General features: G+C 38.5%; 1 long non-coding RNA gene across 4 annotated transcripts; it reads right to left on the reverse strand.

Annotated features, from left to right (window-relative positions):
• Positions 1–12,220: 12,220 nt before the first annotated feature.
• LOC129887501 (uncharacterized) lies at positions 12,221–35,179 on the reverse strand. Of its 4 annotated transcripts, none has more exons than XR_008766419.1 (4): positions 35,086–35,179; positions 34,847–34,955; positions 13,671–13,733; positions 12,221–12,301 (listed from the first exon to the last, which is right to left on the reverse strand). It is a non-coding gene; the product is annotated as an uncharacterized LOC129887501 (long non-coding RNA). The 4 variants fall into 4 exon arrangements; XR_008766420.1 differs by lacking the exon at positions 12,221–12,301 and adding an exon at positions 21,189–21,251 and having other exon boundaries at positions 13,471–13,733; XR_008766421.1 differs by lacking the exon at positions 12,221–12,301 and having other exon boundaries at positions 13,471–13,733; positions 34,847–34,925.
• Positions 35,180–72,089: the final 36,910 nt, after the last annotated feature.

Genomic DNA, 72,089 nt, shown 5'->3' on the forward strand with positions numbered 1-72,089 from the left:
CCTATTTTCCAGAACTCAAAAAATTTAAGCTTGGCGCTGTAAGGGTGCGACGCGCCACTATAGCGCCATAAAACAGCCTCAGTAGTTTGGTTCTTGGCACAACGCACCACTATCAGATGTGTAGGTTTTAAGCCTATATTCAACTTGGCGCTGTAGTGGCGCGATGCGCCACTATAGCGCCAAGAGTGTTTTAGCTCATTTTTCCAGATTTTTGGAGAAAGGGCAAATTGGGCATTTCCCCAAATTATATATACATTAGCCTTGGGATGTTTTGGACCATTATTTTCAGTCTATTCCTCTCTCTAAAAGCCCTAGAAAATCCACTCTCTTCTCTGCCAAATCCATCTCCAACAAGGATTGCCTTCAAGGACTTCAAGGATTCAAGCCTTCCATTGAAGACCTAACATCAAGGTTTCTTCAAAGTCTTCACCAAGGTATGTAAGGCTACTCAAAACATGGGTTGATTCCACCCATGTGCCCTACACTTTTTTTTGAGGTTAAATGTTCATAAAAATGGAGTTTCTTGATAGGCTTATGTCCAAATGAGTCTTTACATCTATTATCCTAATTTTGTTATGTTGATGTTGTGGAGTTAAGAAAGTGATGTGCTATATATTGGTATGAGTTGATTGATAAGAGTGGTTGAACATATTTTATTGATTTTCTTAACTATGTTGATTTCTTTGAATATGTTAATTTTCTTAAATATGTTGATTACCCTAAATTGTTGACTTAGAACCTTGGAGTCTTGATGAGTCCCGGAAAGATTTGCTAAATGAATAGAGGAATGATTGGATAGTATTGTATGATGTTATAAATGCATTCTTAAATTTCACTTGAAAGATACGATTGAGATTGATCGAATAGTATGATTGGAGGAGGTTTGATTGTGATAGAATTGATGATTTGACAAGGTTCCAAATGAGACTTGTCGATATGATTTGGTTGAGTTGATTTGGATGGAGTTTTATGAGCATTGAGTCTTGGGAGGAGTATCGAGCACCGAATTGGGTAAGAGTAAGTAATAACTCAAATCCAATAACTACGTTACCAAATGTAGAAGGGGATTGAACCGTTAAAGTTGGATGCTTCCCCAAAATTATAGTCCTGACATGATAGGACTTGGTTAGATTGGATCCATGATTGTTGATTCATTCATACCCTGGCAAAGTATGAATGGACGTGGCAATAACGTCGGTTTGTTGTACTGTCATTGGCTCATAAGTGATGGTTGTTGGATAAGAAAAACTCCCATATAGGTCTTGATAGTATTCTGAGTCAGATTGGGTTGAATGGTATATGATTGGTCCCGTCTAAACTATATTCATGTTTAGGCTTAGGAAACTTGATTGAGTTTTTCTTTCTTCTGAGTTGAGACTCCGAGTTGATCTGATTCTTCTTGATGGTTGTTTTATTCGTCCATTTTACATACTCATACATTTCATGTAGTGACACCATTTGGCCTGCATCATTTCATAATGCAGAAACAGGTACTCGAGATCATCAACCGATGCACCATTGAAGATCCACTTACTTCCAGCTAGTTGGTGAGTCCTCCTAGTTTCTAGAGGATATCGAGACTTATCTTGCAGCTTTGATTTGTTTCCCTTATTTTGACTTTTTGTAGCCATGGACTTGTCATTGGCACCTCCTAGATTGTTGATAGAGGCTTCATAGACTAGAGTGTGGAAATGTTGATTTGTTTGTTTTTGACTAGTTTTATTCTAGCTGATTATTGATTTGATAGTTGTTTGGCCTTTGACCCTAAATTATGGATAGTAGTCCTATAATAGAGTCTTCCGCCGATAGAATCTGATTAAATGAAAGTGTGACTGGACCAAGTGGTTCGCTTGAAGGGCAAAAATAACTTTCGAGTGTCAGCCACGTCTAGGGTACCCTCCTGGGGCATGACAAACATGATATCAGAGCACAGAATTCAAGAGTCATAGGGAGTCTATGAAGCCGTGTCTACTAGAGTCTTGCTTATGGGTGTGTTGTGCACCACACTTATAATCAGGAGGCTATGCGATAGAGTTAAACTCTGTAAGACTTCCTTTTCTAATTTATGCGTTTATACGTTACAAAAAATGCCTCATAAACGTACTGCTAGCCAGAGGAATGCCGATAACACAGAGATTCCACAATCAGAAATGCGCCCATCAAGGACTAGGGGCCGACCTGTAAGGTATGCTAAGGCACCTCAAGTGTCTACTACTCCGCCTGTACCAACCTCGGAGGCAGATTTTCGAGGATCAATTGCCATGCTCACTCAATTAGTGGCTGCCCGCACTGGTAACCAGAGTTCGCCAACTCTTAGCTCTAGTTCCCAAGAGCCATGTACTGCCACAAGAATTAGAGACTTTTTGAGAATGAATCCGCCTGCATTCACGAGTTCTAAGGTTGATGAAGACCCCCAGAATTTTATTGATGAGATGTGGAAGATCCTGAAAGCTATGCATGCTACAGAGATTGAGGGGGTTGAGTTGGTGTCTTATCAGCACAAGAATTTTGCAAACATCTGGTATAACCAGTGGGAACAAAGTAGAGGTGAAGATGCTAAGCCTGCTATTTGGGATGAATTTGAGGGAGCCTTTCTTGACCACTTCTTTCCGAGAGAATTGAGGGAAGCAAAGGTAGAAGAGTTTGTGAATTTGAAACAAGAGGGTGTGACCGTTAAGGAGTATAGTCTAAACTTCATCCAACTGTCCAGATATGCTCCAGAGATAATCCCAGATATGAGGTCGAAGATGAGGAAATTTGTCTCCGGATTGGGAAGACATGTAAAAAAAAGAGTGCAAAGCGGCATTCTTGATCTCCGACATGGATATTTCAAGATTAATGGTGTATGTTCAACAAGTGGAGGATGACAAGAGGAAAGACAGGGAGGAGCATCTGAGCAAGAAGGAAAAATCGGCGGGACATGAGAATGAATAGAGTCAGAACAAGGGCAATATGTCCTTCTTCCAGAAGAGGTCTTCCAACTATGCCTCGTCCACCGCAAGTGCACCTATGCCATATAACAGCTATGATCGGCAGGGACAGAGTCACCAGAATTTTAGGTCCCACGGTTCTCAATCCCAGGCTAGTGTGGGTCAAGGTTTGAAAGGAAAGCCACCATACGGCAAGTGCGGTAAGCTCCACTTGGGAGAGTGCAGAGCGGGAAGGGTTGGTTATTATAAATGTGGCCAAATGGACCATTTTCAGAAGGACTATCCAACATGGGGAAACAAGGCCCCGTATTCTACCACTGCACCACCAGCTAGAGGTAATCAGAGGAGCACTACATTAGGTATGAGCGGAGGTACAAACCGTCTATATGCCATGGGTAGTCGCCAAGATCAGGAGAACTCCCCAAACATCGAGACAGGTATGATTCGAGTTTCTTCTCTTGATTATTATGTTTTGATGGATCCGGGTGCCACACTATCTTTTGTGACTCCTTATGTGGCTAGTAAATTCAATAAAATTCCTAAATGTCTTCTTGAGACTTTCAGTGTAGCTACTCCCGTCGGTGATTTTGTCTTAACTAAGAGAGTCTATAGAGATTGCACTATGTCAATCCATCACAGGGACACCTTGGCTGACTTAGTTGAGTTGGACAAGGTCGATTTTGATGTGATCCTTGGCATGGACTGGCTTTATGTCTGTTATGCCTCTATTGATTGTAGGACTCAGATTGTCAAGTTCAAATTCCCGAATGAGGCTGTCATAGAGTGGAAGGGTAGTCCTATCGTGCCTAAGAGTAAATTTATTTCCTACCTTAGGGCCAGAAAAATAATCTCAAAAGGGTGTATTTATCACATCGTTTGAGTGAAAGATGACTGTATTGAGTCTCCATCCCTTGAGTCGGTCCTGATTGTCAATGAGTTTCTTGAAGTCTTTCCTGAAGATCTACCTGGAGTCCCTCCTAATAGGGAGATCGACTTTGGGATCGATGTCCTTCCTAGTACGCATCCTATATCTATCCCTCTATATAGAATGGCTCCTACTGAGTTGAAGGAGTTAAAAGAACAGTTGAAGGACTTGTTAGATAAGGGATTCATTAGGCCGAGTGTCTTACCATGGGGTGCTCCCATCCTATTCATGCGAAAGAAAGATGGGTCCCTTAGAATGTGTATTGATTACAGGCAACTAAACAAGGTCACCATAAAGAATAAGTACCCTCTCCCCAGAATAGATGATTTATTTGATCAACTTCAGGGTGCCACTTGTTTCTCAAAGATAGACCTAAGATCGGTCTACCATCAGTTGAAGGTGAGGGAGTGTGATATTCCCAAGATAGCTTTTTAGACCCATTATGGCCATTTTGAATTCTTAGATATGTCATTTGGGTTGACTAATGCCCCTGCAGCTTTTATGGATCTCATGAACCGAGTATTTAAGTCATATCTTGATATGTTTATGATTGTATTCATTGATGATATTTTGGTTTACTCCAAGAATGATGAGGAGCACGCCTATCATCTTAGAGTCGTCTTGCAAACTTTGAAAGACCAGGTATTGTATGTAAAGTTCTCCAAATGTGAATTTTGACTTGCATCAGTGGCTTTTCTAGGCCACATTATATCTGGAGATGGTATTCAGGTTGATGCTCAGAAGATTAAGGCAGTGAAAAATTAGCCTAGACCCACATCCCCAACAGAGATAAGAAGTTTCTTGGGTTTGGCTGGCTATTATCGAAGGTTCGTAGAGGGATTCTCATCCATATCATCACCATTGACCAAGTTGACCCAAAAGAAGGCTAAGTTCTAATGGTCCGATGCTTGCGAGTAGAGTTTCCAGAAATTGAAGGTCAAACTGACCACTGCTCCTATTCTAACTTTGCCTGATGGAATAGAGGATTTTGTGATCTATTGTGACACATCTAGAGTTGGTTTGGGATGTGTGTTGATGCAGAGGGGAAAGGTGATAGCCTATGCTTCAAGACAACTTAAGATTCATGAGAGAAATTACCCAACTCATGACCTTGAGCTGGCAGCTATGATATTTGCCCTTAAATTTGGTGCCACTACTTGTATGGAGTGCATGTTGATGTGTTCACCGATCATAAGAGTTTGCAATACGTCTTCAGTCAGAAGGAACTCAACCTGAGACAAAGGAGATAGCTCAAGCTACTCAAAGACTATGATATGAGCATCCTCTACCATCTAGGTAAAGCTAATATTGTTGTTGATGCTCTTAGAAGGTTGTTTTTATGGGTATCACTGCCCATATAGAGAAGGGGAGGAAAGAATTAGCTAAAGAGGTGCATAGACTAGCTCGATTGGGAGTTCGGCTTGAAGAGAATAATTAAGGCGAAGTTAATGTTCAGGATGGGTCTGCATCCTCACTCGTGGCAGAGGTAAAAGAGAATCAAGACCAAGATCCCGTCCTTCTCCAATTGAAGGAAGTTATTCACAAACAAGAGGTGATGGTTTTTACCAAAGGGGGAGATGGTGTGTTGAGGTACCAAAATAGATTATGTATCCCAGATGTTGATGATGTGCAAGAAAGGATTTTGGCCGAAGCGTATAGTTCTAGATTCTCTATTCATCCTGGATCTACAAAGATGTATAATGACTTGAGAGAAGTTTATTGGTGGAGTGGAATGAAGAGAGATATCTCGAAATTTGTTTCCAAGTGCAGGAATTGCCAACAGGTTAAAATTGAGCATCAAAGGCCATGTGGGTTAGCTCAAAACATAGAAATTCCATAATGAAGGTGGGAGATGATCAATATAGACTTTATTATAAGTTTACCGAGGTCCCAAAAACAACATGATTAGATTTGGGTGATTGTGGATAGGATGATAAAATCGGCTCACTTCTTGGCAGTTAAGACTACTGACACCGCAGAAGATTATGTAAAATTATACATCTAGGAGATCGTCAGGTTGCATAGAGTCCCTTTGTCTATCATCTCAGACAGATGAGCTCAATTCACTTCCCAATTTTGGAGATCCTTTCAGAAGGGACTGGGTTCCAAGGTGAATCTTAGTACGGCCTTTCATCCCCAGATAGATGGCCAAGCGGAGCGCACCATCCAGACATTGGAAGATATGTTGAGAGCATACGTACTTGACTTCAAAGGAAATTGGGATGATCACTTACCTCTCATAGAATTTGCATATAATAATAGTTATCATGCAAGTATTCAAATGGCTCCTTATGAAGCTTTGTATGGGAGGAGGTGTAGATCACCAATTGGGTGGTTTAAAGTTGGTGAAGTTGAGTTGATTGGGCCCAATTTTGTACACCAAGCTATGGAGAAGGTGAGAGTTATTCAATATAGGCTAAAAATAGCCCAAAGCCGCCAAAAAGCTTACACCGATGTGAGAAGAGACTTAGAGTTTGAGGTGGATGATTGGGTGTACTTGAAAGTGTCACCCATGAAGGGAGTCATGAGGATTGGAAGGAAGGAAAAGCTTAGTCCTCGATACGTTGGTCCTTATCGGGTTGTGAGGAGGATAAGGGGTATCACTTATGAATTGGAGTTACCCTCAGAGCTAGCCGCCATTCATCCGGTATTTCACGTCTCGATGTTGAAGAAGTTCTTGAGCGATCCCTCATTGGTAGTCCCCATTGATAGTATTGGAGTTAAGGATAGCTTGTCCTATAAAGAGGTTCCAATCCAAATTCTTGATCGCCAAATTCGCAAATTGAGAAACAAGGAGATCGCCTCAGTCAAAGTCTTATGGAGAAATCAATTCGTTGAGGAAGCCACATGGGAAGCGGAAGAAGATATGATAGCTAAATATCCGCATCTATTCATTCCCATCGATAAGAATGTTGAAGGTAATGCCCATTTTCTTGATTTGAATTCGTATGCGCATTTTGAGTTTGGATAGTAATTTATTTGAGAATATGATTGGTTGAATGACTGAGCTCTGATTGTGATTTGTACCTCGAGTCCATCCTTAGTTTACTCGTCATTCGAGGATGAATGATTCTAAGGGGGAGATAATGTAACACCCCCAAAAAAATTTCACTAAGATTCAGACCCTTCTTCGCGTATGTGTAGGATCGAAATCGACTATTGTGACGTGTATGCATGAGTTAGGATGAGTTCCCAAGTAATTGAAGAGTGTTAGAGGTGATGTGGGGTCACAAAGGATCCCTAAGACCAAGCTAAGTCCAAAGAATTCGTCTTAGCTAAGTTTTAGAATGAGTTCGTATAAGGTGTCGACTTCTAACGACCATATCTTTTGAAATATGGCGATCTGGGTGGCCCATGACTTATTAAATTAAAGGTCTTCGAGACTTCTTTCCAACGTCACTAAGATTGTAATTTTTGGAGTTCGGAGTCAAAAGTTATGACTATCCTAAGACGAACTAGTACTGCAAGAATTTCAGGCCTGGGCTATAACTGCAGAAAACCTGGGGTTGGCGCCGTAGTAGCGCGACGCGCCATTATAGCGCCAGGAACAAGCCTCAATAGTTTGGTCCCTAGCACGGTGCGCCACTATTGGATGTGCAGGGTTTTTAAGCCTATTTTCCAGAACTCAAAAAATTTAAGCTTGGTGCTGTAAGGGCGCGACGCGCCACTATAGCGCCATAAAACAACCTCAGTCATTTGGTTCTTGGCACGACGCGCCACTATCATATGTGCAGGTTTTAAGCCTATATTCGACTTGGCGCTGCAGTGGTGCGACATGACACTATAGCGCCAGGAGTGTTTTAGCCCATTTTTCCAGATTTTTGGAGAAAGGGCAAATTGGGCATTTCCCCAAATTATATATACATTAGCCTTGGGACGTTTTGGACCATTATTTTCAGTCCATTCCTGTCTCAAAAAGCCCTAGAAAATCCACTCTCTTCTCTACCAAATCCATCTCCAACAAGGATTGCCTTCAAGTACTTCAAGGATTCAGGCCTTCCATTGAAGACCTAACATCAAGGTTTCTTCAAAGTCTTCACCAAGGTATGTAAGGCTACTCAAAACATGGGTTGAGTCCACCCATGTGCCCTACACTTTTTTTGAGGTTAAATGTTCATAAAAATGGAGTTTCTTGATAGGCTTATGTCCAAATGAGTCTTTACATCTATTATCCTAATTTTGTTATATTGATGTTGTGGAGTTAAGAAAGTGATGTGCTATATGTTGGTATGAGTTTATTGATAGGAGTGGTTAAACATATTTTATTGATTTTCTTAACTATGTTAATTTCTTTGAATATGTTAATTTTCTTAAATATGTTGATTACCCTAAATTGTTGACTTAGAACCTTGGAGTCTTGATGAGTCCCGGAAAGATTTGCTAAATGAATAGAGGAATGATTGGATAGGATTGTATGATGTTATAAATGCATTCTTAAATTTCACTTGAAAGATACGATTGAGATTGATCGAATAGTATGATTGGAGGAGGTTTGATTGTGATAGAACTGATGATTTAACAAGGTTCCAAATGAGACTTGTCGATATGATTTGATTGAGTTGATTTGGATGAAGTTTTATGAGCATTGAGTCTTGGGAGGAGTATCAAGCACCGAATTGGGTAAGAGTAAGTAATAACTCAAATCCAATAACTACGTTGCCAAATATAGGAGAAGATTGAACCGTTAAAGTCGGATGATTCCCCAAAATTATTGTCCTGACCTGATAAGACTTGGTTGGATTGGATCCATGATTGGTTGATTCATTCATACCCTGGCAAAGTATGAATGGACACAGTAACAACGTCGGTTTGTTGTACTGTCATTGGCTCATAAGTGATGGTTGTCAGATAAGAGAAACTCTCATATAGGTCTTGATAGTATTCTGAGTCGGATTGGGTTGAATGGTATGTGATTGGTCCCGTCTAAACCATATTCATGTTTAGGCTTAGGACACTTGATTGAGTTATTCTTTCTTCTGAGTTGAGACTTCGAGTTGATCTGATTCTTCTTGATGGTTGTTTTATTCGGCCATTTTACATGCTCGTACATTCCATGTACTGACGTCATTTGGCTTGCATCATTTCATGATGCAGAGACAGGTACTCGAGATCATCAACTGGCGCACCGTTGAAGATCCACTTACTTCCAGCTAGTTGGTGAGTCCTCCCAGTTTCCAGAGGATACCGAGACCTACCTTGCAGCTTTGATTTGTTTCGCTTATTTTGACTTTTTATAGCCATGGACTTGTCATTGGCACCTCCTAGATTGTTGATAGAGGCTTCATAGACTAGAGTGTGGAAATGTTGATTTGTTTGTTTTTGACTAGTTTTATTCTAGCTGATTATTGATTTGATAGTTGTTTGGCCTTTGACCCTAAATTATGGATAGTAGTCCTATAATAGAGTCTTCTGCCGATAGAATGTGATTGAATGAAAGTGTGACTGGACCAAGTGGTTCGCTTGAAGGCCAGAAATTACTTTCGAGTGCCAGCCACGTCAAGGGTACCCTCCCGGGGCGTGACACAGAACTTTAATCTGCTATGATGAATAACTAGGGAAGGATCCCATAAGTGAGATAGGGACTAAAATACCATATAACTATCATCATCATAAGCCCACCATAGATCAAGTCCACTCTAAAGTGCCATCGACTCGCTCCAAGCTTGAATCAAATCCAAATCTCGAGTAGTCAAATGAAGTCAAAAACACCATCGATAACACCGGGCCAAAGAACCAAATGGTGAGTTATGGGTGAAATGTTACATGTGTAGAGTTACGTCCTAACTAAGGCTCACACTATCAGATCCAAGTCTTCTACATCAATCTAAGCGGAGCTAAGCCATCTGAAGCAACGTTAGATAATCTCTAAGGCATATAGACTCCAAAATGCAAGTCTAAGGAAACAATAGCCTATGCCTAAGATAAGGACAATAATAAGCTTCCTAATCATAAACAAGTATAAAGAAGACAGCAAGGTAAGGATGATCCCATAGAGGGAATGCAACATGCTAATACACTACAAAACTCGATAAAATGACCTAAAACATGATTTCTAGGCAAAGCATGCATTCTCATCTACAAAACCACCAAATTCAAGATGAATGTACAACTAAAGGTTCAGTCTAAAGTCTGGAAAGCCACCAAGCAAGCTCAAAAATCACAATTCTAGTTGTTTCCCCTCTTGAACAGATTCTAAACGCTTCCATACTAACCAAATAATAACCACAACATTAATACAAATGTTTTGACACCAAAAACACAATAATTGGAGATGGAACAAAAATTGGGATAAAAACAGAAATGTAGGCCATACGCTGGAAATCCCAAAATTGACTCCATCAATAGGTTTGAAATAATAAAATGCATTTATCTCCCAAATGGGACCTACTTCGAGGCTCAAAAGCATAGAAATCTACTTATGCAAGAACTTTACCGCTTTAACACAAAGAAAAGAGCTAGAGAGCCCCTTTGAGATGAGTTTTACCTCAAATATGTGCTACTCAACTATCCCCAGAGACTCCAACGCGTATCCACAAACCTTCTGGACAAATAACAACTAGAATCTCCCATTTGAAGTTGTAGAAGTTGATTTATTATGTTTTGAACACTTTGGGACGGAACTGATCACGACTAGTCTTTTATTTAAAAGACCAGTCAAATTGTCATCATGAATGCGGAGGGGAAAGCCCACAAACGCAGAGACTAATCAGCCTAGGCCTTTGAGAATGTGGAGCCATGCCCGCAATCACGCAAAAAAAATGGCCTGCCCTTCATGAAAACAGTTGGGTGCCCCGTGAACACAAAGAAGGGAAGGGGTCAGTCACATCAAGCCTTGGCGAACACAGCCCTTGGCTCGAGAATGTGGGGCCAATCCTATTGGCTTCTATAATTGCGGTGCTAGGCATACAAACATGATGAGGCACTGGGGCCTACACCAACTGATGCACATCCACTAGTTTTCCCAAAGTCCAAAATCTCCGATGAAGTACTCGGGATTAATTCAGAACCTCATGCGAGCAAACGAACTATGCTACCCCACCAAATTCAACAATCCAGACTAAATGAAGCAATTAAAAATTCCAATTGAGGTCCCACACCTAAACTCCATTTTAATCCAAATTCCACAAAAAGACTCGAGATTAGCCCAATAACCTTGAAATTTCCATGAAAGGTCCTTATAAACCAAACTAGATATTCAGAGCTAACAAAACCATCAAAATTTCATTCTGAGGTCGTCTTCCTAAATGTTTTAACCAATTCAACCGCTCAAGTTTTAAAAACTCCATAACATAGAAACTTGCATAAAAACCAAACGAACGACCCGGTGACCGAACTTTAAGTTTCAACAAGTTATAAATGACATGGAGTCTCTATCGGAATGCTCTAAATGACAAAAAGAAGGCAATAACAAAGAAATGACATGTCGGATCATTAAAACATGCACTACTAAGAAGGACTTCCATCTGCAAAAGTAAGAGTCAAGAAGTACCTGAAGGATCAACCAAGTGAGGAAACTTCTATCACATCTATTGCTCGATCTCCCAGTTTGCCTCCTTGACTAGATGATTCCTACCCCGAATCCTAACCACAAGAATGGATCTAGTATGAAACCGCCTGCTTTTCGTGATTAAATAGCAACTAGCTCCTCCACAAAGGTCAAACGGTCATCTAACTCAATTGAATAATACTAGAGTACATGAGACTCTTCAAGAACATACTAGTGAAACATAGAAATATGGAAAACCAGATGAATGGCTAAAAAAGAAAGAGTTAGGGCCAAATCACAAGCGACATCACCATTGTCCGAAGAATCTCAACTGGACTAATTCAACAGGGCTAAGCTTTCCCCACCTTTCTATCTCATAACGCCTTTTATGGGCGATACTCGTAGGAACATAGGTCATAAACTTAGAATCTGAAAGACGGACGCCTATGGTCAGCATAATTCTTATGCCTACTCTATGCTGACCTAAGCCTATCCTGAATCAGTCAAACTTATTCTAAGGCATCCTAAAGCAAATTTGTACCTCGTGGCCTAGGCTCCGGAGACTCAAACTATCACAATCCTAAAATTAAGTTCATAATGGCACACACCCCAAACCCAACTTGGTGTGTAAACTAGATGATCCAACTCAAAAATTATCTAAAAATTTACGGAAAAGAAGATAAAATACATACAAGACTCTTAGGACACAAACAAAGGAAACCAAGATACAACAAAGAAGTTCCGAAAACCTGATGTCATAAGCATAAAGAGCATCTACTACATCTTCAGAATCTGAAATACATCTCAAGTCTTTGAAGAGAAAGTAAATATTGTCAATGATAGATGAAGTTTAATGGTGATTCGAAAATAAAGATCTCACCACGACTTCAAATAGACCCAGTCAGCTAGATTCGATCAGCCGTCATGAGAAGCCATCATGAGAAACACCCTGACTAGAATCTGCATTATAATAAAAATAGAAGTAGGGGTGAGTACAATTCACATGTACTCAGTAGGATTAGCTGGCTGAGTATAAAGTAGTCAATCAGATCTTACGAATAAACTATGAAACACTTCTACCTGCATATTGAAAAGTCTCATTCTAGCATCGGTTCCACCAATTTAAAGTGTCTAAGATGTCTCATTTTCTTTCTCAAACTAGTACTTCCACAGTTTTTAACTTCCCATGAACAATGATATGATGAATGAGGATGAATACATTACAATACATACAACACAGAGGCATAATTAGTTCAACATAAGTCTAAAAGAATCCAATGTTCACAAACTCGATAAATCATGATATACGCCCTTATATAGCGAAAGTAGTGGAAGAATTCATTTGAAACATATATTTACCTTTTGAAATCCATTCATTTTATTTTAAGTAGTGACAAAAATCAACTCAAGCTCTTCACTTAGGCATTTCAAGTCAACACAATAGAATAGTCAGCTCCAACTCCTCTCATCGGTAATCTCATGAAAACATGCTCTCAAAGGGAATAATAATATCACATGAGCCCCCCACACCAGCTAATCAACACAAATAAGCCCCTACTAGGGCAAAATAATATAAACAAGCCTCCACACTTGCAAAATAGCAACAATAAGCCCCCACACATGTGAAATAGTTTAATCAACAATTTCCAACATCTAAATCTCATGCTATGATCCTATCCCATAGTCTAGTTCATAAGAATGATTAACTACCCAACAATCACGACCCAAGTTACCTCCTAGATGTGACATGGTGAATACGATCCCGAGAGGCCCTAAACAAGCCACTTGACATAAGCACGACTCTAAGATAAATACCATATGCAAGCAAATCGAAAAGCAAAAGATAAGTCTCAAAATAGTAATCTAAACATAAGGTGTATCTAAGTATAACAACTTATAATGCGGAAATCATACTAAATCTAACATAACCTCTACTATCATAGGTGTAACATAGGACAAGCACAATTATCACGCCCTAGGAAGGTACCCTAGGCGTGGCCGGCACTCGAAAGCCATTTCTGGCTTCCAAGCAAACCACCTAGTCCAGTCACACATTTATACAAACACATTCTCTCAGCAGAAGACTCAATCAATGAAGTACTAGTCATAATTTAGGGCCAAAGGCCAAATAACTATCAAACCAACAAAACAGTTACAGAGGAACTACTCAAAAGAACAATCCAACATTTCTATGCTCTGGTCTATAAAGCCTCTATCAACAATCTAGGAGGTGCCAATGACAAGCCCATGGCTACCCACGATCAAAATACAGGAACAACACAAAACTATACAGCAAACTCAACATCCTACGGAAACTAGGAGGACTCACCAACTAGCTGGAAGTGTGTGGATCTTCAACGGTGCGCTGGTTCATGATCTCTAGTACCTTTATCTGCATCATAAAATAATGCAGGCCAAATAGCATCAGTACATGGAATGTACGAGTATGTAAATTAGCCGAATAAAATGAACATCAAGGAAGAATCAAATCAACTCAGAATCTCAACTCAAGAGAAATAACAACTCAATCAAGTGTCCTAAGTCTAAGCAAGAATATAGTTTAGAAGGGACCAAATCATATACAAATCAACTCAATACGATTCAGAGTACTATCAAGACCTATTTGGGAGTTTCTCTTATCCGACAACCATCACTTATGAGCCAGTAAAAGTACAACAAATCGACGTTGTTGTTGCGTCTATTCATACTTTGCCAGGGTATTAACGAATCAACCAATCATGGATCCAATCCAACCAAGTCCTATAATGTTAGGACAATAAATTTGGGGAAGCATCCGACTTTAATGGTTCAATCCCCTCCTACGTTTGGCAACATAGTTATTGGGTTCGACTATGGACTATACTCTTACCCAATTCGGTGCTCGATACTCCTCCCAAGACTCAATGCTCATAAAACTCAATCCAATCAACTCAATCAAATCATATCGACAAGTCTCATTACAACCTTGTCAACTCGTCAACTCTATCACAATCAAATCTCTCTCAATCATACTATCCGATCAATCTCAATCATATCTTTCAAAAGTAATTTAAATGCATATTTATAGCAACATATAGATATAACCAATCATTTCCTCCATCCATTTGATTAATCTTTGAGACTCATCACAATTTCAAGGCTTTAAATTGACACTTCAAAATAAGCAACATTTTAAAGAAAAATAACATCCTTTATCATAATCTACATAGTTAAGAAGATCAATAAAGCATATTTAACAACTCATCTTCATCAACTCATACTCACATAAAGGCTCTTTTTAGAAGTTTCTTGACTCAACCTCATCAACATAGCAAGAATCAATTTAATAGATGAGAAGACTCATTTGAACATAACCCTAGCAAGAAACTCCATTCCTATGGACGTTTATTCTCAAAGAAGGCATAGGGCACATGGGTGGATTCAACACATGTTTTAGATAGCCTTACATACCTTAGTGAAGACTTGAAGAAAACCTTGTTGTTGGGTCTTTAATGGAAAGCTTGAATCTTGAAGCTCTTGGAGGCAAATCTTGTTGAAGGAGGATTTGGAGAAGAAGAGAGGAGAGGGAAATTTTCTAGGGCTTTTCTAGAGAGAGAGGGAGGCTAAAAATTATGTTCCCAAATGCTCAAGGATGATACATATATAATTTGAGACGATTTCCCAAATTTCCCTCCTCAAAAGTTTTGAAAAATAGGCTAAAACGCTCCTGGCGTGATAGTGGCGCATCGCGTCCTTGTAGCGCCAGGTCGATTACGCCTAAAAACCTGCACATCGGTTAATAGCGCGTCGCGCTAAAGACCAAACTACTGAGGCACATTCTTGGTGCAATAGTGGCGCATCGCGCCTTTACAGCGCCAAGGCCATATTTTCTGGGTTCTGGAAATTGGCTTAAAAACCCAGCATACCTGGTAGTGGCACACCACGCCAAGGGACAAACTACTGAGGCTTGTTCCTGGCGTGATAGTGGCTTGTCGCACCACTACGGCGCCAAGCCCAGATTTCCAGCAGTTGCACCCCAGGCCTGAAATTCCTGTCGTGCTAGTTCGTCTTAGGATCGTCATATCTTTTTACTCCGAACTCCAAAAATTATTTTCTTAGTGGCGTTGGAAAGAAGACTCGACAACCTTTAATTTAATAGGTCATAGGCCACCTATATTGTCGTCTTTCAAAAGATAGGGTTGTTAGAAGTCGACCCCTTAAACGAACTCATCCAAAAACTTTAGCCACGACGAACCTTTTAGACTTAGCTTGGTCTTAAGGGTCCTTTGTGACCCCACATCACCTCCAACACTCTTCAATTACTTAGGGACTCATCTTAACTCAAGCATATACTTCACAATAATTGAGTTAGACCCCACACGTATACACGGAAGGTCCGAATCTTAGGGAATTTTTTTGAGGGGTGTTAGATTATCTCCCCCTTGGGATCATTCGTCCTCGAATGACGAGTAACCAAGAATGGACTCGGGGTACAAATCACAATTAGAATTCAGTTATTCAGTTAATCAAATTCTCAAACAATTTACCAATCAAACTCATAATGCGCAAACAAATTTTTTTTAAGTCAAGAAAATGGACATTACCTTCAATAATCTCGTCAGTAGGCACGAATAGATGGGAATATTTAGATTTCATGTCTTCCTCTGCTTCCCATGTGGCTTCCTCAACAAATTGATTCCTACACAGGACTTTAACTGAGGCGATCTCTTTGTTCCTCAATTTGCGGATTTGGCGATCAAGAATTTGGACCGGAACCTCTTCATAGGATAAGCTATGCTTAACTCCAATACTATAAATGGGGGCTACCAATGAGGGATTGACTAAGCACTTCTTCAACATCGAAACGTGGAATACCGGATGAATAGAGGCCAGCTCTGAGGGTAACTCCAACTCATAGGCAACACTCTCAATCCACCTCAAAATCTGGTAAGGACCAATATATCGAGGACTGAGCTTCCCCTTCCTTCCAATCCTCATGACGCCCTTCATGGTTGACACTTTCAAGTACACCTAATCATCCACCTCAAACTCTAAGTCTCTCCTCCTCACATCGGTGTAAGATTTTTGGCGGCTTTGGGCTGTCTTTAGCCTGTCTTGAATGACTCTCACCTTCTCTATGTTATGGTGAACAAGATCGGGCCCAATCAACTCAGCTTCACCAACTTCAAACTATCCAATTGGCGATCTACACCTCCTCTCATACAAAGCTTCATAAGGATCCATTTGAATGCTTGCATGATAGCTATTATTATATGCAAACTCTATGAGAGGTAAGTGATTATCCCAATTTCCTTTGAAGTCCAGCACACATGCCCTCAACATATCTTCCAATGTCTGGATGGTGCGCTCTTCTTGGCCATCTGTCTGGGGATGAAAGGTCGTACTCAAGTTCACCTTCGACCCTAATCCCTTCTGAAAGGATTTCCAAAATTGGGAAGTGAATTGAGCTCCTCTGTTTGAAATGATAGACAAAGGGACCCCATGCAATCTGACGATCTCCTGTATATATAATTTTGCATAATCCTCTATGGTGTCAGTAGTCTTAACTGCCAAGAAGTGAGCTGATTTCATCATTCTATCCACAATCACCCAAATCGAATCATGTTGTTTTCGGGACCTCGGCAGACCTGTAATTAAGTCCATGTTGATCATTTTCCACTTCCATTCTGGAATTTCTATATTTTGAGCTAAACCACATAGCCTTTGGTGCTCAACCTTCACCTGTTGGCAATTCAGGCACTTAGAAATGAATTCCGCAATATCTCTCTTTATCCCACTCCACCAATAGATTTCTCTCAAGTCATGGTACATTTTTGTAGAGCCCGGATGAATAGAGTATCTAGAACTATGCGCTTCGGCCATAATCCTCTCTCGAACATCACCGATATCAGGTACACACAACCTATTTTGGTACCTTAACACACCATCTCCCCCTTTGGTAAAAACAATCACCTCTTGTTTGTGAACAACTTCCTTCAATTGGAGGAGGACGGGATACTGATCTTGCTTTTCTTTTACCTCCGTCACGAATGAGGATGCAGCCCCATCTGGAACATTAACCCCACCTTTATGGTTCTCTTCGAGACGAACTCCCAATCGGGCTAATCTATGCACCTCTCTAGCCAATTCTTTCCTTCCCCCCTCTATATGGGCAGTACTACTCATAGAAAACCTGCTAAGAGCATCAGCAATAATATTAGCTTTACTTGGATGGTAGAGGATTTCATATCATAGTCCTTAAGTAGCTCGAGCCATCTCCTTTGCCTCAGGTTGAGTTCCTTCTAGATAAAGACGTATTGTAAGCTCTTGTGATCAGTGAACATGTCAACATGCAGTCCATACAAGTAGTGGTGCCAAATTTTAAACTCAAACACCACAGCTGCCAGCTTAAGGTCATGAGTTGGGTAGTTTCTCTCATGAACCTTAAGCTGTCTTGAAGCATAGGCTATCACCTTCCCCCTCTGCATCAACACAAGCCCAACCCAATTCTATATGCATTAAAATAGATCACAAAGCCCTCTGTTCCATTGGGCAAAGTCAGGACAGGAGCAGTGGTTAACTTGGTCTTCAATTTTTGGAAACTCTCCTCACAAGCATCGGACCATTGGAACTTAGCCTTCTTTTGGGTCAGCTTAGTCAATGGTGATGATATGGATGAGAATCCCTCTACAAACCTTCGATAATAGCCGGCCAAACCCAAGAAGCTTCTTATCTCTATCGGGGATATGGGTCTGGGCCAATTCTTCACTGCCTCAATTTTTTGAGCATCAACCTGAATACCATCTCCAGATATAATATGGCCTAGGAAAGCCACTGATGTAAGCCAAAATTCACACTTGGAGAACTTTGCATACAATACCTGGTCCTTCAGAGTTTGCAAGACGACTCTAAGATGATGGGCTTGCTCCTCCTTATTCTTGGAGTAAACCAAGATATCTTCTATGAATACAATCACAAACATATCAAGGTACGGTTTAAATACTCGGTTCATGAGGTCCATAAAAGTTGCGGGGGCATTAGTCAACCCGAAGAACATCACTAAGAACTCGAAGTGGCCATAGCGGGTCCAAAAAGCTATCTTTGGGACATCACACTCCCTCACCTTCAACTGATGGTAGCCCGAACTTAGGTCTATCTTTGAGAAACAAGTGGCACCCTGAAGTTGATCAAATAAATCATCTATTCTGGAGAGAGGGTATTTGTTCTTTATGGTGACCTTGTTCAGCTGCCTATAGTCAATACACATTCTAAGGGACCCATCTTTCTTTCGCACAAATAGAACCGGAGCACCCCATGGTGAGACACTCGGCCTAATAAATCCCTTATCTAACAAGTCCTTCAACTGCTCCTTCAACTCCTTCAACTCAGCCGGAGCCATTCTATAGGGAGGGATTGAGATAGGCTGGGTATCAGGAAGAACATCAATCCCAAAGTCAATCTCCCTATCAGGAGGGACTCCAGGAAGATCTTCAGGAAAGATATCCGGAAACTCGTTGACAATCGGAACCGACTCAAGGGATGGAGACTCAATATTGTCATCTTTCACTCGGACAAGGTGATAAATGCACCCTTTTGAGATTAGCTTCCTGGCCCTAAGGTATGAAATAAACTTACCCTTAGGCACAACAGGACTACCCTTCCACTCTAAGACAACCTCATTTGGAAATTTGAACGTGACAATCTGAGTCCTACAATAAATAGAGGCATAACAGACATAAAGCCAGTCCATGCCAAGTATCACATCGAAATCAACCATGTCCAACTCAACCAAGTCAGCCAAGGTATCCCTGTGATGAATTGACACAGTGCAATCTCTATAGACTCTCTCAGCTAAGACAGAATCACCGACAGGAGTAGCTATACTAAAAGGCTCAAGAAGACGTTTAGGAATTTTATTGAATTGACTAGCTATGTAAGAAGTCACAAAAGATAGTGTGGCACCCGAATCCATCAGAACATAATAGTCAAGAGAAAGGACTCGAATCATACTCGTCACGACATTTGGGGAGTTCTCCTGATCTTGACGACTACCCATGGCATATAGTCGGTTTGTACCTCCGCTCATACTTGAAGTAGTACCCCTCTAATTACCTCTAGCTGGTGGTGTAGTGGTAGAATAGCTGGATCTGTTCCCCAATGCTAGACATTCCTTCTGAAAATAGTCTATTTGGCCGCATTTATAACAACCAACCCTTCCCACTCTGCACTCTCCCAAGTGGAGCTTACCACACTTAACGCATGGTGGCTTTCCTTACGAACCTTGACCCACGCTAGCTTGGGATTAAGAACCCTGGGGTCTGAAATTATGGTGACTCTAACCTTGCTGATCATACCTGTTCTATGACATAGGTGCATTGGCAGTGGATGAGGCATAATTAGAAGGCCTCTTATGGAAGAAGAACCTGTTGCCCTTGTTTTACCTCTGTTCATTCTCATGGCCCACTGATCTTGCCTTCTTTCTCAGGTGCTCCTCTCTATCTTTTCTCTTCTCATCCTCCACCTATTGGGCGTACACCATTAACCTTGAAATATCCATATCGGAGATTAATAATGCCGCTTTGCACTCCTTCTTTACATGTCTTCCCAAACTGGAGACAAACTTCCTCATTTTCGACCTCACATCCAGGATCATCTCTTGAGCATACCTGGACAGCTGGATGAACTTCAGGCCGTATTCTTTAACAGTCATGCCTTCTTGTTTTAGATTCACAAACTTCTCCACTTTCGCTTTCCTCAATTCTCGGGGAAAGAAATGGTCAAGAAAGGCTCCCTCAAATTCATCCCACATAGCAGGTTCAGCATCCTCACCTCTACCTTATTCCCATTGGTTATACCAAATGTTTGCCACATCCTTGAGTTGATAAGACACCAACTCAACCCCCTCAATTTCCGTAGCATGCATAGCTTTCAGAATTTTCCACATCTCATCAATAAAACTTTAGGGATCTTCATCAACCTTAGAACCCATGAATGCCAGCGGATTCATTCTTAGAAAGTCTCTAATTCTAGTGGCAGCAGACGGTTCTTGGGAACTAGAGCTAAGAGTCGGCGAACTCTGGTTACCATTTTGGGAAGCCACTAATTGAGTGAGCATAGCAATTGCCCCTCGAAATTCTACCTCTGAAGTGGGTGCAGGCAGAGTAGCAGGCACTTAGGGTGCCTCCGTATATCTTGCAGGTTGGCCTCTAGCCCTCGATGGGTGTACCTCTGACTACAACATCTTTGCGTTATCAACATTCCTCTGGCTAGCCGTACGTTTAGGAGGCCTTATCTATAATGCATAAATGCACGAATTAGAAAGGAGTTTTATAGAGTTTAACTCTATCGCACGATTTCAGAGTATGAAAGAAGTGAAACAATTCCTAATGTCTTATAGTATCCTGCTTATAAGTGTGGTGCACAACACACCCATAAGCAAGACTCTACTAGACACGGCTTCATAGACTCCCTAGGATACTTGAACTCTGTGCTCTGATACCATGTTTGTCACGCCCCGGGAGGGTACCCTTGGCGTGGCCGACACTCGAAAGCCATTTCTGGCTTCCAAGCGAACCACCTAGTCCAATCACATATTTATACAAACACATTCTCTTAGCGGAAGACTCAATCAATGAAGTACTAGTTATAATTCAGGTCCAAAGGCCAAATAACTATCAAACCAACAAAACAGTTATAGAAGAACTACTCAAAAGAACAATCCAACATTTCTACGCTCTGGTCAATAAAGCCTCTATAAAAAATCTAGGAGGTGCCAATGACAAGCCCATGGATACCCACAATCAAAATACAGGAACAACACAAAAATATACAGGAAACTCAATATCCTCCGGAAACTAGGAGGACTCACCAACTAACTAGAAATGTGTGGATCTTCAATGGTGCGCCGGTTGATGATCTCTAGTACCTGTCTCTACATCATAAAATGATGCAGGCCAAATAGCGTCAGTACATGGAATGTACGAGAATGTAAAATGCCGACTGAAACGAACATCAAGGAAGAATCAAATCAACTCAGAATCTCAACTCAAGAGAAATAACAACTCAATCAAGTGTCCTAAGTCTAAGCAAGAATATAGTTTAGACGGGACCAAATCATATACAAATCAACTCAATACGACTCAGAGTACTATCAAGACCTATTTGGGAGTTTCTCTTATCCGACAACCATCACTTATGAGCCAGTGAAAGTACAACAAACCGACGTTGTTGCCGCGTGCGTTCATACTTTGATAGGGTATGAATGAATCAACCAATCATGGATCCAATCCAACCAAGTCCTATAATGTCAGGACAATAAATTTGGGGAAGCATCCGACTTTAACGGTTCAATCCCCTCCTACGTTTGGCAACGTAGTTATTGGGTTCGACTATGGACTATACTCTTACCCAATTCGGTGCTCGATACTCCTCCCAAGACTCAATGCTCATAAAACACAATCCAATCAACTCAATCAAATCATATCGACAAGTCTCATTACAACTTTGTCAACTCGTCAACTCTATCACAATCAAATCTCTCTCAATCATACTATCCGATCAATCTCAATCATATCTTTCAAAAGTAATTTAAATGCACATTTATAGCAACATATAGACATAACCAATCATTTCCTACATCCATTTGATTAATCTTTGAGACTCATCACAATTTCAAGGCTTTAAATTGACACTTCAAAATAAGCAACATTTTAAAGAAAAATAACATCCTTTATCATAATCTACATAGTTAAGAAGATCAATAAAACATATTTAACAACTCATCTTCATCAACTCATACTCCCATAAAGGCTCTTTTTAGAAGTTTCTTGACTCAACCTCATCAACATAGCAAGAATCAATTTAATAGATGATAAGACTCATTTGAACATAACCCTAGCAAGAAACTCCATTCCTATGAACGTTTATTCTCAAAGAAGGCATAGGGCACATGGGTGGACTCAACACATGTTTTAGATAGCCTTACATACCTTAGTGAAGACTTGAAGAAAACCTTGTTGTTGGGTCTTTAATGGAAAGCTTGAATCTTGAAGCTCTTGGAGGCAAATCTTATTGAAGGAGGATTTGGAGAAGAAGAGAGGAGAGGGAAATTTTCTAAGGCTTTTCTAGAGAGAGAGGGAGGCTGAAAATTATGTTTCCAAATGCTCAAGGATGATACATATATAATTTAAGACAATTTTCCAAATTGCCCCTCCTCAAAAGTTTTGAAAAATAGGCTAAAACGCTCCTGGCGCGATAGTGGCGCGTTGCGCCCTTGTAGCGCCAGGTCGATTACGCCTAAAAACCTGCACATCGGTTAATAGCGCGCCGCACCCAAGACCAAACTACTGAGGCACATTCTTGGTGCAATAGTGGCGCGTCGCGCCCTTACAGAGCCAAGGCCATATTTTCTGGGTTCTGGAAATTGGCTTAAAAACCCTGCACACCTCATAGTGGCGCACCACGCTAGGGGCCAAACTACTGAGGCTTGTTCCTGGCGCGATAGTGGCGCATCGCGCCACTGCGGTGCCAAGCCCAGATTCCCAGCAGTTGCACCCCAGGCCTGTAATTCCTGTTGTGCTAGTTCATCTTAGGATCGTCATATCTTTTGACTCCAAACTCCAAAAATTAAATTCTTGGTGGCATTGGAAAGAAGACTCGATGAACTTTAATTTAATAGGTCATGGGCCACCCAAATTGTCGTCTTTCAAAAGATAGGGTCATTAGAAGCCGACCCCTTAAATGAACTCATCCAAAAACTTTAGCCACGATAAACCTTTTGGACTTAGCTTGGTCCTAGGGGTTCTTTGTGACCCCACATCACCTCCAACACTCTTCAATTACTCAGGGACTCATCTTAACTCAAGCATATACTTCACAATAATTATGTTAGACCCCACACGTATACATTGAAGGTCCGAATCTTAGGGAAAAATTTTGAGGGGTGTTACAACTATCTCATGGAATAATCTGAAAATTGAAAAAGTTTTAAGAAGACATAAAAGAACTCATAATGTGACCATGCCCTCAAACCATGAGGACTCACCAAAGAAATGCATGCTGAAAGGATCAAATACTAACTGTGGGCGTGAGATGAAACATCATGACCTATATGGAATGTACTGAGTATGGAGATTATGCAATGCACTGACATAAAACATGATAATACAACAACAAAGCTAAAGTATAACATAATACTTTAAAACATTGTTCGAAACAAGAAACACGATCAATGCAAAACTAATAAGAAAATCATAACCTTGATATAACATATTTGAGAATCATAAGTCTTGGGTTAGAGATATCATTAACCGATATAAAACTGTGAGTTATAACATAGAGTCCAGTATCTTCCCCACACCAAAAAGAGGTTGTCCTACTTTCCAGGTAAGGACCATGACATGAACTATATGTGGATCCACTAGCTTAAGCTGATTTGTCCAATTGGGACATCCTATGGGGGCACGTAGTTATGGGACTAGGGGATTGCTACTAAAGAACTCCGCCTCTACTAACGGGAGAGCCTCCATCCCAAAGTCCTCTCGGTACTAAGTAAACTCTCAACGTAATATTACGCATAATAAATCAGTCTTTGAAAATGATAAGAATCTAGTATTATCAAATTCATCATAAGATACTTGAATTATAAAAATAGCTCCTTTAACATATCATGATTTTATAACATATTTATAAAAGACACTTATCTAAAGCATCTAGATCATGATTAGCTTTTTCATAAAAATCATGAAAATCCTTCCTAATAAGAAACTTCACTTTGAAATAACCTTGTTTTCAAAGAAACATACTTGATACTTTATCTAAAAGAATCCTTAAATCATAATTTTCTTAAATTATGATGCATGCATGATTCTCAAAACATAGTTTATATTCATGAATTAGGCATAATGCATGGGTTCATGTAAAAATCCCTGAAAATATATAATTAAAATGAAATCATGCATAATAACATTATTGAGAATGAATAAAATCATAATTGATTGATCCCATTGCATAATCATGAAAATCCTAGATTTTTGGAAGAAATCATAAAGTAAAATTGAAGATTTTTTGGGACTCCATGGATAGAAAGAGATACATGGATGAAATTTCCACATACTTCAATGAATTATGGTCTTGAAATTGAAAGAGGAAACTTGAATCCTTCAACCCTAGGTCGCTTGAACAGGAAGACATGGAAATAATATTTCCCAAATCTCAAAACTCAACTCAAAAAACTCATCAAGGTATATTTGAATATACACAAAGAACACAATATAATTTATATAGAAAATTCAAGAATTCCCATTATCGGAATTAAAACTCAATCTTGAAACTTAACTTGATTATATAGAGATGTAGGGCACGAGGAAGAACTTAGCCTAATGTTATGAAAGCCTTACATACTTGAAATGAGATTTGTTAAGCGAACATTAAAGATTAGGCTTGAAATCCTTGAACCCTAGCTTCTCTTCTCTTAAATTCTTGTTCTCAAAATGTTTTGGGTGTTAATGAGAGAAAAACCCCTTTGCGTAATGATAAGGGATGGATTTTGGTCCCAAAATATAGTGGGTTAAGTTTGGAAAAGGTGGGGTAAGACCGAAATGCCCTTTATTAAAACAAATATCGGGCAAAACAAAACTTCCTAGTCCGTGATGAGGACCTAGATTCTAGATCCACTTTTCTAAATTTTTCTTCTCCGTGACGCACACATATCATGGACTCTACGGTCTCAAAAAATTATCTGGAGCAAAAATACCCTTCCAAGTCTGCCACGCGAACCTGGTCCCCTGTTTTGTTTTCCATAAAATTTATCTTGGTTCTTGGAATAATCTGAGTTAAAATGGTATGAGGTGTTACAATATCTCCCCCTTAGAATCATTCGTCCTCGAATGATGACCTCACTTAGAATTTACTCAAGGCATGGATACAACACAAAAACTTTAAAACATCAAACTCAAGGATAACTCACTCTAAGGAAAGGAGGTGACTTTCGCATATCCTATCAAATATTTCACATTTTCTATGATTATCTCTATTTCAGGTATTCGGTGAATCCTCCTTAATAGACGAAATATTCCTATTATATCAATGCCAATTGAATCAATGTTATTAGTTGTGAATTCACTCAAAGCATGAATAAAACACAAGAACTTTAAAACATCAAACTCAAGGATAACCCATTCAATTTCATCAAACTCAAGAAGGTACTAATCTCATACATGGGAATAGGAATATTACCTTCAACTTCAACACTAGGAGGAACGAATAGATGCGGATACTTTTCCTTCATATTCTCCTCAGTTTCCCATGTAGCTACTTCGACGAATTGGTTTCGCCATAAAACTTTAACTGAAGTGACTCCTTTGGTCCTCAATTTATGAACTTGACGATCAAGAATTTGAACAGGAACCTCCTCATAAGACAAGCTATGTTTCACTCCAATGTTGTTTGTAGGAAAAATGAGTGAAGAATCTCCCAAGCATTTCTTAAGCATGGAGATATGGAACACTGAATGAATGATATCTAACTCTGAAGAAAGCTCTAACTGATAGGCGACGTTGCCCACTCTCTTTATAATTTGGTAGAAATCAATGTAACATGGACTAAACTTCATTTTCTTACCAAACCTCATAAATCACTTCATGAGAAAAAGTTTATTATACACCCAATCATTTACCTCAAACTCTAAGTCTCTTCTCTTACCATCAATGTAGGATTTCTGACAGCTTTGCGCAGTTTTCAACCTTTTTTGTATAATCTTGACTTTTTTCATAGCTTGATAAACTAAGTTTGGTCCTATCCACTCAGCCTCACCAAATTCAAACCAACCAATTGGCGATCTATATCTCCTCCCATAAAGAGCCTCATATAGAGCCATTTGAATGCTCAAATGAAAGCTGTTATTGTAAGCAAACTCAATAAGCGGAAAATGGTCATTCTAATTATCCTTGAAATCAATAACATAGGCTCTCAACATATCCTCAAGAATTTGAATAGCATGTTCTGCATGACCATCTATTTGTGGGTGGAAAAGGTGCTAAGATTCACCTTCAAAACCAAACCTTTCTAGAAGGACTTTCAAAACTATGCAGTGAATTGGGTACCTCTATCCGAGATAATGAACAAGGGAACTCCATGCAATCTAACTATATCTCGAATATACAACCTTGCATAATTCTTGGGTGAATCTCTAGTCTTAACGAGCAAAGGTGAGATGATTTAGTCATCCTATCCTCTATCACCCAAATCGAATCATGTTGTTTGTGAGATCGCGGTAATCCTGTAATGAAATCCATGTTGATTATATCCTACTTCTATTCTGGAAACTCTATATTCTAAGCTGCACCACAAGGCCTTTGATACTTATCTTTGACTTGTTGACAATTCGAGCACTTGGATACAAACTCTGCTATTTCATTCTTCATACCATTTCACTAATAGACCTCTGTCAAGTCGTGACACATCTTTGTAGAACCTGCATGGATGGAATAGCTGGAGCTACGGGCCTCTGCCAATATTCTATCTCAAAGACCGTCAACACTTGGAACACATAACCTTCCTTGATACCTCAACACTTTATCTCCCCCTTTGGTAAAAACCATTAATTTATGCTTATGAACATCATCTTTCAATTGGAGGAGAATAGGATCTTGCTCTTCTCTTTTCTATTATCTCAACAACTAATGAAAACTCGGCCCCATTTTGAAAAATAACACCTTCCTCATCAAAGCCCACAAGACGAATTCCAACATGTGCGATCTATGTACTTCCATGGATAACTCTTTCTTCTCCTCCTCAACATGAGCGGTACTCCCCATGGACAATCTGCTAAGTAAATCGGCAATAACATTAGCTTTACCTTGATGGTAGAGGATACTCATGTCATAGTCCTTGAGAAACTCAAGCCATCTTCTCTGCCTCATGTTGAGCTCTTTCTAACTAAATACATAATACAAACTTTTGAGATCCGTGAACACATTAAGATGCACACCATAAAGATAGTTTCGCCACATCTTGGGTGCAAATATTATTGCTGTCAATTCCAGACCATGAGTCAGATAATTTCTATCATAAAACTTAACTTGTCTGGAAGCATATGTGATAACCTTGCCTTTCCTCATTAGAGCACAACCCAATCCTACTCTAGACACATTGCAATAAATCAAAAACCCATTTGTTCCCTCAGGTAGGGACAAAATCAGAGTTGTAGTCAATCTTGTCTTCAGCCATTGAAAACTCTCCTCACAAGCATTGAACCATTGAAACTTAGTCTTCTTTTGACTCAACTTAGTCAATGAAAATGATATGGATGAGAATCCATCAACAAACCTCCTATAATAGCTGGTCAAATCCAAGAAACTTCTTATATCAGTCGGGGATGTGGATCTGGACCAGTTCTTAACAGCTTCAATCTTCTATGAATCAACTCGAATACCATCTCTAGAAATAATATGGCCTAAGAATGCCACAGATGCCAGCTAGAACTCACACTTTGAAAACTTAGCATATAACTCCCTTTCCTTAAGAGTTTGGAGGATAATCCTGAGATGGTTGGCATACTCCTCCTCACTCCTCAAATAGTTCAGGATGCCATCAATAAATACGATCACAAACATGTCTAGATACCGCTTGAACACTCTATTCATGACGTCCACAAATGCTACAAAAGCATTAGTTAAACTAAATGACATGACTAGAAACTCATAGTGACTATATCTGGTTCTGAAAGTTGTCTTCGGGATGTCAAATTCTCTTACTTTCAATTGATAGCATGATTTGAGTTCTATCTTGAAGAAACAGGTGGCACCCTGAAGTTCGTCAAAAAAATCATCAATTTTCGGAATAGGATACATATTTTTTATGGTAACCTTATTCAGTTGACGATAGTCAATGGACATTCTCAGGGACCCATCTTTCTTTTGCACGAATAGGACAGGAGTGCCCAAGGTGATACACTCGGCCTAATGAATCCCTTATCTAAAAGATCCTTTAAATGCTCTTCCAACTCTTTTAACTCAGTAGGAGCCATTCTATATGGCAGAATAGAAATAGGCTGCATATCTGGAAGAACATCTATTCTGAAATCTATCTACCTATAGAAAGGGACTCCGGGCAAATCCTCAAGAAAGATTTCTAGAAACTCATTAACGACTGGAACTGACTAGAGGGATGGTATTTCCACACTACCATCTTTAACTCGGACAATGTGGTAGATACACCCTTTGGAAACCAACTTTCTAGCCTTAAGGCATGAAATGAATCCACCCCTAAGCAAAGATGGATTACCCTTCCACTCTATAACTGGCTCATTTAGAAACTTAAACTTGACTACTTGGGTTCTACAATCACTAAGGCATAACAGGCATAAGGTCAGTCCATGCCAAGAATGATATCAAAAATTAGTGTATCCAAGTGATCCAAGTGGTATGAATCCCATAAAAATTAGTTTAAAAATTGTAAAAGTACGAGAATGTGTCTTCTAAAAAATAGCAGTGAAAATACGATGAAGGAATCGAGACTGTACCACAAAACACGTGAAAATGCTCAATCAATGCATACATGTCAGCACCCCGGATCATTTTGATTATTCCTTCTCACCTTCATCCGAGGCTTACTTAATAGTTCGTGAGGTACTTGCTTGTCACTTCATCCAACAGACATCACTTATTCATTCGTTATGTTTTTGTTCTTTTCTAGATATAATGACATTTAAACTTGTATTTCTTTGAAATTTAATGTAATACTTAGAGGCTTGTACACGTGACACCAGATTTTGGGGATATACTTGAGTATGTGATTTTTATTCGCAAAGTTAAGGTTAAACTAGTCCATATCCTGTTTACTCCCATTTTTTTTTCTTTTATTAGGCTTTTGACTGACCTGTCCTAGTGGAATAATAAGAAAGGTGCAATCACACCCTTTTTTAGATTGTGACATTAAGGTTCCCACTAATTAAAAATCGATCTTAATTTAAGGGGTATCTATGTATTTACCCTACTACCTAGGGATGGTAATAGAGCGGGGCGGTGCGGGGCGGGTTGAGCTCAACCTGCAAAATTTTTAAACTGCCCTGCTCCACCCCGCATAACAATATTTTCCATTTTCAATCTGCCCCGCATAAATTTTTATGTTTTTTCTTTTTTAATTGAGTCTAATATGAAAATAAAATTCATAATTTTTTTTTCATTTATCGCTAATTAACATCTCAACAACTAATTAATTGTTTCTAGTTAATATTTCAACAATTATTTCTTAATCGCTAATTAACTCTAATTAACATTTGTCTAGTTTAATTATTTTTTTTTTAAAAAAAAGTTAAAATTAAAGTCAAAGTTTAATATAAAAAGTTTATATATTTGATTTTTACTAATTACAAAGATTTAATTTTCATCACATTCCTATTAGATACCTTAAACCCGCATAAATCCGCAACCTGTCCCGCTTTAATTTTGATAATGATTACTTTAACCCGCCCCGCCCCACATAAATCTAAACCTGCCCCGCCCCACCTAGTTCTAAACCCGCCCCGTACCGCTCCATTGTCATCCCTATTATTACCAATATGTGACCGATTTCTCCAAATTTTAGCTCTCTCAGCAACGGTATGATCCAAACTAGCTCACAAATTTCCACAACCGTTGTTCGATGTGTTGCTTCTACACTAAATATAGTAACCACGCTCTTTTTATTTATCTTCCATGATACTATATAACCTCCTACTAAAATACAATATCCAGATATAGAACATCTATTAGAGGGTGATCCTGCCCAACCAACATTTATATATCAGTGATATGCTCATGGTCTTGATTCTCGAAAAGTACTCCTTTACCGGGAGCTGATTTTATAATCCTAATGACTATCACAACGGAAAGTCATAAATTGACATACAACACTCACATGAAAAGAGAATAGTCAAAATAAAATATTGTAAGGATAAAACTAGATAAAAGGTGGAAAAAAACATCAGACTAAAGCATGATGTCGAATTCTTCAAAGAAGAAGGCATTGTTGGATCGTACTGTTTTCTCTGTGTGTTTGTAGTTTTTGGTTTAACAATAACAATCTGCTACCCTGTTATTTAAGTATATATCATCAGAAAAAAGATCAATTCATGGTAACAATAATTATAAAATTTCAACTTAATTAAAAGGGTTAATAAAACTTTTGATCCCTCTGTTATGAATACATTTTAATTCAGCATATTTAACCTTCTATTTAAATTTTATTATAACAAAAATTATACTATCAAATGTGCATGTTAAAGTGATGATTAAGCAAAAGAGTGAAGAAATTAATTACAAGAGAATATTATCATGTACATGTAGATATCTTGGTTAGATAACAACTTCTCGAAAAATAAATAAAATTCAAGAAACCCACAAGTAGGTTTCTTTTCGGCTATAGTGTTTGCTGAAAGGGGTTTAATTAGGACAATGGTTTCGTTAATAATCTATGGGAAAGAAGTCATATTTCTTTTTGTACATCAACATCTTTTTCACTTTAAGTACTACACAGTTCTTTTCTGCTCTCGGCCTTCTATGTTTCTTTCTTAATACCTCAATGCTTGAAGGAGCAAAATATTTATAAATACAAATCAATGTAGTTTAATGTGCAGAAAAGGACTTTGAGTTGGTATGATTTTATCTTAATTCAATAATTTTGAATCAAATTCTATTAAAAGAACAAATAATTATTTTTAAATAGAGTAATATAAATGAATTGAGGTAGTCCTAAAGTCAAATCATAAAATTGAGATCAAATTTGCGAAGGGGAGATGATAAAGCATGGCTAAAAAGATAAGAACAAGGGAAAATCTTGATACATGTGAGATCAGATTCGCAATTTAAATTTTATGAGTTTTATTTTAGGACCACCTCAATTCATATAATTGATTCAGAATTAATTATTGTGCTTCTAATAGGATCTGATTTAAAGCTATTGGATTCAGATAAAATCAAAGCTATAATTTAATACTCTTTCCTTCATATTAAACTACACTAATTTATGTGTATAAATATTCCCTCCTTTAGTCATAGACATATTCAGAAAACAAAAATCATGAGCATGATACGACTAATGTAGTACTTGAAGGCAATGAAGATGTTGGCGGTACATAAAAGAGATTCTTTTCCACATATTGTTAACGAAACCACTATCCCAATCGAACCCCTTTCAGTAAACATTATAATCGAAAAGAAACCTACTTGTGGCTTTCTTAAATTTTGTTTATTTTGCAAGAAGAAGTTGTTACCTAAAAAAAATATCAACATGTACATTTGAGCATTCTCTTGTTATTAATTTCTTCACTCTTTTCCTTCATTATCATTTTTACTTGCACAATTGATAGCGTAATTTTTGTTTTGATAAAATTTTAATTGGTTAAATATGCTGAATAAGAATCCATTCCTAATAGAAGGACCAATAATATTATTAACCCTATTAATAAGTTAAAGTTTATAATCATTGTTAGCATTAATTGGTTTTTTGTTCTGATGATATATACTTAAAAATACAAGTGTATTCACTGTCTAGATCATTTTCTTCATTTTTTAGTATTTTTGGCTTTTAGAGTTCTTGTATGAATGCCCTTAGTCATTTACAACTTGCTCGGACTGACAGGATGGTCATCTGACAGTCCATTTGATTTTTATGCAAGTTTCTGTGTTTTGAAGTTTCTGAAGTTTAGACATTTGCTTTTGGTTAAAACTTCAGGTAAACAACTTTGGAATGTAATCATGTTTGTTCTGTTACCTCCATGATATCAATGTTAGTCTAGATGGACCTTTTTTTCAGATCTCGACACTTCCGGACTTATTTGAAGTACCTTATGGCTTATAGAAAAAATGGAGTATTGGGTGTGGGACTCACTTTTTATCAAGACGACCTCACTTAGAAGTTTTGACATTTTCTTTGAGTCTAAAATGTCGAATTTGGTGGGGTAGCATAGTATAATTGCGTTTGAGCTGGTGTAGCCCCTTGTTGGTGCACCATGCCTTAATCATCGCATCCGCATGTTTGGAGACACATTCATGAAGGCCAATGAAAATGGTCTTCGCGATCGCGAGCTTGGTACCCCATTTGCAAAGGTCAATTTCTTAGTCTTGGTATTCATGAGCCTTGACCATCGCAATCATAGTGAAGGGTCAGTGGGCCAAGTCATGGCTTGACCATCGCGATCATGGCCCTTGGTGCCCTACAACCGCAATGAGTAAGTGACCGGCAATTATATTGCTCTTTCACCATTTTTCAGCTCATATTTATCTTACATTTTCCTAGATTAAAGCTGGTTGTGAGCTCAATTTTGGGAAGATATCAGTGTGCATTGTTAAGAATTTTTTGTGATTTTCTTGGCGACGTTGTAGGGGTCGTTTGTATCACCTTTATCTAGTAATTTTCTATCGAATTCCCCTCTTTCAAATTTTACATTGCATGTTCTATCTTGTTTAATTTTCAATGGTTTTGAGTTTCGATTATACTTGGATTGTGCCCATTTTTCGGGCATAAGTTGCTTGAGCTTGTGTGAACGTATTAGAGGAATCAATTCATGATTCCCACTCATGGATCCCACATGCCCATTTTTGACTCAATTTTGGCCCTGGTCTTTCTTATTGCAATATACGTATCGATTCTCTCATGTTGACATTTAAATCACTAATTTGATGGTGTGGAATCATTTGGAGGCTAATCGGAAGGCAAAAGCCTCATTCTAGTTGATTTGGAATGAGTGTGTTTGTCTTTAAGGTAGGCTACAACTTACTGATCTTAGACTTAGCTTGTTGATTGTTTTAATATGATGAATTGCTCGTTTCTAGGTTGGGTTAGCTAACATGATTCGTATTGATATCCTTATTGCTTAGTTAGCCTTATTTTGGGTTTATTCGGGAATCAGAATAGTATTGCTTCTTCTTTCCTTTATTATTATTGTTGATCACACGGTCTAGTTATGAGTTGGAATTGCCTAGTTATTGCTTAGTTAGGGCCTGAACCTAGGTTGTGCTAGTGTGTGCCTTAGACTTTAGTCATGGTTGCCCATATGGCTCAATTTAGATGTGACCCTTCAGGTTGGACTTGGACCCTTGGCAAACCCTTCTTGTTAGTGGTGTTGTCTATTTGTGGATTATTCGGTGATAGTATTTGTTTTAGACTTTTGGTCCTACTTTTGTGTCTGTGGACCCTCCCGATGTAAGTATCAAGAAAGGATTGGCTTTGGTTTAGTGGACTTCCGATGTAAGATTATGATAGGGACTAGCTATTCCAATCTAAAATTTTGGGATAATCTAGGTTCTCAGTGTTTATTCCGATGTAAGATTTAATAATAGGCTAGCTATTCCAATATAAGATTCCGGAAGATTCTTACCCTTTATTGTGGCTTTTTGATATAAGATTCTGAGAAGGACTAGCTATCGCTGATGTAAGATTCCAAAGGAAGCTATGTTTTTTTGTTATCTCGATGTCAGATTCCAGGAATGATCGTTCATGCCAATGTTTTCGGAGGAGGCTGGCCTTCATTGTGGCAATCCTAAACTAAGATTCTAGGATGAGCTATACCTTCTTCGCGACAGTTTCGATGTCAGATTCTAGATAGTCCTTACTTGAGTTCATGGTTGGTGTCCTTGATTATTCCTTATGTTGTCCTACTTTTCTATTAGCTCTTGTGTATACTTATCGAGCTTATGGGGATCAAGTCGGATTTATCTCTTTTATTTTGTCTTTTGTTTGTACCTTCTGAGCTTATAGGTCCAGTTAGGTTTTAGCTAGCTTTGATTACATTGGATCTACCATAGTTACTCCCTACACCACATATGGCTCGTTTTATGATCATAATTACTTTTTAACTGACTTAATTTCAATTTACCTTTCTTGTACTTTATTATGCTTTTGCAATCTCGAGCTCGATCGGCCTATAATGCCTACTAAGAATCTGTTGTTTTAGTACTCATGCCACACTAAGAATAGTTTTATCTAAGACAATTGCTCCCATTCAAGGTTATAAGGGTAGACTTACCTACGGGTGGATTGTATTATTTACCATCATGACTCGTGGTTTTGGAATGTGACAATAGGGGTGATAGGCCATATCCGTTTCACCACATCGTAGAAAGTTAACTATATAAAGTAATAATATTATATGAATTGGTAAGTTAAAAGTCAAATTATTTTCAAATACAGAGATGTGATGACATTCTGTGAGGAACACACTATAAGAAAATATTGTCAAATAAATTAATACAACGAAAGTAATGAATAGTTGGATGGATTATATCCGTCCCACCATAACGTAAAAGGTTAACTATTAAAAGTAGATAAAACTATTGTTAGTGTGCAGTAAAATACAATCAAAGAACTTTAGTTTCTTTTCCCCACACGATGAAATGTGTCTGACAAAGAGGAGACTAGCCAAGTAGATCTAACAAAAATAAATAATTAATCCACTTCTACAAAACACACACACATATATAGATGTTTATGTAAATCTATTTATACACATGAATAGATGTTTATGTAAATATAATCTATGTTACATACCCGAATGAAAAAATTGGCCACTGTGATTTGTGATGGATCATCCAGTGTTATGGAAAATCACTTCTAAGCATATGGGGCGCTGAGGAGCATTCAATGAAACAATTATCATCTACAGAATTAGAAGATCTAGCTAGTCATTGAGAAATCAATTGAACAAAAGGGGAGCTTTAGAGATAATAATGTAATTTTCACTGGTATATGTAGTATTTCACTTATAAATATTAGTTTTGGAGACTTACAATTTTCTCCTTAGCGAAAGCAGATTTGCAACAATCACGAGTCGCGTGATCTGACATTGAAAATTCTCACAAAGTGGCTTGGATCCCCTTTGTCTACAACCTAGTTATCTCTTCTTTTTGAAAGATAGGGTTTATATATAATGCTAGCCGTCTCTATATGATGGATTTTCGTGTTTATATAGGCTAGCTCTAGGGTTCAACATGTAGGAATTTTTAATGGGCTTTTGGGTCATCTAAACCCCTTATAGGTGGAGCCAATCCAATAACATTTTTCGATAGTAAATATAAGGGAAAACTTCAAGATTTGTAAAATAGATATGAAAAAGGTCTATTTTAAGCTACAAAATGCATATAGGACTTAGAACAGAAAAAATAAAAAGTTCTAGATTTTGGTAATATGTTGATTGTAAAAAATATTTATATTCTTGCATTCCTAAGACAGAAAAAAGTTAATTGACCTACCAAATTTATGATTCAGTAATAGATTCTTATCGTCTGAATAAATGAGAATAAAATTTGTGTTATTTATGACTAACTTTTTGTCGTTATATCTTGTCAATGACTAAAAATGATAAAATATGTATATAAGAATAGGAAATTAGGTTCAAGTTTGCTCCTGTAGTATTCAAAATATATTGTATAAACTTGTCCTCCGTTAAACTATTTTTCATTCATATCTTCACTATTTGCGAATCACCTAATATTTATTCTTTTTTTATTTTTGTTTAATAAGAAAATATTATATATATATATATATATATATATATATATATATATATATGCATCATTACAAAACAATGTACTGTTATCGTACCAATTTTTTCCAAAGGATTGTACCGTTGTTCCAAATAACTATTACAAAAGAATATCCTAATTTATCAGTTTCAAATGGTTTTGAAACAAACATAGAAAGTGCAGTCCTATAGAATAAAGTTTGTGAACACACAATCAAAGAAAACACTTGATCTTATTAGGGGTGTGCACCTTCCATATTTCCCTAAAAACATGGTTGAGTAGGAGTGATTTCAAGTCTAATAAATGTACCAATTTTTTGATTTTCTTTAAGAAATTATATACTACTCAAATTGGACTGTGTATTGTAACTACTAGAGATTCAACAGGACATTGGTGGACGGCCGGTACGTGTTTGAAAAAACAATCAAATATACTCCTCAAATTTGGATTATATATAGTATATATCCTAAAGTCCGATATTCATTAGGGATCAAGAAAAAGATTAAACTTTATTCCTATCTTCTCAAATGTCACGACCCGATTTCTTAATTCTTATCTTCGCAAATGTCATTATGGCACCTACTATAACCCATCAATAGATAATCCGACCCGTATCCCAGAACTGCATATAATGGGATTAAGGTTAGGAACTAAATCAAAAATTAAACGATTAATAGAAATTAAAAAAGAATAAGCGGAATAATGCAAAAAATATATAAAATGAAAGATCCCTCCCAAACTTTGGAAGTCATATGTACAGAGCTACTACAAAACATATACAAGTCCCAAAAGTGGAACAAAGAAAAATAGACTTGTCTAAAAAACAAAATACTAGAAAACTATATACAGAAGAAGACGGGTAAATCCAAGACGCCATGTACTCACCTAGACTCCGAATTAAGATTGATGCAGGCTTGAATCAACGCTAGTAACTGGTGCTCGGACCTACATCACGAAAATAGATGTAGAGTGTAGTATGAGTACCAAAACAATAGGTATTCAGTAGGCATCATAGGCCGACTGAGCTTGAAAAGTAAAAACAATATGAAAAGTAGAAATAACACAGATAAGAGGTAACAGAGTGGACTTGTAAGTAGGGATGCACACGAGTGTATAAAAAGAGCTGAAGTAAAGTAATCACAAGCTAACTACACCAAACTAGACCCCCATAAGCCCAGAAGGTACACTCATGCATAAGTTTAAATAAAAACCCGAGCAGACCCTCATAAGTCTGATGGGTACACATAATAGCTAAATCTACTTGGAATAGGTAGTTGTGAGTCCAGAGCCGGAGGAGCGTAGCCCGGACCTCATACTGGGATAGCTTCCAAGTAACCAAAAGTAGCAGCCCAGCTAAAAAATACAAAGCCCAGACCTCAAATCGCGGATGAATCTCAAAGGGGCAATAGACCATGGCCAAAGTTTATCAACTGAAAGAATAAACTAGGTAGTATTACCACACCTTGAATCTGTGACCATAATGGCTTCCAAAAGATCTCATGTCAACTCGTCATCATAGAACTACCTTGGAGCGATGTCCATTCTCAATAATTATTCCAACACTCTACGCACGAACCAAACCCAATCTCAAGTCCCCAAGCGGAACCTAGAATCATAAATCATTATTGTATGGGCCATAAGAAGAAGGAAGAATGAATAGAAGGTCACCAAGTTGGGATAACACCTAATCTGAGGCCTTTACTATCACACCCAAATTTGTTATGCCAGTCTATAAGGAGCTAAGCCGTAGAGTAAGAATAGGGCCAAAGGGCTCAAGTATCACAAGTCTATGAAAAGCACGAGTCAAAGCCTAGACTAGAGCCAAACACGCTCTCAACATCATCAGGAAATAAGAATAATCTAGGCCACAGGGTATGGATGCTCGCTAAACAAGTATGCTCACAAGTTCTTGAATTACCCAAAATGAGCCTAGAATATGGTTTTGGTCACGACCCGAAATTCGAGTGTGATGGAACTTATCCTTTCCCACAAAACAAATCAGCCTAAACCCACTAAATGCAAAATAAATGTGGAAATAGTTTAAAATAGGTAATTTAAAAGACAAAAGCGAAAATCTTAATCAACTACAACATCCCCCACGAACTAGTTGTCATATTTACAAGCCTTCTAAATACAAGATACTAAAATAAATACAAGTCTCAATCTTTGTCTCCTAAATAAAACAAATTAAAAGTAAAGAGGAATAAGAAAGATGACCGGCATCAACAGCTACCTCATGAATCACCTTAGAAAGCCTCAGATGAAAGATAAGAGAACTGGTTTACTGTCCGGGCTGGGAACCTACACAAGTGTAGATAGCAAAGGTGAGTATCACTGACACGATATCCAGCTAGAGAACAAATAAGACTAAATAAATCTAGGAGACCACAAGTACCCCTATCATACCAACCTAACCCCTCAGCCTGCAACCTACATAGAAATCAACAAGTCTAACAGTACAAATTCATATTTTTCAACAACGGTACAAATCAAGTCTCAGTGGAATTACAACAATCAAGAATATAGATCAAGGGAATATAAGGGGTAAAGAGTTCACAACATTTACATGGGTAAATACAAATCCACAATAATTTATGAAGTGTAATATGATGCAATGCAGTATCAGATAACATGATACATGTCTGTCCTACCGTACACATCTACTGAATCTTAGTTTGGAACTTATGGGGGACATATTTTTCCATGTAACATGCCACAAAACATGTGGTCCGACCCCTCTGATGATATCTTCCACGGTGTGTATGGCGCGTTCCCTATTCAATAGAATTCAACAAATCCTCTTTTATTACCCTATTCGATATTCTTAATTCATTTCAATTTCTTAATTAATTCCCAATTTCGAGTCCCCATTACTCCCTGAAAACTAAATTGAAATCGACTCAAAAAATGGGATTCCGAAAACGAATATAAAATCCATAAAATTTTACATAAAAATGATCCTTAAAATTATTGGAAACTAATGTTGAAAACTAATTTGAATATGGAGTTGAAAGCAGCCCTCAAACACCATTTTATGAAAATTACAAGTTCATGGTGAAAACCCCTAAATTGAAGTTCTAAAATCATGAATTCGAAGTTAAAAATCAAATTATAATTACTGAGGATTGAAAGGTTGAAGTCAAAATTACTCACCCACACCAACATTCTCAGTTCACCCTTTCAAAATCGCCTCTATCGAGCTTCTAGCATTAAAAAATGGTGGAAAATGGGATAAATCCCGACCATTGGGAAATTTCAGGTCTCCTTATGCATTGCCATTCGCAATCGCGACACCCCTTCGCGCGATCGCGCAGAAGAAAATTGGTCAACTCATTAATTGAATATAACAATCGTGGTGAAGGTCATGTGATCACGATGGCTGACTGAACTAACACTTCTCATTCGCGAATAAGCATATGCTATCGTGAAGAATAAAAGTCACAGGCACCAGACTATAGCAAAAATACTAAGATCAAGTCCCGAAATCGATCCTCGAGATTCGTTCAGAATCTCGAGCACAAAAACTTAATATGGTACCATACCAATTTTGACATTCCGGATTTAATGAAACCATCTAAATTCAAATTCAAGGTCTCCTTGATCGAAAATCCTAAAAGTTGAAATTAAACTAACTTAAGCCTTAAAATACTAAAACAAGCTCGGAACCTCTAAAAATCCAACCAATACCACTCCTAGACCTAAAATCATCCCTTCAATCCAATGGGGCTATCAAAATTTCATTCCAAGCATCAAAACTTCAAAAGTTGACCAAAGTTAACCTTGACCTAGAATTTCCTCAAATTCCCAACTTATGACCTAAAATCTTTGTTACAACTCCAAATTTGATTCTATAAACTCTCCTAGATCAAATTTCACATTCTAGAGCCGCTGGAATCAATGGAATTCCATTTCAAGACTTGTAGCTTCAGTTGGTCTCAAATACCACATTTGAACAATTTAAGCCTCTGAAAACTCAAAACTTCCAAAACTTTATTTTTCATAGAATTTCCAAAAACCAACATTCGATACTAATTAGAAACGAGTTGAGGAAACTATTGAGAGGGGTAAAATGGTCATTTAGCAAAAATCCCAAAAATGACCTTCGGGTTCATTACTTCATCCACCACTGAAAACTATGTTTTCCCTCAAACATAAAGTAAAAGAAAGTACGTAAAGGCTCAAACAGGTGTGGGTATCGCGCGTGTATATTGGACTCCACCTCCCAAGTAGCCTCTCCAGCTGTACAGTGCTTCCAGTGGACCTTCACTAAAGCTATATCCTTGGTCCTAAGCTTACACACCTGTCTATCAAGAATGGCTATAGGCTCCTCCTCAAACTTCAAATTTAGACACAACTCCACCTAATCAAGAGAGATCACATGAGACTCATTCGAAATATACTTTTAGAGCATGGAGACATGAAATACTGATGCACAACTGATAAGATAGGTGGCAAGGACAATCTGTAATCCATCTCTCCTACTCATCCTAAAATCTCAAATGGACCAATGAACCGAGGGCTAAGCATGCCTTTCTTACCGAACTGCATCACGTCCTTCATGGATGACACTCAGAGATAAAACATGGTCACTCTCCAGGAAATTCAATGGTCGAACTCTCCTATCTGCATTGTTCTTCTACTACTCTGAGCTGTCAAGAGCCTACCCTTTATCATATGAACCTGCTCCATAGTATCCCTAAGCAAATGCATGTCTAAAGAGTCTATCTCAGTTGAGTCAAACCACCCAATAGGAGATTGACATTACCTACCGTACAATGCCTCGAATGGGACCATCTGAATACTAGAGTGAAAACTGTTGTTGTAGGTTAAGGAAAAATATTAATCTCATCTAGCACCAAAATCAATAAAATAAGCTCAAAGCATGTCCTCCAATTCCTGAATCGTTCGTTCAGACTGTCAGTCATTTTGTAGGTGAAAAGTTATACTCATATCAAGCCTAGTACCCAAACCATGTTGTAATGCCCTACCTAAAGTGTGAAGTAAACAATGAACCCTGATTTGAACTAATGGATACTGGGATACCATGAAGCCGAACGATCTGATTGATATACAAGTGGTTAATTTCTCTACTGTGTATTTCACCCAAATTGGAATAAAATAGGCATATTTGGTCAGTCTGTCAATAACCACCCAAGGTTAGAGGTAAACCCACAATAAAGTCCATGGTGATCTGCTCCTACTTCCAAGTAGGAATGGGTATCCTCTGACTGATACCCCAGGCCGCTAGTACTCACACTTGAGCAGTTGGCAGGTCAAACACTTGGACAGAAACTCAGCTATGTCCTTCTTTATTCTACACCACTAATAGTGTTGGATAAGATCATAGTACATCTTCACTACACCCGGGTGAATAGAATATGTGGAACAATGAGCCTTTTCCATAATCAACATGATCAAATCACCTATCTTAGGCCATAGATCCTACCCTTAATCTTTGAAACACCATCTGAATTGAGCTTAGCCCCTTCCAGATGGTTAACATGCTTGCCTTCACATTCGCGGTCTTGTCTCTATTTTCGCAGAAAACAAATAAGGCCTGGCAGTGGTCTTAAAACAGACCCATTTAGCAGCCAAGTCTTATTTCAAGACTTGGCATTCTCTGGGCTTTTGAGAGCAATTCTCAACCAAAATTCATGATTCTTGTTCCAGTGAGTTGAAAATTATTTTTGGAATGTTCCGAGTCCCTTTCTCATCCTAAAAAACTTGTAAGTTCTGTGTATATTCATTATTTCCATGCATTTTTGACTATTTTAGGTGTCACACCCCGAAAGGGTACCTTAGGCGTGGCCGGCACTCAAAAACCATTTCTGGCCTCCAAGGGAACCACCTAGTCCAGTTACACATTCATTCAAACACATTCTCTCAGCAGAAGACTCAATCAATGAAGTACTATTCATAATTTAGGGCCAAAGGCCAATTAACTATCAAATCAACCAATAATTTTAGAAGAACTACTCAAAAGAACAATCCAACATTTCTACGCTCCGGTCTATGAAGCCTCTATCAACAATCTAGGAGGTGCCAATGACAATCTCATGGCTACCAACAATCAAAATAAAGGAAATAACACAAAACTATATAGGAAACTCAACATTCTCCGGAAACTAGGAGGAGTCACCAACTAGCTGGGAGCGTGTGGATCTTCAATGGTGCACCGGTTGATAATCTCTAATACCTGTCTCTGCATCATAAAACGATGCAGGCCAAATGGCATCAGTATATGGGAATCTCAAATCAAGAGAAATAACAACTCAATCAAGTGTCCTAATTATAAATAAGAATATAATTTAGACGGGACCAATCACATACAATTCAACTCAATCTGACTTAGAGTACTATCAGGACCTATTTGGAAGTTTCTCTTATCCGACAACCATCACTTATGAGCCAGTGATAGTACAACAAACCGACGTTGTTGCCACGTCTATTCATACTTTGCCAGGGCATGAACGAATCAACCAATCCTAGATCCAATCCAACCAAGTCCTATAATGTCAGGACAAACATTTTGGGGATGCATCCGACTTTAATGGTTCAATCCCCTCCTATGTTTGGCGACGTAGTTATTGGGTTCGAGTATGGACTATACTTCGGTGCTCGATACTCCTCCCAAGACTCAATGCTCATAAGACTCTATCCAATCAACTCAATCAAATCATATCGACAAGTCTCATTTCTAACCTTGTCAACTCATCAACTCTATCACCATCAAACATCTCCTAATCATACTATCCGACCGATTCCAATCACATCATTCAAGAGTAAATTTAAATATACATTTATGGCATCATACAAACATATCCAACCATTTCTCTATTCATTTAACACATCTTTGGAACTCATCTCAACTCCAAGGTTTTAGGCCAACAATTTAAAATGAACAACATAGTTAAGAGAGTTAGCATTCTTTATCATAATCAACATAGTTAGGAAATTAACAATATATGATCGGCACCTCATCTTAATCAACTCATAACAACATGAAGCACATCACTTTCTTGACTCTACAACATCATCATAATAGAAATTAGGATAATAGATGAAAAGGACCTATTTGGGCCTACCTCTATCAATAAGCTTCATTCTTATGGACAATAAATCAAAAGAAGATGTAGGGAACATGGGTGGACTCAACCCATGTTTTGGATAGCCTTACATACCTTAACGAAGACTTGAAGAAAACCTTGATGTTGGGTCTTCAATGGAAAGCTTGAATCTTGAAGCTCTTGGAGGCACTTCTTGTTGGAGAGGGATTTGGAGAAGAAGAAGAAGAAGAGAGGGATTTATAGGGCTTTTAAAGAGAGAGAGAGGGATTGAAAATGGTCCCAAAAATGTCCCAAGGCTGTGTATATATAATTTGGTGAAATACCCAAATTGCCCTTACTTCGAAAATCTGGAAAAATGGCTAAAAATACCCTTGCCGCGATAGTGGCGCATCGCGCCACTCCGGTGCCTATTCGAGTAGGCTAAAAACCTGCATATCTGCTAGTGGCGCATCGCGCCAAGGACCAAACTATTGAGGCTTGTTCCTGGCGCGATAGTGATGCATCGTGCCCTTACAGCGCCAAGCCCATATTTTCTGGGTTCTGGAAAATAGGCTTTAAAACCCTGCACATCTTTTAGTGGCGCGCCGCACTAAGGAACAAAGTACTGAGGCTTGTTCCTGGCACAATAGTGATGCGTCGCGCCCTTACAGCGCCAAGCCCATATTTTCTGGGTTCTGGAAAATAGTCTTAAAAACCCTGCACATTTTCTAGTGGCGCGCCGCGCCAGGGACCAAACTACTGAGGCTTGTTCCTGGTGCGATAGTGGCGCATCACGCCCTTACAGCGCTAAGCCCATATTTTCTGGGTTCTGGAAAATAGGATTAAAAACCCTACACATCTTCTAGTGGCGCGCCGCGCCAGGGACAAAACTACTGAGGCTTGTTCCTGGCGCGATAGTGGCGCATCGCGCCACTGCGGCGCTAAGCCCATATTTCCAGTAGGTGCAACCTAGGCCTGAAATTCTTGCCGTGCTAGTTCGTCTTAGGATCGTATTATCTTTTGACTCCAAACTCCAAAAATTACATTCTTGATGGCATTGGAAAGAAGACTCGACAAACTTTAATTTAATAGGTCGTGCCATCCAGATTGTCTTCTTTCAAAAGATAGGGTCGTTAGAAGTTGACCCCTTATACGAACTCATCCTAAAACTTAGCCACGACAAATCTTTTGGACTTAGCTTGGTCCTAGGGGTTCTTTTTGACCCCACATCACCTCTAACACTTTTTAATTTCTTAGGGACTCATCTTAACTTAGGAATATACCCCACAATAATAGAGTTTGACCCTACACGAATACAAGAAAGGTCCAAATCTTAGGGAAAATTTTGGGGGTATTACAATATCTCCCCCTTGGGATCATTCGTCCTCGAATGATGAGTAAACCAAGAATGGAATTCGGGGTACAAATCACAATCAGAATTCAGTCAATCAACCAATCCATTCCTCAAATAAAAATTTCTATCCAAACTCAAAATGCACAAATAAATTCAAGTCAAGGGAATGGGCATTACCTTCAACATTCTCATTGGTAGGCACTAATAGATGGGGATATTTAGATTTCATATCTTCCTCCGCTATCCCACGTGGCTTCCTCAACAAACTGATTTCTCCACAGGACTTTGACTGAGGCGATCTCTTTGTTCCTCAATTTGCGGATTTGGCGATCAAGAATTTGAACCGGAACCTCTTTATAGGATAAGCTATCCTTAAATCCAATACTATTAATGAGGACTACCAACGAGGGATCGCCTAAGCACTTCTTTAACATCGAAACGTGAAATATTGGATGGATAGAGGTGAGCTCTGGGGGTAATTCCAACTCATAGGCGACACTCTTAATCTGCCTCAAAATCTGGTAAGGACCAATATATCGAGGACTAAGCTTCCCCTTCCTTCCAAACCTCATAACATCCTTCATGGATGACACTTTCAAATACACCCAATCATCCACCTCAAACTCTAAGTCTCTTCTTCTCACATCGGTGTAAGATTTTTGGTGGCTTTAGGTTGTCTTTAGCCTATCTCGAATAACTCTCACCTTCTCCATGGCTTGTGAAAAAATCAGGCTTGATCAACTCAACCTCACCAATTTCAAACCACCCAATTGGCTATCTACACCTCCTCCCATACAAAGCTTCATAAGGAGCCATTTGAATGCTTGTATTATAGCTATTATTATATGCAAACTCTATGAGAGGTAAGTGATCGTCCCAATTTCCTTGAAAGTTAAGTACACATGCCCTCAATATATCCTCCAATATCTAGATGGTGCACTCTGCTTGGCCATCTGTGTGGGGATGAAAAGCCGTACTAAGATTCACCTTGGAACCCAGTCCTTTCTAGAAAGATTTTAAAAATTAGGAAGTGAACTGAGCTCCTCAGTCTGAAATGATAGACAGGGGAATCTCGTGCAATCTGACGATCTCCTGAATATATAATTTTGCATAATCTTCCGCAGTATCAGTAGTCTTAACTGCCAAGAAGTGAGCCGACTTTGTCATCCTATCCATAATCAGCCAAATCGAATCATGATGCTTTCGGGACCTCGGCAATCCCGTGATAAAGTTCATATTGATCATTTCCTACTTCCATTCCGGAATTTCTATATTTTGAGCTAAACCACATGGCCTTTAATGCTCAACCTTCATCTGTTGGCAATTCTGGCACTTGGAAACAAATTCCGCAATGTCTCTCTTCATCCCACTCCACTAATAAACTTTCTTCAAGTCATGATACATCTTTGTAGAGCCAGGATGAATAGAGTATCTGGAGCTATGCGCCTCGGCCATAACCCTTCCTCGAACATCATCGACATCTGGTATGCAATATCTATTTTGGTACCTCAACACACCATCTCCCTCTTTAGTAAAGACCATCACCTCCTATTTGTGAACAACTTCCTTCAACTGGAGAAGGACGGAATCTTGGTCTTGTTTTTCTTTTACCTCTGCCACGAGTGAGGATGTATCCCCATCCTGAATATTAACTCCACCTTCATTGTTCTCTTCAAGACGAACTCCCAATCGGGCTAATCTGTGCACCTCTCTAGCTAGTTCCTTCCTTCCCTCCTCTATATGGGCAGTGCTACCCATAGACAACCTACTAAGAAGAAAAACCAATATGAATATTATAAAGAAAATAAAAAAAAAACAATATCAGAAACAACATTAGCTTTACCTGGATGGTAGAGGAGGCTTATATCATAGTTCTTGAGTAGTTCGAGCCATCTCCTTTATCTCAAGTTGAGTTACTTTTAGCTGAAGACGTATTGCAAACTCTTGTGATCGGTAAACACATCAACATGTACTCCATACAAGTAGTGGAGCCAAATGTTAAGGGCAAATACCACAGCTGCCAGCTTAAGGTCATGAGTTGGGTAATTCCTCTCATGAACCTTAAGCTATCTTGAAGCATATGCTATCACCTTTCCTCTCTACATCAGCACACAGCCCAAACCAACTCTAGATACATCACAATAGATCACAAAACCCTCTGTTCCATTGGGCAAGGTTAGAACAAGAGTAGTAATTAGCTTGGTCTTCAATTTCTGGAAACTCTCTTCACAAGCATCGGACCATTGGAACTTAGCCTTCTTTTGGGTCAGCTTGGTCAATGGTGATGATATGGATGAGAATCCCTTTACAAACCTTCGATAATAGCTGGACAAACCCAGGAAGCTTCTTATCTTTGTCAGAGAGGTGGGTTTAGGCTAATTTTTCACTGCCTTAATGTTTTGAGCATCGACCCAAATACCATCTCCAGATATAATGTGGCCTAGAAAAGCCACTGATGCAAGCCAAAATTCACATTTGGAGAACTTTACATATAATACCTAATCTTTCAAAGTTTGCAAGAAGACTCTAAGATGATGGGCGTGCTTCTCCTCATTTTTGTAGTAAACCAAAATATCATCTATGAATATAATCATAAACATATCAAGATACGGTTTAAATACTTAGTTCATGAGATCCATAAAAGCTGCGGGGGCATTAGTCAACCCAAAGGACATAACCAAGAATTCAAAGTTGCCATAACGAGTCTGAAAAGCTATCTTTGGGATATCACACTCCCTCACCTTCAACTGATGGTAGCTCGATCTTAGGTCTATCTTTGAGAAATAGGTGGCACCCTAAAGTTGATCAAATAAGTCATCTATTCTAGGGAAAGGGTATTTGTTCTTTATAGTGACCTTGTTCAGCTGCCTGTAGTTAATACACATTCTAAGGGACTTATCTTTCTTTCGCACAAATAGGACCGGAGCACCCCATGGTGAGACACTCGGCCTAATGAATCCCTTATCTAATAAGTCCTTCAACTATTCTTTCAACTTTTTCAACTCAGCCGGTGTCATTCTATATAGAGGGATTGAGATAGGCTGGGTATTAGGAAAAATATCAATCCCAAAGTCGATCTCCGTATCAGGAGGGACTCCAGGCAGATTTTTAGGAAAGACGTTAGGGAACTCATTGACAATCGGAACCAACTCAAGGGATGGAGACTTAATACTGTCATCCTTCACCCGGAGAAGGTGATAAATATACCCTTTTGAGATTAGCTTCTTGGCCCTAAGGTAGGAAATAAACTTACCCTTAGGCACGATAGGACTACCCTTCCATTCTATGACAGCCTCATTCAGGAATTTGAATTTGACAATCTGAGTTCTACAATCAATAGAGGCATAACAGACATAAAGCCAGTCCATGCCAAGGATCACATCAAAATCAACCATGTCCAACTCAACTAAGTCAGCCAAGGTATCCTTGTGATGAATTGACATGGTGCAATCTCTATAGACTTTCTCAGCTAAGACAGAATCACCGACAAGAGTAGCTACGCAAAAAGGCTCACAAAGACATTCGAGAATTTTATTGAATTGACTAGCCACATAAGGAGTTACAAAAGATAGCGTGGTACCTGGATCCATCAAAACATAATAGTCAAGAGAAAAAAATCAAATCATACCTGTCACGACGTTTGGAGAGTTCTCCTAATCTTGACGACTACCTATGGCATATAGACGGTTTGTTCCTCCACTCGTACTTAAAGTAGTGCTCATCTGATTAACTCTAGCTGGTTGTGCGGTGGTAGAATAGTGGGCTCTGTTCCTCCATGCTGGACATTCCTTCTGAAAATGGTCTATTTGGCCGCATTTATAACAACCAACCCTTCCTGCTCTGCAATCTCCCAAGTGGAGCTTACCGCACTTGATGTATGGTGGCTTCCTTTGCGAACCTTGACCCATGCTAGTCTGGGATTGAGAACTCTGGGGTCTGAAATTCTGGCGACTCTGTCCCTACCGATCATACTTGTTCTGTGGCATAGGTGCACTGGAGGTAGATGAGGCATAGTTGGAAGGCCTCTTCTAGAAGAAGGACTTGTTTCCCTTGTTTTGCCTCTGTTCATTCTCATGCCATGCTGATTTTGACCTCTTGCTCAGATGCTTCTCTCTGTCTTTCCTCTTCTCATCCTCTACCTATTGAGCATACACCATTAATCTTGAAATATCTATGTCGGAGATTAACAATGCCACTTTGCACTTTTTCTTCACATGTCTTCCCAAATCGGAGATAAATTTCCTCATCTTCGACCTCACATATGGGATCATCTCTGGAGCATATCTGGACAGCTGGATGAACTTCAGGCTGTACTCCTTAAGAGTCATGCCTTCTTGTTTCAGATTCACAAACTCCTCCACTTTCGCTTCTCTCAATTCTCGAGGAAAGAAGTGGTCAAGAAAGGCTCCCTCAAATTCATCCCACATAGAAGGTTCGGCATCATCACCTCTACCTTATTCCCATTGGTTATACCAGATGTTTGCCACGTCCTTGAGCTGGTAGGACACAACTTCAACCCCTTTAATCTTTGTAGCATACATAGCTTTCAGGATCTTTCACTTCTCATTAATAAAATTTTGGGGGTCTTCATCAACCTTAGAACCCGTGAATGCCGGCGGATTCATTCTCAGAAATTCTCTAATTCTGGTGGCAGCAGACGGCTCTTGGGAACTAGAGCTAAGAGTTGGCGAACTCTGGTTACCATTTTGGGTAGCCACTAATTGAGTGAGCATAGCAATCGCCCCTCAAAATTCTGCCTCTAAAGTGGGTGCAGGCAGAGTAGTAGGCACTGGAGGTGCCTCCGCATATCTCGTAAGTCGGCCACTATCCCTCGATGGCCGTACCTCTGACTGGGGCATCTCTGCATTATCAGTTTCCTTTGGCTGGCAGTACATTTAGGAGGCATTATCTGTAACGTATAAATGCACAAATTAGAAAGGAATTTTATAGAGTTTAACTCTATCGAACGAATTCAGAGTATGAAAGAAGTGAAACAATTCTTAATGTCTTATAGCCTCTTGATTATAGTGTGGTGCACAATACACCCATAAGCAAGACTCTACTGGGAGCGTGTGGATCTTCAATGGTGCGTCGGTTGATCATCTCTAGTACTTGTCTTTATATCATGAAATGATGCAGGCCAAATGGAGTCAGTACATGGAATATACGAGTATGTAAAATGGCTGAATAAAACAACATCAAAAAGGACCAAATCAACTCGGGAATCTCAATTGAAGAGAAATAACAACTCAATCAAGTATCCTAAGTCTAAACAAGAATATAATTTAGACGGAACCAATCACATACAATTCAACTCAATCTGACTCAGAGTACTATCAGGACCTATCTGGGAGTTTCTCTTATCCGACAACCATCACTTATGAGCCAGTGACAGTACAACAAACCGACGTTATTGTCGTGTCCTTTCATACTTTGCCAGGGCATGAACGAATCAACCAATCATGGATCCAATCCAACCAAGTCCTGTAATGTCAGGAAAATAAATTTAGGGAAGCATTCGACTTTAACGGTTCAATCCCCTCCTATGTTTGGCGACGTAGTTATTTAGGTTCGAGTATGGACTATACTCTTACCCAATTCGGTGCTCGATACTCCTCCCAAGACTCAATGCTCATAAGAATCTATCCAATCAACTAAATCAAATCATATCGACAAGTCTCATTTACAACCTTGTCAACTCATCAACTCTATCACCATCAAACATCTCCCAATCATACTATTCGATCGATTCCAATCACATCATTCAAGAGTAAATTTAAATATACATTTATGGCATCATACAAACATATCCAACCATTACTCTATTCATTTAACACATCTTTGGAACTCATCTCAACTCCAAGGTTTTAGACCAACAATTTAAAATGAACAACATGTTAAAAGAATTAGCATTCTTTATCATAATCAACATAGTTAGGAAATTAACAATATATGATCGGCACCTCATCTCAATCAACTCATAATAATATGAAGCACATCACTTTCTTGACTCCACATCATCATCATAATGGAAATTAGGATAATAGATGAAAAGGACCTATTTGGGCCTACCTCTATCAATAAGCTTTATTCTTATGGACAATAAATCAAAAGAAGATGTAGGGCACATGGGTGGACTTAACCCATGTTTTGGATAGCCTTACATACCTTAGTGAAGAATTGAAGAAAACCTTGATGTTGGGTCTTCAATGGAAAGCTTGAATCTTGAAGCTCTTGGAGGCACTTCTTGTTGGAGAGAGATTTGGAGAAGAAGAAGAAGAAGAGAGGGATTTTTAGGGCTTTTAGAGTGAGAGAGGGGGATTGAAAATGGTCCCAAAAATTTCCCAAGGCTATGTATATATAATTTGGGGAAATATCCAAATTATCCTTTCTTCAAAAATCTGGAAAAATGGCTACAAACACCCTTGGCGCGATAGTGGCGCATCGCACCACTGCGGCGCCAAGTCGAATAGGCTAAAAACCTGCACATCTGCTACTGGCGCATCGCTCCAAGGACCAAACTACTGAGGCTTGTTCCTGGCGCGATAGTGGTGCGTCGCGCCCTTACTGCGCCAAGCCCATATTTTCTGGATTTTAGAAAATAGGCTTAAAACCCTGCACATCTTCTAGTGGTGCGCCACGCCAGGGACCAAACTACTGAGGCTTGTTCCTGGCATGATAGTGGCGCATCGCGCCACTGCGGCGCCAAGCCCAGATTTCCAGAAGTTGCAACCCAAGCCTGAAATTCCTGCCGTGCTAGTTCATCTTAGGATCGTTATATCTTTTGACTCTAAACTCCAAAAATTACATTTTTGGTGGCATTGGAACGAAGACTCGATGACCTTTAATTTAATAGGTCGTGGGCCACCTAGATTGTTGTCTTTCAAAATATAGGGTCATTAGAAGTTGACCCCTTATATGAACTCATCCTAAAACTTAGCCACGATGAATCTTTTAGACTTAGCTTGGTCCTAGGGGTCCTTTGTGACCCCACATCACCTCTAATTCTTTTCAATTTCTCAGGGACTCATCTTAACTTAGGCATATACCCCATAATAATAGAGTTCGACCCTACATGAATACAAGAAAGGTCCGAATCTTAGGGAAAATTTTGGGGGGTGTTACATTAGGTCTTGAAATTAGTGGGGTTGTTTTGAGATCTTTCTATGCTCGGAATATGCTCATTTTGGGGGTACAAGTTCCTTGAGCTATTTGGGACCTTGTGACAGAGTTGGTTTTTCAATTTCATGTGCAGTTCCCATAATCCTGTTTTAGACCCAATTTAGGGTCCATCTTCAAAAACTATAAATTTAGTGTTGAAACGTCCGTATTAACGAGGTGATCAATATTTTTATAGCGTGGAGGTATTTCAAGTCATTTTTGGAGCAAAAATCTATAAGGAAGTAGACTTGGAGCACGGTGTTCGGCTTCGAGGTAGGTTACGGTCTCCTATTCTGTGATTGAGCTTCAATAGGTATTGTTTTATATAAATTACTTGCAGTTTGAATTATATATGATGGATTAGGCTTGATTCCTAGATTTTTAGTTTCTTATCCCGGCGTGATCCTTAGGCTAGGTTGTCATTATGAGTTTTCCCGTCTAGCTGGAAAGATTGCGGATTATGCCTTAGTATGGCTTTGATTAGCCTATTTTAGGTGATTTGTGTCTTAGATTTGAGTTGTGGTTTGAACCTTCATTGTTGTAGCTAGTGTTGGTGGAAGTTAATGATAATTAGTGTTCTTCATTATTGAAGTACTTACATTAGATCCTTGGTGTTGTGATTGCCACCCGTTAGGCTTGTGAATTACTATTAGATTCCATTTATGGATTTAGAGCTAGGAGCTAAAATCTTCTATGCTTTCCTGTTGCCATTTGGAGGGGCTATCATGGTTATAAATCTCGAGGTTGTATTCTAAGTTGAATCTGTTAGTATTGATTTGCTAGTGGAGCACTTGTTTCCTCTTTTCGTCCTTCTTGTTACCTAGTTAGAGTTGAGTCCCCTTTTGGTCCTTGTGGTTGAGTTAGAGGAGTAGATTCAAGTTTAGGTCTTGATTAGAAGTCGGTGGTATTTGTGAGCCTTGTTTGTATGTTCTAGAGGGGTAAGATGCTTGAGTCATTATTGTATGTGATTGTGCATGTTGTTTGGGTGCTGGTGATGGCATGCATTGCATTGGATCATTGTTTTCTCACAAATGTAGTTAACCCCGGTGCATGCATTGATTTGAGAAAGTTGGGTTGTAACCTATTTTATTATACTGATTTTCGAATGGTGGTTGTACTACCTTTATTACTACTATTTTTAGTGGACTAGAGGCATCGAGGATGCGCTTATTTTATTATACCGATTCTATACATCGAAGATGCATTCATTTTATTATATTGATTTAAGGCATCGAGGATGCGCTCATTTTATGACATTGATTCGAGGCATTAAGGATGCGCTCATGTTACATATTGATATAAGACTTAGATTGAGACCAGGCGATATATAGGGGTGTTCTCAAGCCCCTCCCCCCCATGGCTATCACATAGAGGCACATAGGTCTTACTTCCTGGCTAGGACTGGAAGTAGGTGTATATATCTTGGTATGAGTCATTTGGCACAGATGGTACTATTGGTTTTCCTGCATTACTTTCATGTATATATGCATTGTCTATTACCAACATAGTTGTTTGTACTTGTAGGTTTCATGGGATATCATACGGGTTTACATATTTGTTAGTGAACTTCCTGGACACACAAGGGCTCGAAAAGTATCGACTTACTATTTGTGAACTTGTAGCAATATAAAGAGTAGTCTCTTATTTGAAGGTAGTTAATGCTCTTGTTCTTATTTATCTATCTATTATGCAGGGATTTAGTTGATACGGTACTTTGGGCCCTTATGTGATGTTTGTGCTTACTTCTGTTAGTAGGTTGTCGTTTAGTTGTCTCCCCTTCATAGTGTATTGTCGTGTTTAAGTCTTGGGCTGGTGCCACTAGGTTACGTCCTTGTTTCCTAGATTGTTTCGTATCTTCCTCCTTATATTAGATGTGCTTATTTCAGGCTTCTGTATTATTGTTTTTAGTTACATGTGATATATTCTCCATGCTTACATATTCCTTATACTTGCTTTATCATTGGACCTCAGTCAGTCGATGCCTACTGAGTGCCACTTGTTGGTACTTATACTATATTTTTGCACCCTGTATATCATAGTACGGGTTTTAGCTATTGATTTGGACATCGTGCAGAGCAGCTTTTGGATTTTGGAGACTTGGGGTAAACTTTTAGCATTCAGAGTTGCCTATCTCCCTCTGTTTTGGCCTTGATTAGTCTTTATTTACTATTCAGAGACATTCTGTATTACTATTATTATCATTGTATCTATATAAGCCTTGTATTCCTTATTTAATTTAGTAGGTCGATTACCGACTGATACCAGGTCTTGGGGGTTATCTTGTTATCATTCTCTTTTCTTGTTATTAATATTATGATTATTCATTTTTTTTCTTCCTCTTATGATGGTCTATTGCCTATTGTTTCGGACTGTAGGATTAGGCTTACCTACTAGTGGGTTGATAGTAAGTTCCATCATGACTTGAAAAATCAAATTGTGACAGGAAGAATGGCTAGAAAGTCTGCTATGCCAGTATACCGGGAGCTAAGTGGTCCTAGTTGGCGTCGGAGTTGGAACAAGGCCTAAGGGCTTCAATTATCATAAGTCTATAAGAAGCACTAGTCTAAGCTTAGACTAAGACCAAAGATTCTCTCAACATCATCAAAGAATAAGAATAACCTAGGCCACAAGGTATGGATGATCGCTAAACAAGTAAACCATATGTCAAAATTTACTGAATTACCCAAAATAGGCCTAGAAAATTTACCAAATTACCCAAATAGGAGTACAAGGATTTCAGAATACAAATATAATAACAGACGGGCTTTGAAAGCAAGTAAAGACTAGTCTTAATGCAATATATATGGAAATCAGCAACTCCAGACATTGGGAGCTCACCAAATCTCCAATTGAGGTCCATAGATAAAGCAAGTATAAATGATATATAACAAGGTAAATACAACACAAGTAACTAATCAAGAGCTAATACCGGTATTCACATAGCCACCTAAGGACTAATACAACTGAACCTAGTAGAAAATACCAACAATAAGTCCAGACTAAATACCATGCAGACCAACTACACATACAACAAGACATAAGTACAAGTAAAACCAAATAATAACCGACCGAACACCCATACCCCAGAAAGTACAAACAATGACAAACATACCCCCACACCCCATAAAATTGGGGGACCAAACAACAAACAAATATACTAGTGATAGGCGATGCTTATGAATGCAAGTTTGTAGTAAAACCGATAACATCATCAGCTCTCAGACATAATCAATGACAAGTCTATAGACCCACCCCAACCCTTGACCTTCCAGGTGAGACCTATGTAGCTCTCATATCCAGTTCAGTGGTACACTTGTCATAGAGGCCCATAAGGGAAGCAGGAAGTCCGTATACATTGCTTGAGCCTGAACTAGGTAATATATAAACATAAAGCACCCCCATAGTGGTACGATAGATTGAGTATCCAAACTGATGCAGAAAAGGGCGATGCCATGCTAGATATCAGTAAAAACTAAGTGTATCATTGATGCCTCTGAAACTGTCAGTATAAAAGGAGTATATACTCAAATCCTTGTAAATATCAAAACCAGTGTCCAAATGATCCATGTGTACAACTCCCTTTAAAACCAATTTAAAAGTAGTAAAAGTGTGAGAAAGCCATCTCAAAGGTAGTAGTGAAAACCAATAAGGAAACAGGGATCATACCACAAAACACATGAAAATGCTCAAACAATTCAAGCATGTCATCACCATCATCCAAACAAGACATAAAAAATCTAAAAAAATAACATCAAGGCAAAGGAACTAACATGGGATCTAATCGCTCCTCGAATATGGTCATGGGCCCAACAACAGATAATAGATATAATGGCATCATAAGCCTACCACTAAACAAAAAGTAAAGTAATTGGGAAATTGCTCAAAATTAGATAAGGGGAGAAAATATCTCTAAGATTGACACCTTACCCAAAAATATGCCATCTCAGCTCCAACGAGCATAGCTAAGCCAAATCTATAGCTACGATGAGCCATTGAGGTCTCAGGCATTAACATAAAGGTTAACTATCCATAACAAGCCCTATAAGAAGTTACTCCTAGCTATATGGGCGGTACATCACATGATAAAGAATCTACGACTTAAACCTAGCCTAAGTCCATCATCACCAATCCTAAAAATGACAACCTCACCAATCCATAAAGCAAGTAAAGTCAAAAGACTAAAATTAGGATTTCAAGAGACTACGCTAGTTTAAGGCTCCATTGGAGTCAAGAAAATGGGATAGAGGCACGAATGCCCTAAACTCGAAAAATACCAAGCTAAATCACATGAAATATATACTACACAATATCTAATAAATCTCAGCTAAAGTGGGAGAAAATAGCCTACCTCAAAGCCAATTAAGCATGCTCTGAAACCTTCAATTTGAAGCTTTTGACCTATGAATTACCTCAAATTGCCGCCACGCTAAAAAATATTGATCACTTCGTCAATACGATTGTTTAAAATGAAAGTCGCATTTTCCGCAGATGGATCCAAAATTTGATCTAAAATGGGATTGTAGGACCCATGCTGGAAATTCCAAAATCAACTCTTTGAAAATGTCCATTTGAGCTTACACAATTTGTCTCCCAAAATACGACACAATTTGATACTCGGAAATAAAGAAATAATTTCATGCATTAAATTTATATAAAAACTCTAATCCAAGCTTGAGCATCCCTTTAGGGGTGGAAAATACCTCAAAAAGTCGACTTCCAAAGATCCACAAACACTCCACAATGAAGCCACGATCCACACGAGCACCATGCACTTGAAATCTCCATAAATGAGGATCCTTAGATATAATCATCACATTTTGAAATTGGAGAAGAAAGATGAAAATGGGTAAGAAATAACCCCATAGCCATTGCAAAAGCCCACAAATGTTCGCTAAAGCGGACATCGCAAAGGCTAACAAATATTCACAAAAGCGGACATCGAAAAAGCCAATAAATGTTCGCCAAAGTGTACATCAAAAAATCCAATAAATGTTCGCTAAAGCGACATAGAACTAGAAGCGTTGCACCAGCTTTTAAGCTAATATTTCCATACTTCAAATGGACCCTCAAAATTCATTCGGAGTCCAAAATATGCAAACAAAAAGTGCAAACCACTTGGAAACAACATTTTGAACTCAACACCTAGTTGAAATTTCCATCCAAGGTGACCTCGATAAAAAGTGGGTCCCAAACCTAAGTGCCATTTTAAGTCAAAATCCAGAAGAGGGCTTGGATTGAGACTGGAAGCCTCGGGAACCACATAAAATGTCGTTCTAAACCAAACTCGATATTTTAGAGCTAACGCACTGATAGAATTTTAATCTAAGCATGTTTATTAGGAATGTGGACCAAAGTCAAACTTAGGTTAAAGCTTAAAGGCTAAAATACCTAATGGCTGAAACGACATTGAAAGCCTCAAGCCAAACATGTTACTAGCCTAAAATAATCATTCCGAAGCTGATGGAACCATTAGAATTCCATACCAAAGTCATTTTCCTAGAGTTTTGACCAAAGTTGTTCAAACACTAATAGCTCCAAAACAGCAAAATAGGCATAAAACCCAAATGAACGACCAGACGACCAAATTGTTAGTGCTAGCAAATCATAAATGACTCCGAATCTCTATAGGAAAGCTCTAAATTTAAAAATATCAAAAAATAGAGAAAATGACTTGGAGGGTTGTTACAGCATCGTGTACTAAAAGAACTTTCGTCCACAAAAATAGAAGGATAGGTATAATTTGAAGGTATAAAAAGATGAGGGTACCAGGTCCGTATGTAATGGCAGACCCTCGGATACCCTGTTGGGTCGAATAACACCATTACAAAACTTAGGAGGAGAGGAAAATCCTCAAATTCACTTCAAAATCAAAAACACCTCTATGTCCTTTTTTTGGGCTACAACTCTCGCTTAATCAACCCTGAACTTGACCGAAAACACTAGATTCATCCGTAGAAGACCAAACTACACTGAAACTGTCTAAATGAGAAACACGCGACCATCCAGATACAACTCAATGCATAATTCAAACACTTGCCTTATGCTTCAAATCCATTTTCTTCTAGACACCAAGGGCATTCTGTTGGTCCTTGGCCATCCTGAACATCTCCAACACCATCTAAAACTTGCTTATAGATCCACACAATACAAACCTCGAATGAGACACATATTTCCACTGAACCTCTAGGGGTGAAAGCATCCAAACCAAGGAAAACAACTTGGGGAAAAGCTCAAAATCCTATTCGCAACTTCAAAAACCAACAATCCAAGCTAAAACTCAACTTTTGAAAATGAACACTCTACTTCAAACAATGATTATCCTGTAATTTACAACGACGCGCTGAGTCTAGCTCCAGTGACTTACTCCTACAATAGGAACTTTTGTAAAACTAGTACTATGTGCCCACAAACCACTCTACCATATCAAATCTGAGCCAATAACCCTAGCACAAGGGAAACCAAGCCATAGGCAGGGTACAAATATGGAAAACCGATCAGTAATGGTCCAAGGGCACTAACTACCACTCACAACACCGCAAGCTACCAAATAGGTTAAAAGCAAACCTCGCATCCTAAATAAATTCAAAATCACAGAATCCACAAATTTCTTTGACCCCATACTGTAGATGAACCTCTTAATCAATTTCCCATTCTGCAACTTAAGTTACCTCTGAAACCACCAATGAACACCACTGCCCCAACTCCAAGTGGAAACCAAATCTTCGAGAGCTATTAACACAATCGCAGAGAACTGACAAGAAATCACACTTCCCAAACTCCAATCTAGCCATAGTTGGCATAAAAACCCTCAAAAGAGATGATTTCAAAAGGTTGAACAAAAAGGCTACCACATCCCAACCGAGAATAAGACTAAGGCAAAAGGGAAGAGACATCCAACTAGGATTTCTATATCACAGAAGGCTACACTACCTTACTCACAACTCCAATAACTGCAATTCTCCCAATTACTATTAAACCCAAACACTGACACTGCTACCAAGAAACCAACCACGTAGGCTAAAAGAGAAAACATTAACTTCACATCCTTAAGTCTGAACCAAATAATGCCAAGAAACAAAGATAGTCGTCTAAGCCAAGAAAAATAGAATGGTAGAAGAGAAATATTAATCGAGTTAAGGCTAGATAAGCATAATGATAAGAGGAAGCATTCAACCACTAACCTAATGGGACAACCTATAATTAAGGCGACCCGCAAAGACAACTAGATCCACCATCACTACAACTCCCAAAATTAATAAAGTTGGTCCAGCTATATATTTCACAAGGATTAGAACCACGATAAAATCGATAGTAAGGGAGACAAAAAGTAACAAGAAACTAGCCCAGCCGCAAACTCATAACAAAACCACCAAGGCAAACGCACAGGGAATTGCTTAAGAACAACTCTCAATAGAGAAACTCGACCTAGTCGATCCACTACTAAAAAAAGCAGCTATAACACCAAACATATACATATAAGTCCAAGTAAGGCTATGACAAAATTCATGAGACAAACAAGTTAAATAGGCACATATAGGTATGAAACCCCTAAAACTACATAATATAGATAATGAATAACAAAACAATGAATTCACCTACCTACAATCAACACCTTGATTTTCGACCTTTGGCCGGCCTATAAAATTATAAAATAGATCCTAACCGACCTTAGCCTGAACACCTAAAGTACCACCAGCAATACTCTGAGTACTACCTCTGACTAGATGTGTTGTAGACTCATTAAACTTACCTGGATAAGCAAAATAAGTGTTGATACCATACCAGGACACTCTCTAGATCGATGTCCAAGCTCTCCACACATACGATAAGGCCTAGTAACTTTGGTTTTGGGGGTAGAAGAAACCAGAAGTGTCTAAAGGATCAACCCTTACCTGGGGTAATCCCTAGACTAGTGGTCTAGGTCACCATGACCTACAGAACTAGAAGCTGAACCTTTCAAACTCTGACCCGTGCAAGGACCACCTTAACGGTGCTAGCTACCTTTCACGCCCCGGAAGGGTACCCTAGACGTAACCGGCACTCAGAAACCATTTCTGGCTCCCAAGCGAACCACATAGCCTGATTAGACATCAGTTCATCCATTCAATCAGCGGAAGACTTAAAATAAAGAGAATATTTAGTAGGCAACTCAAATCATCAATCTAACACAAAAAATAAAGGCCATGGGCCAACAATTCAACTCCGATATTCGTCATTTAAAATTAGTTTGACAAGAATAAATCAAGGAACAAAATACTCAATCGACCCATCACTATATAATCTATGAAGCCTCTATCACTACTATCTAAATGGTGCCAATGATAGGTTCATGGCTACCTCAAATCAAATTGAAAGAGATAACTTGACTCAAGAATAACATAAGTGGTGTCCTCTGAATGTAAGGGAGGACTCACCAATACGCTGAGTGTGAATAGATCCTCAATGGTGCTCCTATTGACGATCTCATAAACCTGTCTCTACATCATGAAATGATGTAGGTCTAAATGGACGTTAATACATAGAATGTACGAGTATGTAAAATGGTAGAATGAAACATACCTCAAGGAAGAATAACGTCAGTCCACATATCTCAAATCAAAAAGATAAGATAGACTCAAATAAGGCGTCATAAGTCTAAAGTAAGAATACAGTTTAGACAGAGACCAATCATATACCATACAATCCAATCCAATCATGTATAATACAGTGCAATTAAATCATTCAATCACATTCAATCATATACTGTTAACTCGAAGTCAATCACATATCATCTAATCCAATCAATTCACATATCTATCCAAATCATGTACAATCCAATCACAACTAGTCTAACCCAATCCAACCATATACCCTCAACTCAATAATTAACTCAAAGGACTCAACTCAATAAATAAGTAACAACTCACTCAAGTGTTCTAAGTCTAACAAGAAATGGTTTAGATGAGACCAAATCACATGCCACTCAACTCAACTAACTCGGAGTACTATCAAGACCTAAATAGGAGTTTCTCTTAGCCGACAACCATCACTTATGAGCCAGTGATAGTACATCAATCAAACGTTGTTGCCACGTCCATCCATACTTTGTCAGGGCATAAACGCCTACCTAATCATAGATTTCATCGATTAGTCAAGTCCTATCATTTCAGGATAATAAAATGGGAAACATCTAACTTTAACGGTTCGATCCTATGGGAAGCATCCGACTTTAACGGTTCCATCCCCACCTACTTTGGCGACATAGTTTTTGGGGTTCAAGTATGGACTATACTCTCACCCGCTTCGGTGTTTGATACTCCTCCCATGACTCCATGCTCATAAGACTCCCTCCAATCATCTCAAACAAGCCCTCACGGCTAGTTTCATTTAGAATTTTTCCAACTCATCAACTATATTCTCATTTCAACTCAATCAAGTCATGATGGCAAGTCTCATTGGATTCTTTTCAAATCGACTCATCTCAATCATCAAACTCTTCCCTTCAAATTTAATACCATGTCAACTCAATGGATGTAGAAAATATTATGTACATTAAAAATATAATTCCAACTCCTCAACTCAAACTCAAAATAGATACTTTAATGTAAAATACTCAACTCATTTAGAGGCTCCTCAAACTCAACTCATACTTAAACTTTTTTTAAATCAAAGATGAAAATAATCATTCTTTAGACTCAAAATAGTGTATAAATAGTTTATGCAAAAAGGTTCATAAATTAATTATTTAAAGCTCTTCCTCAAAAGATCATTTGTTTTCAAAATATTCATAAGACTCCAATCAACTCAAATTATGCAAATCACACACCACATAATCACATTAGACTCCAATCGACTTCATCACATAACATCCTCATCAACATAACCTCTTCATTCACATCATCGTCAAATATCATCATTTACATCATCATCAAACATCATCATCATATATCATCATTTACATCATCACCAAACATTATCATCACATCACAATCAAACATCTACTCTAAAATCCTTATTTTAGTCCTATGTTCAATTTATAGAAGCGAAAGGACATTCCTAACTATCCAAGTCATCCTTTACACATATATACAAAACTATCCATCTCAAACTCAAGACACATTATGACCAAAAGAAATCTCATCTTGGGTTCATGTGAAGGAAACATGAATCCATACTCTTAACAAAACACAACTCAAGGATACCATCAACACATATTAATTTATATGCAAAGATCCATTTGTAGTCAATAATATGAAATATAACTATTTAGTAACTCAAGTCATTAAAATCATCAATCAACCAATAGTATCTAAAGACATTCGATAGTTTAGGGAAACTTTCAAGAAAACCTTCCTAGAAGGTTCAACTCTTTCAGAAATCCTATTCAACACATCTATGGGCATATGGAAGAACTCAATCCATATTTTAGGTTAACCTTACATACCTTATTTGAAGACTTTGAAGAAACCTTGATGTTAGGTCTTCAATGGAAGTCTTGACTTCTTGAAGCATCTTGAAGGCAATCTTTGTTGGAGAAGGATTTGAAGAAGAACAAGAAGAAGAGAGGGAAAATATTAGGGCTTTTTAGAGAGAGAGGGAGGACTGAAAAATGGTCCAAAAATGTCCAAGGATGGTGTATATATAATTAGGAAAAAGTCCAAGTTGCCCCTCTTCAAAAATCTGGAAAACTAGGCAAAAATCTTGCTGGCGCTATAGTGGCACGTCGCGCCACTGCAGCGCCAAGCCAAAATAGGCTTAAAACCCTACACATCTAATAGTGGCACATCGCGCAAAGGAACAAACTACTGAGGCTATTTTCTGGCGCTATAGTGGCGTCGGGCGCCATTGGAGCGCCAAGCCTATATTTCTCCTAGGCCTGAAATTCCTACAGTACTAGTCTGTAGTAAAATGGTCATAACTTTTGACTCCGAACTCCAAAAATTGTAATCTTGGTGGCGTTGGAAAGAAGTCTCAAAGACCTTTAATTTGGTAGGTCGTGGTCCACCCAGTTCATTATATTCTATGAGATATAGTTATTTGAAGTTGACCCTAATACTAACTCATCCAAAAACATAATTGATTGGAGTTCTTTGGACTCGACTTGGTGTTAGAGATCCCTTATGACCCCAAAACACATATAACACTCTTTAATTACTTAGGAATTGATCCTAACTCATGCACACGCTTCACAATAATTGGGTCGACCCTGCACGAATACAAGAAATATTTGAATCTTAGGGAAAAAATTTTGGGGGGTGTTACACTACCCTTAGAAGCATTCAATGCTGCCTGAACAGGCTATCTAGACAGACCCTAGTATAACCTCTGGTTGGACCTATCATAAGAGTCCTTAATCCTAGATGAATGCACCAAATCCCCATGACCTGAATGTCCAAAATGTGAATCCTTAGATCCCAAACATGAAATCTACCCACAGCAGGCATAATAAACTAACTTCAAAATTTTTGGACCTCAAGGTACTGCAGCCATAGGTTTGATAGGTCGATGACTATCACTGAACTGATATCTATGACAAAAAGGAATGCTTCCATCGTTGTACTGAAGGTAAGGCCTCTTGCCTCTATCTTTATACACCTCAAAGCATGCTTAATTCATGGCTCTCGCATAACCTATAACCTGAGGAAAGGTTGATCCAGTCTCTATCAAGTGCTCTGACGCCAAATGGAGTGGAAAAGAAAATCCCTTGATGAACTCGCTACTCATATCTATATTTTCAAGAGATGATCTAGGGTTATGCCCAGCCCACTCAAGAAATCCCATGACATACTCTGATACTGATGAAGAACCTTGGTAGGGAACCATTAGCCCATCTCTAGCCTAAGGACCATCTGTAGAAACTCTGGTAAAGCTTGCTGATGTCTTGACTGTGTCCATGGAAAACCTTGTGCTATCCATCTAAGAGAGAGTAGATTCTAAAGGATCAATTTTAGAAGTTATTCAAAGTAGGGAAACACTATAGGGAATCAAAAATAGAATTTCCTAAAAATTCCCCATAGACTCTCAAAGATAGGATACGGATGTCTCCGTACCAATCAATAAGACTTTACTAGGCATAGCCCTTATACGAACGATGCTGGTTAGCCTAGATCTCTAATACTAACTTGTCATGACCCAATTTCTCAGGCCATGATCGAACCTATTAACACCCACAAACAGGTTAGCCTAACCTCTAACCCTTAGACCAGAACCAGAGGCAACAAGCTATCAAGGGGAAGATAAAAAAAAATAGAGCAAAAAAATATTAATGAGAAAACCAAAAATAATACACAAAGAACCACCCCAACACATGGCATCAGTCAGTAGTTGAGCATCTAAGTCAAAATAGGAGTACAAGGCTTTCAGAATACAAATTTAATAACAGACAGACTTTTAAAGTAAATAAAAACTAGTCCTAATCCAACATAGATCGAAATCAGCAACTCCAGATGCTAAGAGCTCACTAAATCTCCAAATCAAAAGCTACTTCGAACCATTCCAAATAAACAACGATAACTCATACTATAATATGTAGGATGCAAAAGTGTAGTATGAGTACCAAATGAATGGTACTCAGTAGGCATAAACTAACTGAGCTCCACAGATAAACCAAGTATAAATGACATATAACTAGGTAAATACAACACAGGAATATAATTAGGAGCTAATACATGGTAGTACATCAAATAAGGCAAAGAGAAAAGATACATAGATGAAATAATAAAGTCAAGAAATGCACCTGAAAGTGCAAGACAATAATCTATTTACAATAACCAGGTACCATTGAGTCAACTAATTAAGGATGGAATATTAACGGCCACCAGTAATCACATAGCCACCTAAGGACTAATGCAACTGAACGTAGCAGAAAATACCAACAACAACTCTAGACTAAGACACCTTGCAGATAAACTACATATATAAGAAGAGATAAGTAAAAGTATAATCAAATAATAACCAACATGATGCCCATACCCCCAAAAGGTACAATCAATGGCAAACATACCCCCTATCCCCCATAAAACTAAGAGAATAAACATCAAACAAATATACTGGTGATACACAATGCTAATGAATGTAAATTTGTAGTAAAACTAGTAACATCATTGGTGGCTCTCAGAGATCATCAATAATAAGTGTATTGACCCACCCCGTTCCTCGACCTGTCAGGTGGGACCCTTATAGCTCCCTCATCTAGTTAAGTGGTGCACTGGCTATAGGTGCCCATAAGGGATGCGGGAAGTCTGTACACATTGTCTGGGCTTGAATCAGGTCTTATACAATCATAAAGCATCCTTGTAGTTGTACCAAAATATTAGTAGCCAAGCCGGTATAGAAAAGGGTGACGCCGCAGCGGATAATCAAGTATAGTCTAAAGGCATCCCAGATGCAGCCAAAGTAGAAAAAGGGCGATGCCGCACTGGATATTAATAAAAACTGGGTGCATCCTTGATGCCTCTCAAACTCTCATATAAAAGGAATACGTACTTGATGCCTCGTAAATCTCAAAATGAGTGTCCAAATGATCCAAGTTGTATGTCTACCATTAGCACCAGTTTAAGAGTAATAAAAGGGTGAGAAAGCTTTCTCAAAAGTAGTAGTAAAAATACATAAAGAAATTGGGATCGTACCATAAAATATGTGAAAATGCTCAAATAATGCAAATAGGCCATCACCAGCATCCAAACAAGACACACATAGTTCAAAAAGTAACATCAAGTCATACCATAATATCAAGTCAAATGAAATAACCTAGGATCCAATCGCTCTTCGAATACGGCCTAGGGCTGTAACACCCCCTAAAATATTTCCCTAAGATTCGGACCTTTCTTGTATTCGTGTAGGGTCAAACTCTATTATTGTGGAGTATATGCATGAGTTATGATGAGTCCCTAAGAAATTGAGAATTGTTAGAGGTGACGTGGGGTCACAAAGGACACCTAGGACCAAGCTAAGTCCAAAAGATTCATCATGGCTAAGCTTTAGGATGGGTTTGTATAAGGGGTCAACTTCTAATGACCCTATCACGCCAGGAACAAGCCTCAGTAGTTTGGTCCCTGGTGCAGTGCGCCACTACGAGGTGTGCAGGGTTTTTAAGCCTATTTTTCAGAACCTAGAAGACTTGGGCTTGGCGCTATAAGGGCGCGACGTGCCACTATTGCTCCAGGAACAAGCCTCAGTAGTTTGGTCCTTGGCGCGACACGCCTCTAGCAGAAGTGCAGGTTTTAGCCTATTCGACTTGGCGCCGCAGTGGCGCGATGCGCCACTATCACGCCAAGTGTATTTTTAGCCGTTTTTCCAGATTTTTGAAGAAAGGGCAATTTGGGTATTTCCCCAAATTATGTATACACAGCCTTGGGATGTTTTTAGAGCATATTTTCAGCCTCTCTCTCTCTCTAAAAGCCCTAGAATCCCTCTTTTCTTCTTCAATCCTTCTCCAACAAAGATTTTATTCAAGAGATTAAAGAGATTCAAGATTTCCATTGAAGACCCAACATCAAGGTTTTCTTCAAGTCTTCACTAAGGTATGTAAAGCTATTCCAAACATGGGTTGAGTCCACCCATGTGCCCTACATCTTCTTTTGATTTATTGTCCCTAAGAATGAAGTTCATTGATAGAGGTAGGTCCAAATAGGTCTTTTTCATCTATTATCCCAATTTCCATTATGATAATTTTGTGGAGTCAAGAAAGTGATGTGTTTCCTGTTGTTATGAGTTGATTGAGATGAGGTGTCGATCATTTATTGTTAATTTCCTAACTATGTTGATTTTGATGAAGAAATGTTAATTTTCTTAAATATGTTGTTTATCTTGAATTGTTGATTTAAAACCTTGGAATTATGTTGAGTCCCACAAGATTTGTTAAATGAATAGAGGAATGATTGGATAGGTTTACATGTTGTTATAAATTCATATTTGATCTACTTTTGAAAGATATGATTGAGATTGATCGGATAGTATGATTGGGAGATATTTGATTGTGATTGAGTTGATGAGTTGACAAGGTTGTAAATGAGACTTGTCGATATGATTTGATTGAGTTGATTGGATGGAGTTTTATGAGCATTGAGTCTTGGGAGGAGTATCGAGCACTGAATTAGGTAAGAGTATAGTCCATACTCGAACCCAATAACTACGTTGCCAAATATAGGAATGGATTGAACCGTTAAATTTGGATGCTTCCCCAAATCTACTGTCCTGACATTATAGGAATTGGTTGGATTGGATCCATGATTGGTTGATTCGTTTATACCCTGGCAAAGTATGAATGGACGCGGCAACAACGTCGGTTTGTTGTACTTTCACTAGCTAATAAGTGATGGTTGTCAGATAAGAGAAACTCCCATATAGGTCTTGATAGTACTCTGAGTCGGATTGAGTTGAATGGTATGTGATTGGTCCCGTCTAAACCATATTCTTGTTTAGACTTAGGACACTTGATTGAGTTGTTATTTCTCTTGAGTCGAGGTTCCAAGTTGATTTGATTCTTCCTTGATGTTTGTTTCATTCGGCCATTTTACATACTCGTACATTCCATGTACTGATGCCATTTTTCCTGCATCGTTTCATGATGTAGAGACAGGTACTAGAGATCATCAACCGGCGCACCGTTGAAGATCCGCACACTTCCAGCTAGTTGGTGAGTCCTCCTAGTTTCCAGAGGATGTTGAGTTTCCTGTAAAGTTTTGTGTTGTTTCCTTTATTTTGATTGTTTGTAGCCATGGACTTGTCATTGGCACCTCCCCAAATTGTTGATAGAGGCTTCATAGGCTAGAGTGTGTGAACGTTGGACTATTCTTTTGAGTAGTTCTATTAAAGCTGTTGGTTGATTTGATAATCATTTGGCCTTTGACCTTAAATTATGAATAGTACTTCATTGATTGAGTCTTCTGCTGAGAGAATGGGTTTGAATGAATGCGTGACTGAACCAGGTGGTTCGCTTGGAGGCCAGAAATGGCTTCCGAGTGCCGGCTATGCCTAGGGTACACTCCCGGAGCGTGACAAGGGCCTAACATTAGGTAATAGATATAATGGCATCACGAGCCTACCGCTAAACAAAAAGTGAAGTAATCAGAAAATGACTCAAAATCAAATAGGGGGAAAAATATCTCTACGATCAATGCCTTACCCCAAAATATTCCATTTCATCTTCAATGAACACATATAAGCCAAACCTACGGCTACTACGAGTCTTATAGGTCTCAAGCACTAGCATAAAGGTTCACTATCCATAACAAGCCCTATCAAAAGCTACACCTAGCTATACGGGTAGTATATCACATGATAAAGCATCTACGACTCAAACCTAGTCTAAGTTCATCAAAACAAATACTAAGAAGGATAACCTCACCAATTCATAAAGAAAGTAAATTCATAAGCCTAAAATAAGGATTTCAAGAGACTACACTTGTCTAAGGCTCAATCGGAGTCAAGAAAATGGGATAGAAGGAGGAAAACCCTATACTCAGCAAATGCCAACCTAAATAATAATAAATATATATTGAATAATATCTAATAAAGCACAATCAAAGTGGGAGACCGTAGCCTACCTCGAAGCCGATCATGCACACTCCAAAACATCCAATTTGAAGCTTTCGACCACCGAATTACCTCTAATTTCTGCCTCACTAACAAAATATTGATCACCTCATCAATTCAGATGTTTTAACATGAAAATCGCATTTTTAGGAGATGGACCCAAAATTGGGTCTAAAACGGAATTGTGGAACTCATGTCGAGAATCCAAAATTGACTCAGTGAAAAGGTTCATTTGAGCTTACAAAACTTGTGTTTCAAAATACGACACAATTTGATGCTCAGAAATATGGAAATTAGTTCATGCATTAAATTTCCAAAAATCCTCTACTCCAAGCTTGAGCAGCCCTTTAGGGGTGGAAATTACCTCAAAATGATGACTTTTGAAGATTCCCAAATACTTTACAATGAAGTCGTGATCCACATGAGAACCTAGCACTATAAATCCCCTAAAATGGGGCTCCCTAGCTCTAAATATGACATTTTGAAGTTGGAGAAAAAAACTTTAAAATGGGTTAGAAATAACCCCCCGATCATTGCAAAAGCAAAATATGTTCGCTAAAGTGGACATTGCAAAAGCCAAAAAATATTCGTTAAAGTAGACATTACAAAAGCTAATAAATATTCGCAAAAGAAGACATCACAAAATCCAATAAATATTCGCTAAAGCCGACATTGTAAAAGCCAAAAAATGCTTGCTAAAGCGACATAGCACCAGAAGCCTTGCACCAGTTTTTAAGTTAAGAGTCCCAAACTTCAAACGAATCCTCGGAATTCATTCGTAGTCCAAATGACGCAAACCAAAAATGCAAACCACATGGTAACAACATTATAGAATTAATGACACGGTCAAATTTTCTATATGAGGTCATCTCAAAAAAAAGTAGGTCCCACACTCAAGCATCATTTTAAGCTAAAATGCACAAGAGTGCTTGGTATGAGATCGAAAGCCTCGGGACCGCATGGAAGGTCGTTGTAGAACAAAATTAATGTTTTGGAGCTAACCGTGCTGATGGAATTTCAATTCGAGTGTGTTTACCAAGAATGTTGACCAAAGTCAAACATAGTCTAAAGCTTAAAGGCTAAAACATCTAATGGCTCAAACTCGCACTGAAAGCCTCGGAACTCAAGCAGAACATGCTACAAGCCTAAAATGATCATTCCGGAGCTAATTGAACCCTCAAAATTCCATTCCAAAGTCATTTTCTTGGAGTTTTGACCGAAGTCAACCGTTGAAACTCCAAGAGCTCTAAAATAGGGAAACATGCATCAAACTCAAACAAACGACCAGGCGACCAAACTGTTAGTGGCAGCAAGTCATAAATTACTTGGGATCGCTACAAGAAAGCTCTTAATACTAAATAGATCAGAAAATGGGGAAACTGACTCAGAGGGTCATTACATACTTGTGACAAAAATTCAAGAATTGACTCCGTAAAATGGTCCTAACTAGCTCCCAGAACTTGTGTTCTAAAATGGAACACAATTTGGGGCTGGGAACAACCCACGATCAAACATGGAAGAAAGTTATCCCAAGAACACCATTAAAAGCATTAAATGTATAGGGAGAAAGGAATTACCTTCAAAATGATGTTTCAGCATCTCCTAGAGAGTCCCAACACACTTCTTCAGCAATGCCCAACAACAAGAATCAAATCCCACCAAGAAACGACTCAGAAGATCTTCAAGATCTCAAACTTCTAGTAAAAATCACCAAAAACTAGGTTTTAACAGACCCAGGTGTTTCTTAAGGGACAACTTATGTTACTAAAGTGATATTCCCCAAAAGACAGGCCTCGCTAAAGCAAGGGTTACTAAAGCAAAGGTGAAGGTCACTTTAGCGGCAAGCCTTAAGCTAGTCAGCCACACTTAAACAATACCCTAGTCTCTTAAGAAAAGGTCACTTTAGCGAAACTTGGGCCGCAAAAGCGACAACACCAACATTATATACCAGAACTTTTAGCTAAGTCATGAATTATCCGACAGGGTGCTCGATATTTGTTCGGTACCCCGTGTGTGCAAAAAAATACTGCTACCCCACCAAATTTGATGTTTCGAACTCAACACCACAGTTAAAATTCCTATTTGAGGACATCTTGACAAAAAAGTGGATCCCACACCCAAGTTTTATTTTAGTCAAAATCTACAAGGGGCTTTGGGGGTAGATCAGAAGCTTCTAGAAGCATTTGAAAGATTGTTCCAGACCAAACACTATATGCTAGATCTAATCGCACTGAAGAAGTTTTCATTTTAGAATAGTTTTCAAGAATGTTGTCTAAGGTCAAACTTAGGCAAAATCTTAATGGCTAAAAGGCCTAATGATTCAAACTCGCACTGAATGGCTATGCTACTAGCCTATAATGACCATCTAGAGTTAATGGAACCATCAGAATTCCATTATGAGGTTATTTATCTGGCATTTTGACCAAAGTCAACTATGTAGTTTGAAAAGCTCCAAAATAGAAAAGCAGGCATTAATCGCAAATAAACCACTAGGCAATCGAACAGTCAGTGCCAACAAATCATGAATAACTTGGGGTCACTATAGGAATGCTCTAAATTATGGAAAGAAGGGTTTCACACAGAAATGACTAGAAGGGTCATTACATCAAACACTAAGGTTTTCCTTGGTGATTATTTTTACTCGTTGAAAACTCATGCTTTTGCCTTTTTTTTTCTCTTCTTGCTAAGTGTCTCTTTTTATTCTTGACTAGCTATATTTTTTTAACAGAATGAGACAATTTGGTTTAGTTTTAATTATATTACTATTTTCTTAACGTTTGCTTTATGTGCTCAAATTTCAATAGAGATTCTTGTAAGTATAGCAAATTATTTTATTCAATTGGAGTCTCTTCGACATAAAGAAATAGTCTTGTTAAGATTCCAAACTAGTATTTTTACCTATTATTTAGGACTTGTATAATCATACAAAACTTGTATAATTTCTGCTTGTGCTTTATATTTGTGAGTAGTCATTGACTGCAAACTGGAACAAAGGGTCGAGCTTATGCTCCCCACAATTTTGTAACATTTGATGATGTAAAGGTCACTCCATCATGCAGCAATAAATTCTTTCTTAAAAAAAATCCTCTCAAACATTGCAAGGATTCTATACGAAAATAGAATAACATGAATGAATAAGTAAATTAAAGATTCTACAAATTTCAAAAGCTAAAAAATAGAGTTTTGCTCCAATAACCCAAAATAAAATAAAAGAACATCCACAAATTTCATATTTGATGGCTATTTTGCACCAACATTTTTCATCGAGGCATCGTTCTTGAAGAAGCACAAAGACAGAGACATTACAAGGCAGTGGCGGACGCTCATCACCTACTGAAGTACTTGCGGTTGCCAAAGTGAGCTCCAAATATAGTAACACATTGCTATGAACTTGCTCATCTAAAGTGGATACTTCGTGACTTATGGGACCCGAACCAATCTTTAGACCTGAGGAAGAGATCTTCCTCTGATCAAACATCTCGAGAGCAATTAGAGGAGGAGGCACATGCAATTGTTGCTTCCATCTATTTTCCATTGCAAAGTAATCAAACAACATATGGCTCATGAGATAAATTAAATATACTTCAAAAAGAATAGGTTAAACGGTTTTTGAGAGAATAAGCTTACTAATTTTGTTGGAGAATAGAACTTTCATCCCCAAAAAGTAAGAGAAAAAAGGATGCGGACATTATTGATTTGGAGAGTAGTATGATGAATATTATGAGGTGCACCATACCATGGAACATTGTCAAAGTCCATTCCATGCCTCGTAAAACTACGGTTAATACCACAAAATAGTTTTATAAACACATTTATTAATTACTCATATACAAACATTAATTTGAAACCATAGTTAGTTGTATTTAATTAAGAGAAATAGTCGAGTGATCTAGAGTTCATAATGGATAGTTATAAGATACTAATATTGTTACCGAATTAATTTCTTCCTTATTGTACAAGATTAATTTTTTTAAAAATAGTTATTTCTACTCTATACGTTATAAGTTTTTTTTTGAAGACCTGTTTATTAAGATGATATTTATTAACTTCATTTATTATTTACATGCTTGGGTGTAAGTGAAAAATACAAATTTGTTATATCCTTAGATGTTTATGAAACACACTTCTGTCAAGAAAATGTATTTAAAATGTTAGTATTTAAAAAGAAAGAGAAGTCAATAGACATATAATAC

The sequence above is a fragment of the Solanum dulcamara genome, chromosome 1 (genome assembly GCF_947179165.1).
Source record: "Solanum dulcamara chromosome 1, daSolDulc1.2, whole genome shotgun sequence".
Lineage (NCBI taxonomy): Eukaryota > Viridiplantae > Streptophyta > Magnoliopsida > Solanales > Solanaceae > Solanum > Solanum dulcamara.